This window comes from Vicia villosa, linkage group LG5 (assembly GCF_029867415.1).
Source record: "Vicia villosa cultivar HV-30 ecotype Madison, WI linkage group LG5, Vvil1.0, whole genome shotgun sequence".
In the NCBI taxonomy this organism is placed as follows: Eukaryota; Viridiplantae; Streptophyta; class Magnoliopsida; order Fabales; family Fabaceae; genus Vicia; species Vicia villosa.
Window position 1 is genome coordinate 172126659 of NC_081184.1, and position 60948 is coordinate 172187606.

Sequence of the window (60948 nt, forward strand, 5' to 3'; positions counted from 1 at the left end):
AAAAATATTTTTAATTCAAATGAGTGAGCGGCAACAAAGCATTCTGATTTAGGAGTATAGTCAGAGTCAATTGCACGACAGTGTGAGATAAAGACTTTTAAATTAATTTTTACTGAAGAATATTTTGACGCAATTATACGCCAATGTTTTATTGAACCCCTGAAGTAAGGCAAATTATATACCGGTATCCCGTTATTGAATTATTTTTATTAAAGTTTATTTCCCATTCAAATTTATTTTTCTATTCTTCAATCAACAACTAGGATCATTAGCCTTAGATTTACATAGTAGCATTAGATAACGATAGGTTGATTTTTGGTCATTTGGGCTCAATAATCTTTTAAAACTAAACGATACGACTGTGCACTTGCAGTCACGAATCATATAGACATACTAAGTCACAATCAAGTTTTCAGCGTTGTTGCCGAGGACCAATTAAGTCAATATCGTAACTCCCGTGTCGCGCCGTACAAACTAAGGCAACCAATTCCCTTCTTTAACCAAGTTGTATGCCAAATACCCGCTCACAGGGCAAGGAACTACTACAAAATATTAACAAAATCGAACGTTTTATTAATACAAGACGTTAGAGACACAATCTTCCCAAAGTTGAAACAATTCCAATTCCTGACGAGACAATTCCAATCTCGAAAATGGCTGAATCAGCTAATCGCCATCTTAAGGAATATGCTGCCCCTTCTCCGCCTCTCGGGGATTCTAACTAGTAACTCATTGTCTCCTCGACCCTGCGGGAAAACATGGCTCTCCGCAAGCGTGTCCCTAGGGAACAAGATGGATCGGAGATTCAGCTCTCTGACATGATCTACTATCCTCTGAATAATGAAGTAAGACAACTGAAGATGTCACCTCGACCTAATAACGACACTCTCGTCAAACCGCACACGAGTTCGAGCCAAAGCCTCCTCGAACAAAGCACAAAACATGACGCCGTGACGCGACCTCATAACCTCGTCGATCTTCAAGAAGAACAAATTGAGTCAAAGTCATTACTACTTCAAACAAAAGCAATGACTTGGGAGCTCCTGTTATGATCTGGGCCGAACAGGCCCATCATCGGCCAGACCCTTTTCAATACCAAGGCCCTGTTGGGCACGCGTCTCTTTGTAGCCGTTGAGGCTCCAAACCAATGTGCCTCACGAAGAGCACGTGGTCAACTACCTTACGAAAGATTCATTCTTCCACTCCCAAACCTTACGGCCGGTTCACCCAGGATGGAAGTCACTTGCTGACTCTGCCCTACCACATAGGATCCTGGCAGTCTCCTGTTTTATGCCTTTAACAATTTGATCCAAAACAACAGATCTTGGCCCAACGTCGGAAGCTATAAACACCCTCTTTCACTAGAGGGTCAAATATTCATCATTCTTACTCTTTATTCTTGTACTTGCACTCCGTTAGCCCCATCACTTACTTTGGCGTCAGAGTACCTTGCAAGTACACCCCCCATTCTCAACAGTTTACAAGTTGCAGGCCATGACGATCCATTCTGATCAGGCACAATCAATATGCATCAATAAAAATGTTATTTTATTGGGTGTAATGTTTCAATTTGACAAAGATGTAAATATTGATGAATAAGTATAATGATTTTTCAAATTTTTGCGATATTATTATATGACTTTTTTCATTTTCATTTTATAGATCACATCATATTGACTCCTTTTGATAAAGTAATTTCATTCAAATTTCAAAGACGTCAATTTTCTTTGATTATTTCATTTGCAATGACTATCAATAAAAGTCAAGGATAATCACTAAACATGTTGTAGTATATTTACCACAACCAATTTTCTCTCATAGACAATTATATGTTGCCATATCAAGGATTACTTCCAAAAAATGTTTGAAGATATTGGTGACTAATGATGATGTGAAGATATAGATACAATATCAAATATTAAATGTAGTTTAAAAAAAAGTTTAATAATATTTTTTAGTTAACTAATAATATTTTCTTTTAAAATTTATAGATTTTAAATTGTTATAGTATTTTTTTTCTAATTTATTATATTTTATATTAAAAAATTAATAATAAATTACAAACAAAATTTAAAAGAAACTCTAACCCCACCCCTTTCGATCTCTCATGCACCACGCACGTTTAAAAATGCTCTTCTGTTTTTGTAGATGTAAATTCGGAAGCATTTTTTTATTTAAAATTTGATTTTTTTCATAGGTACATCAACATAAGCGTAAAAAACATAGTGAACGTTGCGAGAATTCAAATTATTTTAGTTCAGTAAATCTTTCAGAGATGTATCTATAAAACGTGTTAAAAATAGAGTGTTTACCTACAGAACATTCTGTTATATTTTTATATTTTGTTGTTCCATTTTTTAAACCCTAAATCCTAAGACAATGAAAAATAATACACCAAAAAAATACATTGTATACATCGCATAAATCTTAATCTTAATCTTAATCTTAATATATATAAATCCAAGGTTGTCATGATGGCAACCCTAGCCACATGTCACCTTGGTAGTATCTTTAAACAAAATTAGCCACATGTCACTTTGACGGTAAATCTAAATAAAATTCTTAATTTTAACTTTTACTAATTTAACCCTACATTAAAAATATAATAATCATCATAATAATATAATATAATATTCAGTCACAAATATTAATAATTATATAAGTATGTAATATATAATATTTAACTTAAATTTTTATATTAATATAGTTTAAGAATTCATTTTTTTATACTTATAAAATTATGTGTTAAAATTATTTATATAAATTACTTTATTTATATAAGTAATATAATTTATACAATCCCCTAATTCTAAATTTTATTATTTGATATTATATTAAATATAACTAATAATAATTATTATATAAATAATGTATAATAACATAATGTTTAACTAATAATAGTAAGAGATAATAATAATAATAATAATAATAATAATAATAATAATAATAATAATAATAATAATAATAATAATAATAATAATAATAATAATAATAATAATAATAATAATAATAATCTCCTTAATATAAATCTAAGAATGTCATCATGACAACCCTAGACACAAACCTAATCGTAATGCTTATTATTTAATATATTTTAGATTTAAAAATAAAAATAAATTTTATAATTTTATATTTAATTAATTTTGTTAAAAAAATTCCAACTATTGTTATAAATGATTAATAATATTTCAATTAAATTAAAAAATAAAATGATTGTATGTAATTTGTATGTAATTTGTAACAAAAAATGTTAAAATTATTTATATAAAATTACTTTATTTATATAAGTAATATAATTTATACAATCCCCTAATTCTAACTTTTATTATTTGATATTATATTAAATATAACTAATAATAATAATAATTATATAAATAATGTATAATAACATAATGTTTAACTAATAATAGTAAGAGATAATAATAATAATAATAATAATAATAATAATAATAATAATAATAATAATAATAATAATAATAATAATCTCCTTAATATAAATCTAAGAATGTCATTTTGACAACCCTAGACACAAACTTAATCCTAATGCTTATTATTTAATATATTTTGTATTTAAAAATAATATTTTATAAAATTCAAACTATTGTTATAAATGATTAATAATATTTTAATTAAATTAAAAAATAAAATGATTGTATGTAATTTGTATGTAATTTGTAACAAAAATTAAAAGTCCTTATTATTTAATTTATTTTTGATTTAAAATAAAAATAAATTTAATATAAGTTCATATTTTATTAATTTAAAAAAATTCAAACTATTGTTATAAATGATTAATAATATTTTATGTAAATTATATAATAAAATGGTTGTAAGTAATTTAATTAATCATTGGTATACAAATGAAATAAAAAAAATTTGAGTATTAAAAATCAATTTTTTTATATCTAAACCTTACTTATTTCATTCATTTTTTCAATCATTAATTAATTACTTTTATAAAAAGATCTAATTCTAATATAGTAAATTTTTTATATTGTATCCAAATATTAAAAATCTTACTTATTTCATTTATTTTTTCATTCATTGATTAATTAATATTATAATTTTTGAATTAATTATAATAAATGTAATGGATATCAATGTAATTATATTATAAATTTAATTATAATATTTTAGTGAATATAATGTTGTTTTAATAGACCGTTTTGAATATCAATGCATAATTGAAATATAATCACCATTTAATTAATTCACCTCTCTATTAGAATTCTACGTTAACAATACTGATACATTTATTTCAATAAAAAAACTGATACATAGTACTCATATTTACGTTAGCATTCATATAATATAATTCATATTTATATTACTTAATATTTTGTAACTTTCATATAGATATTAATTCATATTAATATTAATATTTTTATTATTCATTATAAATACCTCTTTTATTATCTCTCTTTGATCATCTCATCACACACGGGCCTCTCATCACACACGAAATTTTTTAAAATCAGTGATTAGTGTTGTTTTGTTGTTTGTTTATATTTCTTCTATAATAACTCTAACATTTGAGATTTTGAGTGGCAAGATGTCAAAATTACTATCAATGGTTAGTATTGTAAACATATCATCAGTATATCATATTTTGTATTTTATTTTACATGATTAACTTTATGCTTTGTTGTTGTTTTGTTGTTATATGGATTACACCTAATCGCACAAATTCATGATCAATTGGGATAAAGTATTTCTTTGGTAAGAGACAAATTCATGATCAATTGGGATAAAGTATTTCTTTGGTAAGAGTGAGGGTCTAAACCCGACAAAAAAAACATTACACAACAATATGCCTCGGGGTAGCATGTCCCCTAAGATCAACCTCACACGACTCTCTAACGTGCGGAAGACAATTCTCAAAAACTGTTAAAGAAGCATTAAAAGTACGTCTCGACTGAGCTAACACATTAGCACACCGATTTACCTCCCGATAACAATACAGAATATTAACCTTCCAATTCCTCTTCATCATATCTCAAATATACCCAATTAAAGGTAATTCTTTTTATCTATATTATGTTTTTTTTGGTTTATTACTTTTATATTATGTATTTAAAATTAATAAAAATATATGAATACTTTTATTAGTGTTTATCTCTAATAATTACCTTTTAAAATGTAATTTAGGAAGTTATTGAAGGTGGTGATTCAAATTTCAAAGATGGAGTGGTTGTTGCTAATACTTGCCAGATTCCAACTAGCAACTCACTTGGAGAGCGAAAGCTATGAGTTTGGAATCTTTAGAAACAATTGATCTCGAAGGTGACAATGCATCCATCACTAAAGAGTCAAAATTGCTATGTTTGAAAATAAAAGAAACAGAATGATTCACTCTCTTTTCGATTTGATGATTGATACTCTTTTTCAATTTGATTTGTTTTACGACTTTTTTATTTATGTAATAACAGTCAAATATTTTATTAATAAATAAAAGATATTAGCCATGATTTTTTATTAATAAACAATAAATATTAGCATGAATTTTACTTTATTTTCAATTATACACTTATAAATTTTTCTTCATTTCCATTTATTTGCAATTATGTATTGATATTTATAACAACTCATTAAAGAAAAATCATATTCACTAAATATATTTGGCTTTAACACTCATAAAGTTTTTCTTTCTTTCAATTTATTACCAATTATTGTCTAAACTTTATTACAATTACTTGACTTTTGAAATTACTTCCATGATTAAAAAATAACTTTTATATATATAATTTAAAATAGAGGATAAATAAAAATAAAAATATAATTTTAATATGTATTTATCATTTCTAAAATATAAGCTAAAGAATCTCTCTCTTCTATATTTTATATTTAAATTTAAATAATAAGTAAAAAAAATTAATTTATATTATGAGTTAAATGTTAAACTCAATATAGTTCAAGTAGTCATATTTTTTGTAAGAAATAACTTACTTATTTTAATATATAAATGAAACCATAATAAATCTTCTAATAACCTAAAAAATAATATTATAAATACTTTTTGTATTATTGTTTCACATTAAAAATTTAATAATATAATTGCAAAATACTTTAAATATCCTACAAGACAATTTTATATATAAATAAAAATTAAATATCAATTATTATAAAAAATGTAATTATAAAAAATATAGTTTTGTTTCTGATATATCCGTGTTCCCGTGCGGAGCACGGGTCGACAATCTAGTTACTCTATAATTTGATGTTCCAGTTTTTAAAACCCTAAACCCTATAACAATGGAAAATTATTTTTAACGCTGGCATAGACGTACCTACAAAATAAACCAAAATTTTTTAAAAAGTATATTTTATTTCTAATCATAGGAGGAGAAACCCTTTCTATCCCACACACTGCGAAAGAAGAATCAAAGCAAGTAACAATGGGAGATCGAAGCAACGGTGACGTTCTGATGCTGGAGGCTCCACCTTCTTACGGTAGTAGGTCAACCAATTCCGACGCCGAAATCATCGACGCATTACCTTACATCGACGACGACTACAGTGACCCTAGGGTCAAAATCGAAGTCGACCGTCTCGTCGAAGAAGAGATGCGCCGTAGCTCCAAGAAACCCGCTGATTTCCTCAAAGATTTTCCACCTCTTCCTACTTTCAATTTTCAGGTAAATCAATCACACTCTTTCTCTCTCACCGTTAGGGTTTTGTGTTTTTTCTTTTGATTTCTGATGAAATTGATACAGGAGTATCCAATGATTGGGAGAGAGTATGAGCGTGTGAGAGCTGGTAGGCCTCCTATTTCTCTTGATAGGTCGAGATATGAATTAGAACTGCCACCAATCAATAAAAGGAACGATGAAACTGCTTGGAAATTAGCTCTTCAAAGAGCTCAACGACTACTTCAATATCAAACTATGAGGTATTCTTTCTGTTCTATGCTACCTTACACTATTAAATTCTCTATATGCTTTTATCATTTCTATTATCTTGTAAAGTCTTAATTCTTTTTATTATAAATAAATTTAGATCAGGGATAACCAACGTTGTTAAATAGCTGCTATATGGAGTGGAATTTAGACAAACCACTATTGTTCCATGATACACTATTTAATAGAAAATATTGTAAATACCAGTGATATAACACTATTGTGTAGTGGATTTTAACAAACCACTATTTTCTGCTATATACAATTGACAACATTTGGGGAGAACCACCAACCTCATTAGGATTAAGGATTTAGAATGCAGTTTCGGCATAACCTACCAATTGCGGAACTCTAGACTAGAACCCAAGTCAGAGTGGGTGTGATCGGAATGTCTAACCATATGTATCAACCACAACTAGTGATAAAGTCTTTGATATAAGCTTCTTGAATAAGGGAAGGATATTATACCGGACTATTCCTTAAGAAATCATGCTTATTTTGAGATTATTCTGAAGTTTCTATTCTGATCATCGTTTGTGGAGAAGTTTATCCAAACTGATTCATTCTTTGGCAAAGTAGGGAATATGATATTTAATGTTGTAGCCAAAAGTTGATTGTGGAGTTGATGTAGAAACACCATAAACATGTCAATGTATGGATACCTTTAATCCACTGGCTTAGAAAAAGTTGCGCTGTTATTGCTATATTTATTCTATTTATGTTATAGTGGGTGTATTATGTTATCTCCAAGTTTGGTCTATCTCTATGATGTTGCACGGAATGTTTTGAACGTTTTAAGATTCAGATTATTAGCATGTTGTTTCCAGTAATTTAACCTGTTCATAATAATCTGCAGGATGGAAAATTTGGATTTGTTGTTGAAATATGGTCCTGATGCCTGGAAACAGCACAACTTGCGATTGGAAGTATACTTGTCAAGGTTTGTTGATTGAATTATTGTGCGTCAAATTTATATGTTAGTTTGTATAAATGCTTGTGCTTGTGCATCATTTACTTTCTTCATACTTTAGCAAATGTAGATTCTGACAGACTTGTCTTTGTTCTGTATGACTGACTTTTATGTAGAATACCGTTTTTCCCTTTCTGTTTTAAATCTTCCCTAGAGAAAACAGCTTAAGCTTTTGCACTGAAATGGTTCTTGAGAGTGATTAATAGTATGTATGATACATGAGGTCGACAGCCTAAGACGTGCTCATGGAATTTTCCCTAAAGTTCCTTATTAACAAGTATTCAGGCCTGATTATTTTTTTCTCATAGGGGTTTGGTTAATCAAGGTTTTTTGGAGAGCTTCACTAAAGAAACTGTTCAACAGATTCTGTAAATCTCTTGTTTAGAGCATTTATTTGTTCAGCGCTTCACAGAACTCGCGACCTTGTACATATAATGCACATGGTGTATATTCTCTGATTTTAGTTAATAATTGTGTTAATAATTATTCTGAGGTAGTTTATTTAATGAATGACTGAAGATTGTTTGACTGTCAATAGGCCATTATCAGGATTACACCGGTTCAAAATGAACCTATTATATGTATCCCCTCGTTTTTTTTTTCAAAGTATATTTAATATAATCCCAATGCAAGAAGAAATAAAGAACTGTTGATCCTTAGCAACGAGTTCTCAACTCTAGAACATTATCCTATATAATTTTAAGAACAGAGACTGCAGCAGTAAACCAAGATCTAGGGGAAAAACATTACAGTCCAAGTAGCTCCTTTTTCTTCATAAAAAGGTGAGTCCTTTGCATCATTAGGCATAGCCCAAAGCTCTAAAATTTTTCTAGTTAAGGACTGTTTTTCATAGCATTGTGTCATTATAGAGGTGGGTCCAAGAGAGTTCGTAAGGGGCTGATTTTTATTTGGCATGACCTTTTAATAGTTTGATAATGATTATCCCTTTTGGCGCAACACTGGACCATATTCAACAAATGGAAATGGGACCTGATGGCTTTAATGGCTTCATAATGCTTCGTTGACGTTGATTGCTGGAGTAGGTTTGTGCTCAGTTCTGTTCTGGTATGTCCTGGTTTGCATCTGGCTGTTGGTTGGAGTTTCAGGGGCTTTGGCAAGGGTTTTGCAGGCAAATCTTTGTTCAGTCTGTGTTTTTTAGGTTGACACAGTGGGCTCAACTAAGAGGTTTTTGAAAGTTACTGGTTCAAGTTTGCTTCTGCTATAGGCTATATATGCGGGGAAGTTTTTTTCATGTTCCTTTGAGTATTTCAGTTGGTTAATTCAGGGGGTGGGCTTTTGCTGCATGATTTAGTTTTTTTTTTGCTCTAAGGGTGCCGTTTGCTTTTGCTGTTTTGTAGTGTTCGATGGTGTTTTGTTTTTGTCTCTTTCATTGCCTGTTTGCTTATACGAGTAGGTGTTTTTTGGGGATGTCCAATTAACATCTCCTTCTACAGCTACTTCCTATCTCAGTTTCTTCTTGTACCTTGCCTTTTATCCTAATACATCTCGTGTTATTCAGGCCATTTTAATAAGTTTGATATTCAAAAATAAAATAAGATTTCTTTCATCTATTTTAATTTTTAGGATCTAATATTCTGTTTTGTATCCTTTCTGTATAGCATTGTTATAGTTGTTTATTTATTTTCAGAATGCAGAAATTAGCTCAGGAACAAAATGAAAAGATTGAAAAAGTTAATCGTGAAAGGAAATATCATCAGGTGAATATGACTTTCCTGTCCACCCTTGTCACTGTTATTTGTTAAAATCCTTATGAAGTTTACTTCAACTCACTATTTTTTAAACTATTGTCAGCAAAACACTGCGTATGAGCTTAATGCTTTGTCCATCCAATGGAATGAGCTCTGTCTGAAAAATATAAACATCAGAGCTGCGTGTGCTTCAGCTGAAACTCACCTTAATGACCTGAGAAGAGAAGCAGCAGAAAGGTGACTTGGCAGTTGGCTATGTAAATTTTGTTTTTCTTGGCCAATTTCATCTTTTGTTTTCTAATAAGTTTTAACTCTTTTTTCTTTTTTTTCAGAGGATGGAACTTGGATGCTCTCACTGAAAATGGGCAATATGCCAATACGGCATCATGAGATTTGTATCTGCTCATCTAGTTTTGTATCTGTTATTCCAACTTTAATTGCTACTATACCTATTAATTAATATTTAGTTTATTATATCATGAAATTATTGCATTTGCATACCCAAAAATATAAACATTCAAATTATTATTAGAGTAAACAGATGGGGTCAAATATAGTTTGTTTATTAAAATCAAGTAAAATTAGTTAAAATTGCTTAAATATTCAGTTATTTTTAGATATAATGTGACTCTTATATTTTGGAGAAGTATTTCAGACACCACATTAAAAAAAATACCGTGTCAAAACCTATAAATTATAAATTATTAAGTGTGGTTTTTTGTTTTGTTTATCATTATTAATTTTATGTATTCTCTAGTTAAATTTTTTTTTTTGGAATCGCCTTTCTCTATCATTGTACTCTTTTGATGTTTAATCATATTAATCCGCTTGTCTGCATCATGTTTTTGTAATTTCATGCGTACAATGTTTTTTGTTTATCATCTTGATAAGTTGATGCTAAGGTGGTTAAAATTTGTTATAACAAGTCACTTCTCAGCCATATATAAAGCTCATTGTTGTGACAGTTTGCCATCAATAAAACAGTCTAGGATTTGCTTATCATCTTGATAAGTTGATGCTAAGGTGGTTAAAATTTGTTATAACATGTCACTTCTCAGCCATATATAAAGCTCATTGTTGTGACAATTTGCCATCCTAGACTTTGCTTATCATCTTGATAAGTTGATGCTAAGGTGGTTAAAATTTGTTATAACATGTCACTTCTCAGCCATATATAAAGCTCATTGTTGTGACAATTTGCCATCCATAAAACAGTCTAGGATTGGGCGATATCGCTTGGGCATTCCCGCCATCATTTGTCAGACTCTTACTTTTATCGGCTTAAGGCAGGAACTGCATCACATTTGAATATGTCTTAAAGAGCATTTAAAGATATGATGTCACAAAATTCAAATATGATTCCAAATTATACGACACGTAGACAATTGATGGAAATTTAAAATTTTCGATAACCATCCATCAGGAGTTTAGGCTATATAAACTGACAACGACTAAGAGAAAGACAACCAATAATCATAGAACTCATACAAGTCACCCGTTGTGACTATTTTGTGGCCATGTCTGACCAGTTTTAGAGCGGTTATTAAATTGGTGTTCCCCGCGGGAACATTCGACGCCCATCGTGTGGCACGGGTAAAACCTTCTCAGGTCGCACAAAATTGCGAACCAACGTACTCATCATCCCTACGGTACCAGGGCTAGCGGCAACAATCAAGAGTTACAGGCTGTCATGGAAGAACTGATCATTGCAGTAGAGAATATGCGTAGCAAAATGAACTACTGCAACACACCATTCAGGCTCTAGCAAATCCAACAGCAGGTCCATTCGGAGGACGACGATTTGGATGACCCAATCGAAACTCAGCCACTATCAGAGGAAATTTGGAATGATCAGGTCCCAGAGAAATTCAAACCATCGCCGCTTGCCACGTTCGACGGAAACGTGTTCCTTAGGAGCATATTTTGAAGGTTAATATGTCGATGGCGATCATCAGGGCTACTGACTCACTTAAGTGTAAACTGGTGGCGGGTACCTTGAAAGAGGTCTCCCTGCAGTGGTGCATGATTCTTCCCCGTTTTTCAATGACTAATTATCAGAAGCAAGCAAGAAAGATGATACACCAGCAAGAAAGAATCAGGGAGAATTCCTTCAAGAATACCTGGATTGTTCCAATGAAGAAACCATAGGTGTCCCACCCTAACCAGGAGATGTTCGTGAAAACTTTCCAAAACGACCTTAAGGTGGGACATTTTAACGAATCTCTAGCTTAAAAGCCCGCGACCACGATGAAAGTTATGACACAAGTTGAATGTTACATCAAGGGAGAAGAAAGCAACACTGAGAAAAGAACTTAGGACGCGAAGGAAAAAAGACCAATAATATCAGAACTTGGCGGGCAAAAAAGGTCCAATGAACAATGTTATCATCGGGAAAAAGCACAACACGTCAAATAGACAGAATGAAGGTCATTTTAACATCTTACCCATTGAACACTCAGCGGGAGAGGATTCTGCAAGAGACATACAATGCATGACTAATCCTAGAATACCATCCCCCGAAGGGAGAAGTAATGGGCATGGGCACTGACAAATGGTGCAAATATCATAAGGTGCGAGCGCACAACATTGAAGACTGTCATCACTTGAAACAAGATGAAGGCAGGGATCAGAGCGAGGATGATCTCCACCCCATAACACCCGAGGAAGGGCATCCCCAGCGAAAAAAGCTTGTGGTATTCAGGAGGAACAAGAGCAAAGCGTTCCACGCCACACCTTAAACACAATCTTCAGTGGCTTCGCAGGCGGTGGAGCGCCTAATCCATCAAGTAAAGAATACTCTAGGCAAGTAATGCATGTGGCGAATGCCCCTCTTACCAAATCAAAATCCCATGATTTGGAAATGAATTCTTATAGGAGAGATTCATAAGACATAATCCCTCATGAAGACAATCCGATGGTGATCAATCTCCATATCAAAATTTGGAATATCAAGAGGGTACTGGTTGATTAGAGTAGCTTAACTGACATCCTATACTGAGATGCTTTTCAGGGTTTGAAGCTAGACCAGGAGCTTTTGCAGCCTTTCAAAGGAACTCTAGTCGGTTTCTCAGGAGACCAAGTGTAGGTGTTAGGCTACGTCACTATAAGAACCACTTCTGGGAGCGTTGGAAATCCTAAGGTAGTTAAAGCCAAATACATGGTGATCAACGCACCATTTCCTTACAACATAATTATGGGAAGACTAGCCTTCAATGCTTTTGGAAGCGGTATTGTCAAACATTGTATCTAAGGATGAAATTAGGGGTGCTCAAAACCAAACCAACCCAATAGAAAACCGCAAACCAAACCAAACCAAATCGAAACCGCAAAAAACCGCATTTAGTTCGGATTAGTTTGGGTCATCTTTTAATAAAACCGCACGGTTCGGTTCGGTTTGCGGTTTGTATTTTGTAAACCGAATCAAACCGAATCAAACTGCATTATGTTACAACCTAACTTTTACTTAACTCACATCCAACCCAAACTTAAATGTATTATACCTTAGCCTTATGATTAAGAATAATTTTCTCGTCCTTACACATATGATTTTAGTCCCGATCTTTTCAAATCTCTAATAGTATTATCGCGCCTTCTTTGCCACATACATCTTCCCTCTTTTTCTATAATCTCTACTCTCTTATATTCTTTCTTTTTTACCTTCTTATTTTTATGCAAATGTTCCCTATTTTAGTTTCATTTTTATCGCACATCTTCTTCTCTAATCTCTCAAATCTTTTGTTTTTTCTTTTTCACCTTCACTAATCTCTCCTATCTTCTATTTTTTTGTTTCATTTCTAGTAATTTTTATATTGTTTTATACTATTATTTTATGTTTATTATTTGACTTTTGTCTAATTTAATTTTTACATATTAAATAGAAAGTTGTTGTCAAAACATGACGAGTTTTGTTGTTATTTGATAGTGTATGAATGTCTAAATACAAAGTTATGTTGTCATCTATATGTATGTATTGTTCAATAAAATATTTGTAAAAAACCGAACCAACCGAACCGAACCAAACCGCATTAGTTTGGTTTGGTTTGGTTCGGATTTTTTTTAAAAGCCAACCGAACCAAACCAAACCGCACGATTTTTTCTCTTGCGGTTCGGATGATTTTTTTCGTCAAAACCGCCCAAACCGCACCGCGATCACCCCTAGATGAAATACCCCCTAAACAACGGGTTAGAGTGACGAAATGAAACCACGAATTGGCTACGCAGTGTTATCAGAGCAGTCATAGGGCCCGTTTGTTTCGGCTTTTTTTAAAAATGATTTTTATAGTGTTACCAAATTTTGTGAAAAATTTTTTTACAAAAAAAGTTTTTATAGAAGCTTCAAATGAAAAATCTGTTTGAATTTTTATTCTTAAAATGTGATTTTAGGTATTTCATCTATTTATGGGGAAAAAATTTGGATATCAAAATTTCAAAAAATCACTTAATTTTGAAGCTATTTCAAATAGATTTTCATAAAAATCATTTTTGAAATACAACTTTTTGAAAACATTATGATTTTGACTAAATTTTGGTCTTCAATTATGTTTGTTTATGTTATAGGATGTCAAATTAAGTGTTTCATTATAGAAAAAACGAATATAAAAAAATTTGTAATATTTTGAAAAACGGTTTTAAAAAATCTATTTTCAAAAATACAAAGAAAAAATCCATTTTTTTAAAGCTGAAACAAACTAGCCCATAAATTGAGGAGAAAAAGGAGTCCAGACCGGTATCTGATGCCCATAAAGTACACTATATAGAACTTAACCTGTAAAGTAATCCTCCTGAAGACAACCTAACGCCCCTTGAAGAATTGAAAATCATTCAGATCTGGCCTAATAACTACCAGATAACGCAAATCGAAACTGCCTTGCCGCTCGAAGAAGAGTATGAGATAATACAGTTGTTGCGAGAAAATGTTGATCTTTTCGCTTGGCTGCAGGCTGAAATGTCAAAAATAGATCCGGATGTAGTTTGTCACCAACTATCCATTGTACCAGAGGTAAAACCACCCGCTGCTCATTTTTCGTATTTTGTTCTTCAATTTGTAGTTAAAGCTGGTACCTTTTTTTTTCCAAGTGAATGATTTCTTCTTGGTTTTTGTTTTTTTAGAGCAAGAATATGGTACATGAAATATGTTTTCAACTTTTTATATTTTTCGGTTATTTGTTGATGGTTTTTGAAGTGAAGTTTTTCAATTGTTTGTTCTTGGTTGTTTTGTTATTTTGCTTCATGTTTACTCAACGTTTTCCCTTTACTGCATATATCGCATTTGATTGGAGAATCTTTAGACTATGTTTGGGAGTTTGGAGGGGAGGGGAGGGGAGGGGAAGACTTCCAAAAATGAAATTTTAAAAAAATATAGGAAAATATTTGACATTTTTTGGAAAAATAATTTTGTTTAGAATGTTAAAAGAGTCATTATCATTAATAAATTTTTAATTTTCAGAATACTAAAAGATATTTGGAAAATTTTTGTAAGTCTTCAAAACCCTTCAAAACCCTCCTTCAATACAATTTTTGAGTTCCCCCATTTTATGGGGTTTTTGGTTTTATGAATAAACTCAAACCCTCCAAAACCCTCCTACCCAAAATCTTTTTATCCTTTTCATCCAATTCTTCATATTTTTCAAAACCCTCCCCTCCCTTCCCCTCCAAACTCCCAAACAAAGCCTTAAACTTTGTTTTCTATTTAACCTTCAAAAATCTTCAAACTTTATTTTCTTTTTATCCTTTCATCACAGAGTTTCTTCTTTCTCTCCTCTGCAATGGACTTTTATTTCTACATAGCAAAGAAATGAGGATGGAAACGAGAAAAAACACAGTAAAGATAAGAGCAACAACCACATCAGGATTGTGATTAGTTGATTCGATATATTTACGGCTTTGATTCAAAGTTTGAAATTTTATGGTTTTGAATAGCTGACTTTGAAATTTGATGTTAGCTTAAAGTTGAATAGTTGATTATTCTTCAGATTAGATTTAGGTTTTTTATGTGTTAGATTTCTAAATGCTTTAATTTCACTGAGTATTGTATTTATGCTTTATTTTTTAATCTCTATTTTTATTTTCCTTCCGATTCTTTGTTTTTTTAATGGGTTTTTATGAGTATTTGTTTTGTAGATTTTTCATGATCTTAGAATGTACATGGTTTGAAATGTATAATGTCCTGTTACCAGAAAAATGAGGTGTTAAAGACAGTGACTTAAAATGAAAATGAAGGAAATGAAGAGGTTGGGTATCTAACTTATCCCATTCAAATTTCCCCCCAAGACATTTAGGCATTTTTTCTTCATTAATCAAGCATTCATACATTTACATTTATGTTCTAAATTTACTCTAATTTTCCCCCTAAGACATTTAGGCATTTTTCTTCATTAATCAAGCATTCATACATTTACATTTATGTTCTAAATTCAACTGACACCTCATTCATCACATGTCATCACATAAGCTAGTTATTTTTGAATCTTTAAGGAAAAGTTAGCCAAAAAGAGAAAGTCATGTTTTCGTCCATGCCTTTATTTGATCCATACCATCTCATTTGCCATTTAAATTTTTAGGCTATTTCATTAAAATATGGTGGTTTGCATTACAAGTTTCTTTTGAAAAAGTCAAAATAAGAGTCTACTTGATTTTACATTAAGTTCAAAAGTTTTATCATATTCATGCTATGCAAATGCTAGTTTATTTCACAATGCATTGTCCTCACATCCATGCCTTTATCATCATCCAAGCTCAAAAACAAAGCAATTAAGCAATTGAAACATATGGTATCATGCTCACAAGCAGTCATGCATTGCATTATCATTTTCACAGTCTAGCATTTAAATACAAATGGAATTGAAAAGTAGACAAACAAAGTTAAAACTCATGGTTTCATAATCATGTCCATGTCATCATCTTCACAAATGAGACTAAATCAAAACCAACTTTGAATCAAACTTGAGCGATCATTATACTACCATTGTTTTCATATCTCTTCTACACTATCAATTCAAAAGAAACCAAAATATAAAACACAAAAATAAGCAATTTGAATAAAAAATGAATTTTGAACTTGAATTAATGATACTTGAGTTAAGTGAATTTGTTTTCTTCCTCCTCTTAACAAACTCATGCCATGGTTCCATCATCCTTTCAAATTGAGATTAGCAATAAACCAATTGTAAATTAATTTTGAAACTTGAATTCATTTTCCTCATACTAGCAGCCCACCTGGGCTGGTCCCGACATTTTAGAGACCCAAGACCAATAATAAAAATGAAACTCTAATAAAATATATAATCTTTTTAGAAAAGAACATCATCTATTTAAATTATAAATAATAACAACAACATCAAAATTAGTCATTTATCCGTGTAACTAATATAAAAAATATCTTATTTTTATTAATATTCGATCACAAGCCCGTCTCAAATATATGCTTAAAGTTATGAGACTTTCAATAATTTGAGACAATGCGATAAATAATTCAAAATTTTGTTAGAGTTGATATAATAGCATGAAAAAAATCGAACTAATTACAATAATTATAAGACCTTAAAAATTTGTCGGTAGACTAAATTAGCTCTAATTCAAAAATATTTTAAATCTATTAATTTAATTTATATATACTTATTTATAATGATTTAATTAAAAATAATATTAATATTATTAAAAAATTTATGTGACTATAAAACAACACAAAACAGTATATTTCAATGTTGAAAATAAAAACACATAACCCGCTGCGCCAGATGAATTACTTTTTAATACTTCAACTCGTCATGTTATATAAATATTTTATTTTAAAATTTTTAAAACTCAAGAAATTATGAGGTCTCTAATTTTTGGAGGCCTGGCCTATCGTCGACCCTGCAGCCCACAGTTTACATACATTACACCAAAGCAATTCAAAGGCAAAATCAACAAAAATAAAATGAAATGCACATTTGAATACAAATTGAATTGTAATTTTCATTTTTCATTGAATTTCAAAATGATTTACATTATAATAGTTTGTTACAAGAGTAGTTACAAATTACAATTCCACATGGAAAATTATACCCCGTACCCCTACATTTATCCCAATACCCCTACAATTTTAAAAAAATCTCAATTTTGTCCTTATTAAATTTTTAACTTTTCTTTTTTATTTTTTTTTTTCAATTTTACTGAACCGGATATTCCAGGGGGATATCCCAGGGGTGGGTGTTCCGGTTCTTTTTTTTTTTTCAATTTTGCGCAGTCGATGATGGTCGGATGTTGCATCGGGAAGGCTTCCTCGTAGCTGCTGCGTGCGGAATCAAACGAGATCGAGATCTGGAAGTTTAAACTGCAAGGTTCTTCTTCTGCAAAAGAAACAAATGTGAATTGAAAATGCTTCAAATAGATCTTTGTTTTTCTTTGGTGATTTGGTATATTGTTTATAGTTTTAACAGGTTTTAATTCTGTTAGGTTTGTGATTGTTTCATATTTCATGGAGAATGTTAATAAAATATGATGAAACATGATTTTTGAAAATTATTGATGGATGGATGTTGTTGTAAAGTGTTTATGGTTTGTATTTGTGCATCTGAGAAAACAAAGGAACCGGAACACCCACCCCTGGGATATCCGGTTCAATAAAATTGAAAAAAAAAAGGAACCGGAACACCCACCCCTGGAATATCCGGTTCAGTAAAATTGAAAAAAAAAATAAAAAAGAAAAGTTAAAAATTTAATAAGGACAAAATTGGGATTTTTTTAAAATTGTAGGGGTATTGGGATAAATGTAGGGGTATGGGGTATAATTTTCTTCCACATGGCTAAGCCAAGACCTTCACATATCCACTCCACAATTTTATTCAATTCCCTCCTCATATGATCACTCCTAACAGATTTACAACTCACACATTACCCCTCACCTCACGTGAATTATTCATAATACACACACTTGAATGAGAATTCACATACTTTTACAAATGATTCACATGCTTACACTCTACCCTAATTTCAACTATATATAAACCTAGAATTCATAACAATTGAGGCAGCCACGAATTCACCTTGAGAAAGATTCCATCCACTACCCTTCAACCTTTAAAAACCTTATATTGAAAGCTTTTTGCTAGAGCAATTATAGCCTCACCTTGAAGCTCTAATTGGCCGAGCTTAGCCTCCATAATCCTCAAGCATCACCTCCGTAGAAGCCATCAACAATGCACATAGAGAATTGACAAAAGAAGAAGAAGGATTCAGAGTAGAAGAAGGAAGGGTTACAAGGAAAAACAAGAAGAGAAAAGAGTAACGTAACCTAGACCATCAACTCAGAGGATTTGATCCGATTTTGGTACCTATAGGCTCCATTTTATGTTTTTTGTTGCTTGATAATCATTTATGAACGCTTGAAACCCCCTTGTTAATTATGTTATATGATGTTGATTTGCCTAGATCGGACCTATTGGTGAACCTGTTGTTGTTTCTGTTGGTAGATTAATGTTTTGGGGATAGTTTCGGGTAGGATTAGGCCATGTGTTTGGATATCATAAAATCAATATAGTGGAATGGAACAGAGTGAAGCAGAACAAAGATACCATTCTATTTGTTTGAAAATTTCATGACGGAATAAGGTAAGTTGTTCATTTCGCCAACAATGCACATAGAGAATTGACAAAAGAAGAAGAAGGATTCAGAGTAGAAGAAGGAAGGGTTACAAGTAAAAACAAGAAGAGAAAAGAGTAAAGTAACCTAGACCATCAACTCAGAGGATTTGATCCGATTTTGGTACCTATAGGTTCCATTTTATGTTTTTTGTTGCTTGATAATCATTTATGAACGCTTGAAACCCCCTTGTTAATTATGTTATATGATGTTGATTTGCCTAGATCGAACCTATTGATGAACCTAGGATTCATCGCGGTTGGGTCTTTATCTTGTTGGATTTGTGATGTAGTTGTTGTTTCTGTTGGTAGATTAATGTTTTGGGGATAATTTCGGGTAGGATTAGGCCATGTGTTTGGATATCATAAAATCAATAGAGTGGAATGGAACAGAGTGAAGCGGAACAAAGATACCATTCTATTTGTTTGAAAATTTCTCGACGGAATAAGGTAAGTTGTTCATTCCGCCCAAATAGGAGGGAAAAAAATGGTGGTAAGTGATGGAATAGAATCCATACCGCTCCATTCCGCTCCGTTTCATCCATTTTTAAATGATCTCAATAATGGAATATCATTTTATTCCATCTCATTCCGTTCCACTCTATCCGGTTCTATCAATTTAAACAAAACCTCAATGTTTAGGGTTTTCGTATTTTAGGTGTTTTAGGTGATTGATGGGTTTTTGGGGAAGAACATTCACGAGTTCTTCATCATGTTCATGTAATGTTGGTGTTTTTTATTTGTAAAATAATGGAAAAGTGTGTGTTTGTGTGTTTTGGTAGAGAGAGCGTGGAGAGAGTATGAGAATAGGAGAGAGAAAAAGTTTAGAAATGAGAAAGACCTCAATCATCTATCTCTTTTGATCAACTCAATCTTGGCCCCTATTTGGACAAATGACGCACTGTAGGCCACTGATTTGTTTGACTCCAAGCTTGACCCAGGGACTCTTGTACAAAAGTCCACACCTTATCTTTCATGCATTTTTACTCGTAGCCCTCTAATCTTGTTGACTTGGCTGGGTAACTTGATCAGACGTTCTAACATGAGTCTAAAGTTTGACTCTAGCATTCGGGCCTCTATTTGGGCTTTAGGTGCTTTTGGTAACCCACATCCCTATTTCTTTTAGGGGATTTTCTCATTGCACCCATATAGGGTAGAAAATACCAATGAAAATTTCAAAATACTCTTCGAGTATGCATTTTCAAAGGAATTCTTTTCTCATTTTCAAATATTTCAGATATGCATATCTGAAAACACCCATGTTTGAACTACTTTTAAATATTTCGGATATGCATGTCTGAAAAATACCATGAAGCAGTTTGTGATATGCATATCAGAAATATGATCTGATTCTTCAATTTTAAAAACAACAACATTACATTGTTATAATTGGAGCATTGTAGAAACTAAAATTTATACCTTCTATTATCCGTCGAATATTTAATGAAAATAAAAAAGACATAAATTATAGAAAAAAAACGATATCATAATATATAAATAATTGTTCGGATAAGTCCAAAACGTCAAAATATTACAACACCGTAAAAAAGTCATAAACAATACATAAATAGGCAAATACTACTGAGTATGCCTAATGCGAACTCCCTGCGACCTCCTCTGCCTCATATACATCGCCTCACTGACCATCATTTGTACTATGGCAACCACCTCTAAACCCCCATGCTCAATGATCCCTCTCTCCAATGCCTCCTGCTCAATCGAGTGTATCCGCTGGCATATCGACAGGAGATCAATGGCATGGTCATCCTCAGCCTGCTGGTTCTGCAAGAGCTCCTCGTGCGTTGGCCTAGGTGGACATCCCGGAGCATCGGGTGTCATGATAGGATGTGACACCTAATAAAACCATGTCTCGTACCCATCAACACAGTGCCAACTTTGGGTGGCCCGCATACGCCAATACTCCTCCAAGACTTGATGATGCGCCCAATCCTTAAATATAGTAGTGAGATCTCGGCGGGTAACAGAGTCGGAAGCAACCTCAAATGGAGATCTCGGTATCATCTTCACACGCCCAAACTGTCTCATGCACCGCTCTGGCAGATATCTGACCATGGTGTTGGACCCACATGCCAACCATCCTCGTAATCACTAAAAAGCATCCACTAGATGTCATCGTGAGCAGTACGATCGAGGTATATACGATATGTACCCACTTTTTGATTCCCCCTTTGGAGGACATATCGTGCAACCTGGGGATGACGTCAATGTAAAAGGGATCAGGATCGTAGTCGTGGATGCGGTGGAAGTAAGAGATGATCCAACTCTGAAACACAAATACGATAAAATGTTAAAAAGAAATGTGATATAATCAAATATGATATAATTAAAAAGAAATTTACCGTGAGGAGTGTGCAAGAGCCAGTCAACTGTCTGGTCCTCCAGTTGGAGGCTTCATTCAACTTCTGGTATAGGTATACCAGAATGGCGGCCCCCCAGTTCCACTCGTGATTTGTAGTCAGATCAATAAAGTATCGGAGATAAGTCATGTCCACGTAGGTTGCACTTTTGTCCACAAAGAGGGCACTGCCTACCAAGAACATGAACCAACACCGCAGAGCACAACCACGATGATACTCAACAAAAAGCCTATCATCCCCATCCTCGGACTCCGTTGCAGCTACCAAGTGGTTCTCATAAAGCTCTTTCAGACTGGAGAACTGGATATGCGCCCCATTAGTTGCTCTGCACTCATAATCCCCCATATTTGGGTTCATACCCAGGTAATCCACCATCCATTAAATAATTCGTTAACTTTTTAAAATTATTTAGTTAATCAAACTAAACAGTGATCGATTAGTTTAATAGTATTTCAATTAAATATTAATTTATTTATTTTTATTTGATAAATCAAGTTTAGGTTTTATAATTTATTAATTTTATTTTTAAATTTTTGTATTAGTAAAAATTAGAAAATATTTATTTGTTGTTATTTGAAATAAGTAAATGTTTGTTTTAAATTATTTACTTAAATATTTATTATTAAGAATATTAACAATAGAAATTGATATGTCTAGTAGTTGTAAAGGTTTAATTTGAACAGACTTGGGTTTGAGACTTCATTCGTACAAATTTTAACCTTTTTGTTTTAAATTTAAAATTATTTAATATTATTAAAAATTATAGGAATTATTTGTCATGAATGTACATTGAACTAGTGGTAAAGACTTAAGATATTGGTCAGTCCAATCACACTTTAAAAGTATAAAAAACCGGTTTGAAAAAAATATTAACTGAAGGGAATAATATGGTCTGGTTAAATTTTGTAGGGATTAAATTGGATTTTTTTATTGTTAGAGACTAATTTGGATTGTGTAATTTTTGTGAGGAATCAAAATAGATCATTACTCTTTATTTTAATTTCACATTTTTAACTGCTTTCTTTAATTATTTCTAACTTTGCTTTCTTTAATTATTTCTCAATTGACAATGTAAAATATAATACAATAAATAGTCTATTTAACTTATTTATTAATTTTATGATAATTCCATTTTAAAATAATAAAATAATATTATTAAACGTCAAAATAATTATTTTATATTTTAAGTTACGAGACCAATATTAAAAATATTGATATTAATATTCTCTAGTCATTTCTCTTAATAATAATAATAATAATATTTATATTATTCCACTAACTAAATTAATTATTTAAAAATCTATTGATAATAATTATTAATGATAATAAATATACCTTATAATTTTTTATATTTTACTTTTTAGGTTTTATAATATCTATTTTTTAAAGATATCTAGGTTGTCTATAAACATCATTAAAATTAAAAATATTTATAAGTAAATTTATCGATAAAATTATTATACTTTTGTTTTTTTTTTTTATTTTCTTAACTCATTAGGATATAGGTCGGGTGTTAAGGTAAGATTTTCAGGTTTATAGTGGTCAGCATTATGCAATTTTCCACTGTGTTTTAGTTCTTCAATCTCCATACAACAAATTTCCTATTCCTACAGGAAGAAAACAAAACTTTTTCCATCAAAATATCAAAGCAAATTCTGTGAATATTTGAATCCACAATGGTCAAATCTTCCGGTAGGGTCTTTTGTTAAAAATTTCTCTTGACAAATTAAGTGATTCAATCCATTACTTGTTTTTCTCTTCATCATCGTAGCAATTCAATTTAAGGATCTTCTTAAAAGAGTATACATTCTTTTTCATAAATTTACCATAAGGGTCATCAACCATAACAACCAGAAAGCTCTTCAATTTATCAAAAAAACCATGTTTACTAAGAACAAGCTATAAATAAATATAAAAAACAATTTAAATAAAATCATTTCACTTTATTAATAAACTATATTTACCAACAAGTCAAAAATAAATATAAAAAACAATTGAAATATAACTTCAATTTATAACAAATCATATTTACTAACAATAAATCAAAAATAAAAATAAAAAACAATCAAAAAATCACTTCAATTTATTAAGAAACCATATTTACTAACAATCAGTAGCAAACAAATATAAAAAAGGATTAAATATACAAAACCCATTTAATATAGGCGAAATTCACTTTTTCATTGAAATATAAAAATACTATGTCTTTTGCCCCTAAGCGTAAAGTTTACCTTGTAATATTTTTTTGTTTGATTTACCCCATAGATTTGATGTTTAAATTGTACGCTTAGGGGGTAATCCAAACAAAAAATATTACAGGGAGAAACTAAAAAAATATTAGTAGGAGTAAAACAAATTTCGCCTATATTGAGTGAAAGTGGTATTAACCATATAGAAAATAATAAAAAAATTACTTCAAATTATGAACAATTCATATTCACTAACAACAAGTCACAAACAAATATAAAAAACAATCAACAGACCACTTCACTTTATGAACAAATCATATTTACTAACAACAAGTCACAAACAAATATAAAAAATATCAAAAGATCACTTCTGAACAAACCATAATCACTAACAACATGTCACAAATAAATATAAAAAACAATCAAAAGATCACTTCAAATTATGAACAAATCATATTTACTAATAAGTCACAAATAAATATAAAAAACAACCAAAAGATCACTTTAATTTATGAACAAGTCATATTTACTAACAACAAGTCACAAATAAATATCAAAACCAATCTAAAGACCAACTTAATTTATGAACAAACCAAATTTACTAACAACAAGTCACATATAAATATAAAAAACAATCAAAAGATCACTTTTTATGAACAAACCATATTCTCGGGTATATTTAACTAATATCATAACAAAACATAAACAAACTAATAAAATTTTCATGATAGAATATAAACAACTTACTAAAAGTTTTCAACAATAAATTTCACTTCAGCGGCAATTCTAGGTTTTGTACTGTATTATTTAATACAACACCCAAAGACAACCGGTTGTCGCATCCTAATTTTACCCGGACATTATCATATAATTAAGATTCTTGTCACATCGTCATCATGTAATGGCTCCCTCGTTTTAGGTGGTTGGTTTAAGGTAACGTTGCCTTTTGAAGACAAAGTTCACTTGAGGTTGGGTTACACTCTATTCAATTTGAATTTGACATAGGAGAAGTGTTACTTTAATTTGAGTTCATTATAAGTTCACTTGGTAGTCATCAATCGTTTGTTGTGTTGTTTCATTTCCTGCATTTAGCTTTAAATCTCACTTAGTTGATATGATTAGTGAATTCATTCATTTTTTCATAATTTCAATTTGGAGTGTTTCTTTGATAAGAAATCGAATTGCTATTTCTTTTAAGGTGGTTTAAATTAGGTCTTTTGGGAGTACATGTCGTAAAATTCACCTTAATTGAAGTATGTCTTTTACATGTCAGTATGTCACAAAATTCACAATAATTAAAGTATGTATTTTGTTTGATCTATACAAATTTGTTACCTTGGGTTAAATCACTTTCTCATTCTTACTGCAAAAATCAAGAGGTCCACCTATTTCTAGAACCCAAAGGAAAGGCAAAGTAGAATGGATTGCTGAATTAAGTACACATTTAATAACACGCACCTGTATGTTTGGTCATTTTTCGAGTTATCGCAACTAAATTCTAGGTCGGGCTTTTGGGAAATTTACATACGGTAGCCAATAATTTTGAATATACTTTTATGTCGTTCACATCAACTTTTGGACTTATGAATTGCAAATATCATTACAAATTCTATTCAAACATCTCAAGTAGAATTTTGGGTCATGCTATAATTTATCCAAGAATGTTACAATTTGTTTGAGTTCTAAGTAAAAATCTAAGCCTATTTGAATTATGAACCAAAGAACCATTCCTTGCACCAAGTATTTATCCATCATCAATTGCTTTATGCTAGTATGCTTTGTTTTCCCTCATTCCTTCACCATAGTTGCCCAGGTTGCAGCCAAACAATCAAACATACCTGCTACCATTTCACGCATTAGTTTGTAACTAAAATACCAACGAAATTCAAATAGTTTGAACATATTTGAATCATATAAACAATGATAAACTCAATCCAAACACAATTTAAGAGGTGTATAACGCAAATTTCAAAAGAACACGTGATGTCAAGATTACTAAATCACAAACATTAATACACAACTTGACAAAGAATTTGAAAGGATCTACTTGGGACATTTAACGGATATACAAGAGTTTTAAACAAAGTCATGGCTACAGTTCCTGATTTACCTTGTACACATGATGTTCACACTAAGTGCATTGGCGGGTGGCTAAGGTTGAATGTGAAATATCCTCGATACCACTCAGTCTTCCTGAATCTTGACCTTAGAACCCTGTCCAATCTCCATCTAAATTATGAACAATCTTCTGCCGATGTTGTGAAAGTAACTAGCTATGTAAGAGGCTAACCTGCCAGCCAAAGCCAAAGTTACCTATTAAAGTTACAGGGACGTCTCGGCCCAATGTGTATTGAAGTTGCAGGACCAGTTGGTGACATAGATAACGCTTCACAAAATGTTGAGAATGGTGTTGTTCCTGTTGTGACACAAAACACATTAGATAGAGTAGAGAATCAAAACATCAAAGCGGTCAAATATTTCAAAGTAAAACTCACAAGTACTGCAGTAACTTTCGAGTTACATGATAAGGATTGATGGTTGTGCAGTGTCAATCTGTTGGACTTCAATGTCTAGTCAGGTTGGCGCGTAACCCATCACTTAGAGGACACACTTTTGAAAATATTGCCAACTCGTACGATATTGATGATGACATTTTCAAAAGGGGCTCCGTGACTCCGAGAACCAGTTATCCAAAAATCCCTAGAGCTATCCTGTGAGGAGAATTGTTGAGTAGATGTCAACCCAAATTCAACCACACTGTAAAATCTATCATGTTGGCGTACCTATTACCTAGGCAAAATATTTCATTGCATACATTTTGCATAAAAATGGCTTAGCATATGATTTTTTATTTTCATGGAATTTTTAAGAATTAATTGTTCAGTGAGCATTTAAAAATGGATCCATCCAGAAAGAACATTTCTCATCTCAAGTTCTAGCAACTTTAATAGTTTGTTAGTTGTGAGTAAGATGATTAGGCCAATCAGCAGAACTAATTTTATTGGAAGATATGAACAAATGCTGAAGTTATTAACTACAGATGTTGACATGGGTGCTCTAGTTGCCTTAAGTAAACATTACGATTCTCCTCTCCGTTGTTTCACCTTCCAAGACTTTTAACTCGTTCCCACTAAAGAAGAGTTTGAGAGACTTTTGGGCTGACCTCTGAAGGATGACTATCCATTCACCAGTTTGGGAAAGAAATTGGTTTTGGAAAATGTAGCGGCTGCATTGTATCTATCTGTTAGATGTGGCACCAATTCTTACAGACAAAGAAATTTCTAGGAGGCTCTTGGAAGAAATAGCTGAAAAAGTTAGAAGGAAAAGAGAATTGGCCAGCTTTCAGTGCTATCTTGGCCCTACTAATATTTGGAGTTGTCATGTTTCCCAATAATGATGATGATTATGTGAACCAACCTGCTATCAGTATATTCCTGTCCAATAATCGAGTTCCTGCTTTGTTGGCAGACGTATACCTCAATCTTCATGCTTGGTATGCAAAAAGGAAAGGAATGGTTATGTGTTGTGCTCCATTGTTGTACTCCTGGTTGCAATCTCAACTTTCCTCAAAAGGGCCCTTGGGTAGAAATTCTAAAAGTTCTGAAATGGTCTTAAAAACGAGCTTCTCTCACTATTGTTGCTATAGTTTGGTATTTAACAAATTGGAATGTAAGGAAAGTTATCACTCATTGCAGAGGTTTTCCAAATGTTCCTTTGATATGGTCTAAAGGTTACATTAACTACAATCCCATGCTGGATTTAAGGAAACTTAGATATCCTTTAGAGACTGAACCCAAGATGGAACTTTTAAAGGATTTCATCTTACTTGATTTTAGAAAAGAAGGCCCTAGCATTCTGAAGAGAATCAAAAGAACCTGGATTCAAATTCACATAAAAGATAGTGAGTTAGGTAAAAGAGATAAGGCTATTTTAAAATTTCTACCCAAGGGCCCATTTGAGGAAGATGAGATTGCAACCAGGAGTACATAAATGGAGCACAACACATAACCACTTCTTTCCTTTTTGCATGTCTGGCATGAAGATTGAGGTACACGTCTTTCAACAAAGAAGGAACTGGATTCTTGGATAGGAATATACTGATAGCAGGTTGGTTCACATAATCATCAGAATTGTTGTGAAACATCAGAACTCCAAAGATCAGTAGGACCAAGATAGCACTGAAAGCTGGCCAATTCTCTTTTCCTTCTAAATTTTCAGCTTTTCCTCAAAGGAGCCTCCTAAAAATTCCCCTGTCTGTAAGAATTGGGGCCACGTCTCTAACAGGTAGATACAATGCAACTGCTACATCTTCCAAAACCAATTTCTCTCTCAAACTGGTAAATGAAATGTCATCCTTCAGAGGTCAGCCCAAAAGTCTCTCAAACTCTTCTATAGTGGGAACAAGTTGAAAGTCTTGGAAGGGGAAACAACGGAGAGGAGAATCATAATACTAACTTAAGGAAACTAGAGCACCCATGTCAATATCTATAGTTAATAACTTCAATATTTATTTGTATCTGTCAATAAAATTAGTCCTACTGATTGGCCCGATCTTCTACTCAAAGCTTACAAACTACCAATCTTGGCATGCTTGAACTTGAGGTGAGGAATGTTCTTTCTGGCTGGATCCATTTTTAAATGCTTATTGTACAATCAAATATTTAAAATTTCTTGAAAATAAAAAAGAAAATGTTAAGCCATTTTTATGCAAAATATATGCAATGCAATATTATGCACAAGTAATAGGTAACACCAACATGATGGAGTTTACAGGTGGTTGAATTTGGGTTGACATCTACCCAATAAATCCCCTCACATGATAACTCTATGGGTTTTTAGATAACTAGTTCTCAAAGTCATGTACCCCCTTTTGAAAATATAATCCTCAATCGTGAATAACGTACGAGTTGACAATATTTTCAAAACGTATCCTCTAAGTGGTTTACGCGCCAACCTGATGAGACAATAAAGTCTAACAGGTTGACACTGCACAACCATCAATTCTATGGTTTTAAACAAACAAAGTTCTCGGAATCATCCCAACTTGGCAATATTATCATCAACTTAAATAAATTTGTGATCCACAATCATTCCAGTAAAGTCTCATATGAGTGGTCTTAATAGCCACAAGTTTAGGATATTCTAAAAGTCTCTTAGAATTTATCACATCCAGAAATTCCCAACACAATGAGATATCAATAGGATAATATATATAGCATAAGGAGGTAATAGGAAATAAAATCTAAAATAAGCAAAAATATAAACACCAACAAGAAAACAAAATAAAACAAAAAAACACTCAAACACACAAAGAACTAAACTAGGATGGACCCACTTTAGGAGGAAATGTGAGCTCCTTAGCAGAGTCGCCAGCAATCGCGGCGCGAAAAATTACATGAGCGCATCGCACGCTCATTATACAACAGAGTTGCCATTGATCTCTATTTGTTCTAAAAGGAACGAGAAAATGTCGGATAAAACCCTTAGGGAAAAGAATAGTCGTCCCAACCATGTTAGATCCGGGAGTCGGTTACGCGAGAAGGTATTAACACCCCTCACGTTCGTTGTACTCAACATGACCTATTTAATTAGTATTTGTGAAAGAGTGTTATCGTTAATCGTTTGCTATCTTCTACTTATTAAAGAAAGGAAGTTTTTTTGTTTTTTGTTTTTTTAGTTTATTAGGGCTGGAAAGACTTTGGATCTTACTTCTACGTATCTCCAGGTGCAATGGAGAACTCAAGACTACATAGTTCTGGTAGAAAAATGATGCGTTAGACATTTCAAATGTTTGAACTTTGACTTGTTTGCTCGTCAGAGAGACTAAGTCTTTTATTTGTTTCATATCGATACGGCTAAGGCACATTTGATTTGAAAGAGTTTTTCGGAAAGTTGCACAAGGCGAAAAAGAAGTTTGATGAGTTGAAATTGTTTTTTATGTGGGTGACAAGTATTGAATCACAAGTCTGAAACAACAAACAAACGATCCACTTACTAGAAATCAGAGGAACAAAGTGTGTTCAACTAATCATCTTCTTCCTAAAAGTTTTTTCATATGAAAAAGGTAATGTAAAACAATGTTCACTTATTAGGGTTTCTTATGTCAAGTTTCAAATGATTGATTTTAATTTTTAATTTTTATGTTATCTTGAATTGCAATCATAAAGCAATAAACAAAACGCGGTATTATTTGTTATTTGCTTTTAATGGTTAAAAACTGAAATAAAAGGCAATTATGAAATCAGCATTTGAAAACAAAAGCATGAACTAAAAAACAAGAACCTCGTTCTCTCTTGCTCAAACATACCCTCTCTCACTTGGTTTCTTCTTCCTTTCTAGACCGATACCCCAAATCGACGACGAAATCCTTCAAAAGAAACAGATTAAGCACATTAAGCACGGATAGACGAAATTGGTAAGGGAAACTACATACATAAAGGATCAGAAACTCACAATAAAAAATGAGTCGCAATAAGAATGGAGATGTCGAGTTCTTTGGTTTCTTCGTCACGAAAACACAGGTATCGATTCTTCCCTTTCCTTGTTCTTTTGGTTTCGTGAGAATTTTCGTTTTCGGAGTGAAAATTAGAGGTTAGGGTGTGTATTTTCCCATTCGGTTTCTGCGGTCGTTATATAGTGATTGAAACTATAACTTGTACGTGTGAAACTTGAGAGAAGTTAGGAGTTAAAGTGGACTTAGAGAATTTAGGAAGTTAGGGTTGAATGAGAAAATTCAGGGGTCTTGAATGTAACCGTGGGGCCGAGTGTGCAGGCGAATCTTTGTTCAATCTATTTTTTAGTTAAAGTTTTCCTCTTTTTTCTTCTTTTTCAGAGGCTATTAACTTGATTAATGTTATCACTGAAAACGTGCAATATGCCAATTCGGCATCATGAGATTTGTATCTGCTCATCTAGTTTTGTTATATGTTATTCTAACTACTATACCTATTAATTAATATTTAGTTTCTTATATCATGAAATTATTGCATTTCCATTCCCAAAAATATAATATAAACATGTCAAATTATTATTAGATGAAACAGGTTGAAGGAAAAACATCACTTGGCTATTTTGGTTTATTGAAATAACATTAATAAGTCAAGAGAATTTAGAGAATTTAGAGATGCTCTATTTACCCAAGTTTGTGTAGGATCAAACGCTTATCACTGTGCTAAAAGTAATTGTTGTTAGTGAGGGCGCAACTTTATTTCCTTAGAGTATGAACCCTTAGCGGACTGCACCTAAAACGAAGTTTGTAAGCTCTCTCTAGACGCTATAGGTTGGGATGTTAATCCCATTCGAGTCTCTAAGGATGACGCTGGATTTATTTATCCAACAGTTTGCATGCATGAAAAATAAGTGGATTTACCATCAAAATTTATTAAATATTATTGATTTGTGAGTCAAATAGCATACACTATTATAAGCAAATTTCATTTTTTTTAAGAACAAAACTTAAATATAATTATTTAGGCGTGGTTCTTATTATTTTTCAAAGTATATATATATATATATATATATATATATATATATATATATATATATATATATATATATATATATATATATATATATATATATATATATATATATATGTCATATTTTTATTGAAAAATAATAAAAATCACAAAAAAAATTGTACTTAAATTTTGTCTTTTTTGTATACATCCTCTAGTCACTATTATAAACAAATTTTATTTTTGCTTGCGCATTCACAGATCTCTGCCTACCTATTCTTCTCCCACCAAATTCGTACTTGGCTATGTATACATACGTATTTACCAGAGAAGATCTCTGCCTACCTTTAGCCATACGTATGGGAAGATGCCTAACTTACCAGAGAAGTCAAGGATGGTAAAGGTGCCTATTCCATCCAAGGATCCGTGGTGTGGTCCGCAAGCAAAAATAAGATAAAAAAGAAGCATCAGCAGGGTCACAGTCTCCAAAAGTCCTAAATATATTAAGATTCAAATGTATCCTAAAAGTAAAATTTACTCACAGGAGGGTGTACCTATTTGTGAGTCAAGGGAATTTAATATTGCGGCGGCGCTTCATGCAATTGGCTTTCCTCTTTCAAGTGTTTTTGGATTCTACTTTTTACCATATCTTTCAAATGTTTTTGGATCCTATTTTTTTAATCAATGATACTTATCGGAATCAAGCAAGAAACCTCCTTTTGTTAAGGAGGTTTAGCAAAGGTGGAAGATGAAAGTCGGTTACAGAAATAGTAAAGAGAGTTTTCTGATGTAATAATAAAATGGAAAAAGTTGTGAGGTTGAGTCTCAAAAAGACTATGCTTGTGTTTCCAAAAAAATGAAAAAGTGTTGGGATTGGTGAAATGAAAGAAAAGAAAAGGTTGAAGAAAAGGAAACGTGAAGTGAATGAAGTGAGAAAAGGAAGTATGAAGTGAGCAGAACAAAGAAACTCAACCAATGCATCCACGTGGCTGAGGCAGAACGCAAAGGGGCAGTTTGGTCTTTTCCAAAATATTTAACTTTCTTATACTAGTGGGATACCCGTGTGTCCGCACGGGTATTGGTATGGACCGCAATTGTCATTCGTTTGTCATAGAAATTCAAACAAATTTAAAAAAATCAAAATATTATTGGATAAAAGAAAAAATATTCTGAAAGATAATTGTATAAATTTTTTAAAACAACTATTGTTAAGAAAAACTATTAAAAGCATACTTCGTTAAATAAACAATTGTGAAAAATAGAAAACAAATTTTGTTATGGTTGATAGAGTTGTAATAATAAAGTTTATCCAAGTAGTTTTTTTTTAAAAATAAATAAATATTTTTAAAATAAAGACGTCAATAATATATATTTTAATTATTCATATATTATCTTTGAAATATGTATTTAAAATAAAAAATAATTCTAAAATTAAAATATTAAATACATATATAATTAAAAAACAACATATTTTTCTCGTGTTTGAATTCATAATTATTTTTTATATATTTACTTATATTTTCTTTAATTGTACACATTTTGGGCTGATTAATCGTGAGTTCACACGTACATTTGCATATATTTTTTCAGCTACCATGCGTTCACACGGAACTGAATTCATACATTAATTTTTTTCCCATATTTGAATTCATACATTTTTTTTTCACTTATAGTTCATTAACTTAATTTTATTCAATTTAATGTTATTAAATTATAAGTCTAAATAATTAACTTACCTAAATAATTAATATAAAAATAAGTGTAATAGTAATAGCACTTCAAAAAGTTATAGCCAAAGAGATTAATATTTGAATGGAGCAAATTGTTTATATATTGAATGAAGTATATTTTGTTCATTGGTGTTATTTGATACTACATTACATTACATTACATTACATTACATTACATGTGATAATACTATATGAAGCATCAAGTTATTGGTGTGGAAGTGGACTTTTATAGGAGATTTTACTCATCCTATTTGTAGTTTCTACGAATTCAATAAAGATCCTTTGTTCTTTATTTCGTAGTTCCAAATCGGTTTGTAATTTTTAGGAGTTTTTTTTGTGCGGGGTTGTCTCCTCCTTCTTTGATATAAAGAGGTGTTGAGAACCTTAGTTCTCTTTCTAATATAACTTGCTTACTAAAAAAACTATTAATTAAAACATTTTAGTACACAAAAAATTTAACAATATTTAATTACTTCAATAACAATAAAAATTGATTCTAAGAACCTAGTTCAGCTAACAATATCTATACATGGATAGATGTTTGTCACTTTGTCCTATAAACCAAAATAATAATAATAATTAATCTTTTAACTTTCTACATTTTTGTAGTGCTTTGGAAAATCTTATGAATGTGTGGGTTTGAAACGGTATAATGGCTCCCACAGGTGAACATAGAACATGCATCATAACAATCGTTTTAGAATCAATTATTTGACCAGCACCATTTAATTAAAAAGTGTAAAACAACCGGTGCATTATGAAACTGTAGTTACAATTTAATTATAAAACCAAGAATGTAAAAACTAAAAATGGTTTGTTGGACCAAATAGATGATAAGAAAAGAGGCCATTTGATTATCTGCAAACTGCCTCTGTATAAAAAAACAGTATTGTACAAACAGTCTATTTGTCAACACATAAACCATATCACAATTTTATCATAGTTATAGTTATTAAATAAATAGTTACACATATATATTACTACTATTAAATCGGTGTAAAATAAATTGGAAAACTAACATTTAAATTAACAACAGTATTTAAAATAAGTTGAAAAACTAACATTTAAATTAACCGTATTTAAAATAAATTGAAAAATGTAAAAAGTATATTATATTAGATTAGTTGATAAATATTATTAATAATATTCCTTATTGATAAATTATTTTTATAAATAATTTAAAATAAGTTGAAAAATGTAAAAAAATAAATTATATTAGATTAATTGATTAATATTATTATCAATATTGATTGTTGATAAATTATTTTTATAAATAATAAATAAAATTGACAATGTGTATACTCAAAAGTAGTTTCACTATAATTATTATTTTGTCAAAATTAACTAAAAATAATAAATTGAAAATGTGTATACCCAATAATAATTTCACTATAATTATTATTTTGTCAAAATTAATTAAAATAAATAAATATGTGTATTACATCTATCGAGAAATCATATATTTATTAAAATTAAATTTCATAATTTGATAATAAATAATTGAAAATTCAAATTCAAAATTCAAAATTAAATATAATTAATAACAATCTATTTATAGTAATTTAACTAATAATAGAAACTATTAGAATAGTAAGCATGTTAGGTTTGTGACAAATGACAAACCTATGATTATTATCTATGATTGTAGATAGCACACTAACTCATACCTCCATCCAAACTCTCTCTCTGTGCAAATTAATTTCTCTGAGAAAAAAAAAACGGAAACAAGTTGTAAATTACTGGAAATTTTTTATCAAAACTCAAAATTATACTTCAAATGGCAATGATTCATGCCTTGCACTTCTCATCATTCACTACCCATTTCCCAAATTCACCTTCATTATTACCATCTTTTAAACCATCAAACCCTCTCAATTCACTCCTATCATCACAACAACAACTTATAAATGTCATCACAGACAAACAACAGAAACCAGAGCAACCCTTGATGATATTCAAACAGATCAACTTTCTTCAACTCCACTTGTTGTTAACCACGTCAAACCCAAAAGGTTATGCTCATTTTACTTTACTATTAATGTTTTTAAAGTATCTTAGAAAATTGAACATGTTTAGATGATAAAGTTTGAATCTTTAACCAACCCTTTTGACCTTTTAATATGAAAACTTGCTCAATTTTGTAAGGCGGATTTCTTCTCTTGTTTTGATTTGAGTTCAAAGTTTGAGTTTTTCTGAATGGGGTTTCTGTTTTGTTTTTCAATTCAATTTAGTCTGGCTTATTTGAATTTATCAATTATCATAAACACTTGTAAGACTGTTAAGGGGAGCTTATGAAAACAACTTCTATCATGTCTATAAGCTGTTTTTAGCTTATTTTCATAAGTTTTTCAAGATAGCTTATATGAAAATGCTCTAAATTTATATTTATATTTTGTTATAAAAGTAACACATACATGCCTTTTATAGAAAAGATATACACATGCGCTTATATGATAAATGCTTAAGCTAGAAGTGCTTAATTAAGTTGTTTATCCAACCAACTTCAATTAAATATTTAATTTCTATCTTTACTTAGGAATTAGAGGAAATGGGAAAGTACTAAAAAATGAAGCTAAGTCAAGAAAGGTACCAACAGAGGAGATTCTTTCTACACTGTCTTTCATTGAGAAAGCTAAACTTGTTCCTTCTGGTTTTCTTGACACCCTCGGAGGAAAGGAATCCCCTGGGAGAACATGGATGCTGATTTTTACTGCAAAGGTTACATATTTCTATAATTTTGTATGATTCTGGTTTAAACTATCTTTAGCAGTGTATACTTATTATAGTTTTGTGCTGAATTTTAGACAAAATTAGACGGTGGTTAGTATTTTCCTCTCACTGATGTTCAGAGATTTGATGCTTCTGTAAGTATCTTATGATACTATCTAAATTTCATTCTTGGTAGTCCATTTAGAGTGAATTGTCTAAGTTAGAATGTTATATTGATGAAATTATTAGACAAATAGGATCGAAAACGGTGTATTTCTTGGACCTATTGGACAATTAACATTTGAAGGCAAATTTTCATGGAAAAACAGAATACTGTCTTTCATTTTTGAGAACCTTCGAATAAAAGTTGGACCTTTAAAACCCCTACAAATAAGCCTTGGACAAAAGGATGACAGGGAACCAAGTACCAAGGATCCCTTTTTCATCTGGTTTTATGTTGATGAGAAAATAGCAGTTGCTCGAGGCCGAAGTGGAGGCACTGCATTTTGTTCCGGTGTCGTCAGGTTGATAATTGATTCCTTTTAGTGTCCTTTTAAGCGTCTTTTTCTGAGTTTATGACTTATTGGAAAGAAAGATTGATGTAGATAATTTGAAGCAGTTGAAGTTCCTTCAGGTGAGTTACTTTTTTGTACCTGTGTACTGTTAGTTTTATAGTACATACAATTCAGAAACTGAAATGTATATAGATACTTCAACAATGTCATAATATCTTATTATGAACCATGTGTCAAGACAAACAATTTGAATCCAAATATTGCTGAATGATTTGATAAGTATTTTTTTGTCTTCTTGATCTTCTCTCTTACTAGTCAGTACTAATGACAATTTTATCCACACACGTCTACATTTCTTAAGCTGTGATTTTTGACGAATCTAGCAACTGTGATTTATTTTATAGCAGCGATGAATCACGGTTTCCAGATTGTTGCATCTTTGGTGAAAATTTTGCCGGCATTTTTTGTTTTGTTGATCGAAGCTAATGAAGTAGTATCAGTGGTGTATATATACATAATGCTAAATTACACACTTTTATATATATATATATATATATATATATATATATATATATATATATATATATATATATATATATATATATATATATATATATATATATATTTAATAAAACCAAATATGAACCGACAGGCCGAAAAAGAACACAGAAAGGGGTAAAAAGAAAAAGAAAGAAATATGAAAATGAAAATAATCAATAGGGTCACTCAGTCTCAGACCCTATTTTATAGAACTTTCTATGATACATGAATGAAGCTTTTTATGATACATGAATGCATAACTAATCACTTTACAAGCTTAATATCTGGGTTCCTAATGGTTTTGAGCCACATATCAGCCACGACCCGTGATGAAATACTATATAGCACGTCTTGTCCCTTTGCCACTGCCTGCTTCCCTTTCTTCCCTGCCTTACCCAACCCATATGCAACTAACCATTGCATTGCGGTTAGTCTCTGCTTCTCGTTGTCCCATCCATTCTTCTTTGTAGAACTCCTAACCTTAAAACCTCCCACATGCATGCTTATTACTTTGAACCTCTTCTCCTCCTCAGCCCCGTCTGTGCCAACGTGAGTTGCATGAATAAGCACCATCATAGGGCCTCCAACTGTTTCATAGCGTCTCATTGGATCCCGTAGTTGGACAACCAATATCAGTGTGACTTTCTCAGGTTCGCCATCAGAACTTGCAGTTGCAGAGCCCTTATTGTTGCCTAAGCTTTGGTCTCTAATCCAATCCTCAACTGGAATAGCAGAAGCCAAAAGATCTTTCCCACTAACCCCTTTCTTTGAGCTGAGTGCAGAAAAATCAAATGGAGCTTCTTCCTCGGCCACGTCCGCTTGAATTTTCAGTGCCTCGACTGTCATAGACTCTATCTTCTGCATTGAAAAAGGAAGAAGCTTCTCGGAAGTAACTGGATCTTCATCAACATTCCAAAGTCCTGTTGATATCCGTTCTTTCCTTCCTGAACTGATAATGTTTGACATACTTTTCAAAGCAGAAACTATGCGAGCAGCGCTGGAACTTGCTCCTTCCTTGTTCCTACCTTGTACGACGGTTGAAGCAATGCCTTCAAAAGCAATCTGCTCAGCAGTTTTACCTATCAGTTCATCTATAGGCATCAAGGAGGATAAGACTTCAGAGCTGAGTTCATCAAGACCAATGCCAGCTAATTTCTGAAACAAATCAAACCCACTCATCGATTCATGCGATGCCAGCACATAAGGCTTTGACATCTGCATTGCCAGCTTTGGAGTATCTTTTCTAGCCACTGCAACATCTAAAGGGTTCATGGAAGCCAAGTAGCCCCCGTCCCGTGTTTTAACCACGCAACCCAAGCCCTTACCAAGTTCAGAAAGATATACTTTGGATTCTCCTCCATCTGCAGGAGAATTGTCTCGTCCTTCTTCAAGTTGTAAAGATGGAATTTCAGATTGGTTGAATAAGTATCCTTTGTTGTCTTGATCCTCCTCAAGCATCTGAAGAAACTCCCTAGTCACAGTTTCTTCATCTGCTTCCAGTGCGTCTGTCTCTTCATCTATTTTCATCATGTTATTCATATCATCATCTCCCATCATAGACTCGAGAGCTTTTATTTGTTGAGCAATTGAATCAAGCTCAGACAATCTAGCATGGTGCACATGATCGTGCACTACTTCCTTCACAACCTCGTCTGCAATCGGTTTCTCTTCTACAGATTTATCAGATTCCTCTCCTTCATCTTCTTCCTTCTCTTGAACCTCAATCCCTTTATCAACAACCTCAAAATCTGGAAGATCAAAATCCTCCACCTGTTCTATGCGGTCATGATCGACTTTCTGGGCAGAAGAAGAGGAATCATGAACTGGATTCGGGTCATCGAGATTCAAGTCGTCCATTCCTTGAATGCTGGCACCTTGCTGTGCTTGTGAAGGGCTCCACGCGTCGCTCCTGCTTGTCATTCTGGGACTAGGCACGCTGAAGGATGACTTGGATTGTTTGCGTGCGAAAGAAGACGAGAAACTACTCAACTTGCTGGACTTTGAATTCCCCATTGGACTATTGGTATTGCTATTATTATTATATATATCAACTCCTCCATCTTTCTCCACTATCTGAAAACCAAGTTTCACAACAAGTTCTCCTCCTTTTGCCTTTCCTGATAACTCGAAGCTCGTATCCCATTGCCTAACTCGCGAACCTTGTTGGCTCTTCTCCACAGACTCTCGAATCAACTCGCTCAAATCCACATAGCTTCTTCCAAAATCAAGCTCTTGAGCATCAACAGCAAAAAGGTATATCAAAAAGGGACGTGGCTCAAACTTACGCCTCTTCTCATGATTGTTGTTGGAGTAATAAGCATGGCACTTGATAAAAAGGGTCTCCTCGAAATCAGCAGCTCCTTGTGAAACGCGTGATGGCATTGTCTTAACAGCACCATCCTTCGTTTCGTGCTTCCTAACGCAAACAGCTAACCTTAGTCCATTCATGGAAGAAGGAAGGTCTTGAGCAGCAACCACTTCAACAGAAAACAAACAGCTTAGTTTCTGCATTCCAATATGTGAAAGTGCCCGCATAGGCTTCCACTTCCAAATCCCTTTCTTCTCATTTTCTCCCAAATTAGCCGTTGACGTCTTAGCCACCACCTCTTTGGTTTCTGTCTTTGAAATTCCATCCTCAAGCTTTGATCTTGATCGCCACGGGGACAAGGACATGCGGCGGGATCGCGGTTTGTTACTACTTTCACCATAAGATTCAGCCGTGTGATTGTCATTGTCATCATCTTCAATAGATGGAACAGGAGTATTTCGCGGCAAGACAAGCGAAGCTGTTCTTCGAGCCGTGGCGGACGTGTGTGATTTGTAAAGGGTATCACTCAGAGCCTCGAGCTCTTCAAGAATCTGAGCATTGGGATTGCTCTTGGTATCTGCCATAGGTAATAGTCAATGAATGAAGAGGATGTTGCTGCAATGAATGGATAATGAGAAGATAAGATGCTCATATCACATGTTTAAGCGTGGCGATTTTTAAAGACGGTTTCTGAACCAAGAAAAAAAAACAATGATGAATTGGATTTGTGGAGGATAGAAGATGAATGGTGACATTGCATTGTTCCTTGGTGAGTAAGACAAATTTGGAAATGGATAGGTTGATTTCTGAATAGGCAAACTGGTCCCAGAGAGTTTAATGTGAATTGTTTGTTAGTGGTAGCGGGACACTTGCACTGATTGCTATGTTTCACAGACACAAGATGCTAATTTTGTGAAACTTCTCTTCCTCATCTCAAATTGTTTAGAATATTTGGGAAAACAGAAGAAGCCAAAGTACATAGCAGTGAAAAAGGTTATTTCAACAGTGATGGTTATTCCTAACTCTGTTTTCTTAATATGTAAGCATAATCTTTTTGAATTTTCAGAATTTATTTTCCTAACTTTGTATTAAGTCCAAAAACATTACTACTTCTTTGGGAAAAGGTTTTATTATGATTCAAATTTCAACCTGATACAAGCAAAACCACAATAAATTGATTATGGAATTGTTAGCTGAAGATTTCGTTGAACAAATATATGTGCTTCGAAGGAGTGCATAATCGAAGGCAAGGTGGTTACTGATGACCATCTCTGAGAAGTATAAAATGGCTACTGATGGCCATGTTTCGATAGCAGGAAATGTCTAAGTTTTTTATGAAGGTGATGGCTACTGAAAGCTATTGGAAGGATATATCCTCGAAGACTTAGACAAAATTTATAAATTTACTTAAGTATTATTATTTAGCGTGTTTGTTAGTAAGTGTTTATTAGCATACTGCCACGCGTCGAAGATGGACTCAGGCGGGAAGATTTGAAATTCGAAGATAGTCACGTAACTGCTTATTCACAGATGTCATCGCTGGAAGTTCTTATGAGAAACGTGGCAGCAGATTAGCGTAGGGCCGTTATGGTCGAAACTAGTATAAATAGGAGTTTTCATGATAGAATTCCGTGTGTTCATTTTGTACAAATCACTCACATATTTACTCAAGTATCAAGCGTTAACGAGAACGAGTTCGCTGAGAAAATGTACGTATGACACCACCATCTTAATACATGAGTATTATCTTTTATTGCTTTTCGTCTTCGAATATCTTTAAATTCTTGCATTCTATTTACTTCTTATCATTTACATTACTGTATCTTTAACTTTCATGTTATTTACTTTCATGTTATTTACTTTCATGTTATTTATCTTCATGTTACTTACTTTCAAGATCTTTAACAGTTTTATGTTTTAAGATTCTTTTTAACAGAATTGCATGTTATGTTATATGCGTTGTCTACATTTTAAAGTCATAATCACATATAATCAAGTCATCACTAAAAAGTGTATGTTTTTAATCGAATAACATTTGTCGAAGACAACGAATCATGAACATGGTTCTAAAGAATATTGATAACAATCTAATCGACTATGTGTCCTAGGATCAATCTAGTCGATCCTGCGAGTAACCAAATCATATTTATTATAGTTTGGAGGACTAGCGGTTGTTTACCGGAAATCACCGTAAACAAATTGGCACGCCCAGTGGGACCGTGTCGAACAGATTGTTTTAATCAATTGCTTTGTTTTGTCTAGACAATATCAAGACCTTGTATGAACCTTAGGAACGGTAAATTAACAAACAGTGCACAACCGGTTCCCAAACGAAGGTACAACAAGAAAATGGCTGTTACAGCCAGTGCAGGGGGTAATCAAGATCCCTCACAAGGCACAGGATCAGGAGCGGCAAATTCGAATTCCACTCAAGGAACAAGGGATACAACGGGTCCAAATGGATCGAGACCTGCAGATAATTCCCAGTCGGTGCCTGAGAATAATACAGGACTTTCAGGGACTTTGCCAGTTTCAGTGTCAACAGCTGCACCTTCGACCACGAGTGCAGATGAAGTATTACCGTTTCCCTCAACAAATGCTGCGAATAACTTGTCTAGTCAAGGCACGAATTCAACTTTCGAATGGAGGCCAAATTCTTCATTCGGGATGCCATTTCCTTTTGGATCAGGCGTACGAGGGGACGGACCTACTTATGCCCCAACTAATAATGCGACATTTTCACCAAATGTGGGATCTGCAAGTCGAAGTACATACAACGGTGGTTTTTCTACCCAGGTGCCTCTTTATACCACAAACAGCCAAGCAGCATTTCGACAAGAAATGGATGCAAGCAATCATGATATGCTAGGGGCCTTAGCCAAAGAATTGACTTCAATCTTTACCCCATTGTTGACAAACATTACTTGCACAAATAGGGAAAATGTAGAAACTTTCCGAAAGATGTCATCTCAAATGAATCGGATGTCGGAGTTCATGGGTGTGACACAACCAAAAAGGAAAGATAAACAGCCCGCATACCAAGAGGAAATGCCCGTTTTAGAACGCATACAAGATGAGGGCCCATCCTCGAGACCACCCATCCGAGATATAAGCTCCTTGCGGAGGACGAATTGGACGGAAGAAACTCCAGTAATTAATTTAGAGACTTCAAGTCAAAAAACCGTCCCCGTTCGACAAGAAACGGAGGAAGAACAACCCAGAGTAAGAATTGTAGGTAGAAATGAACATCCAGATGGGGTTGTTCAAAGAGTCAGAAGGGAAAATCTGGCCACGGAGAATAACTTGACTGCTATGATAGAAAGGGTGATGGCCAATAATGGCCTAAGTACTGGACTCAGACGTCCAAATTATACATCCCCTATATCAGACTATATTATGCAGACAGAATTACCTAGGGGCACTAAGGTACCCAAATTTACAAAATTTTCAGGCGAAACTAACGAATCGACAGTGGAACACATTGCTAGGTATCTAACAGAAGCAGGAGACTTGGCATGAAACGAGGACTTAAGGATCAAGTATTTCCCTAGTTCGCTGACAAAGAATGCCTTTATCTGGTTTACTACTTTGCCACCCAATTCGATAGATGCGTGGGCATACCTAGAAAGATTGTTCCATGAGCAATTTTACATGGGTCAAACTAAGATAAGTTTGAAGGAATTGGCCAGTGTTAAGAGGAAATTCACGGAGACTATTGATGATTATTTGAATAGGTTCCGTCTGTTGAAATCTAGGTGTTTTACGACAGTTCCTGAGCACGAACTTGTCGAAATGGCAGCAGGTGGTTTAGACTACTCAATAAGAAAGAAATTAGATACCCAATACCTTAGGGACATGGCCCAGTTAGCGGATAGAGTTCGACAGGTCGAACGCTTGAAAGCAGAAAAGGCTAGGGCTAACAAAAGTCATAAGAAGGAAAGGATAGCGTACGTCGAAGCCGAAGACGCTGATGATGAGTCTTGCAATGACTCATATAGCCTGGAGGAAGTCGAAATAGACTTAGCAGAATTAAAAGAGGCACCGCCTTATGCCTGCAAACTATTAAATCCTGCAAATGGAAAGAACCCTGTAGAAAATGATAAGAATGATAGGTTTCCTAAGAAAACTTATACGTTTGATATTACTAAGTGTGATGAAATATTTGATCTATTAGTAAAAGATGGCCAAATGATACTACCTCCTAATTCCAAAATTCCTCCGTTGGAACAACGGAAGAAAAGAGGTTTCTGTAAATATCATGGGTTTTTAGGCCATAAAACTTCACAATGTTTTCTTTTCAGGGATCTAATTCAAAATGCTATCAATGATGGAAGGTTGAAATTTGCTGACAAGACCAAGAGTCACATGAGGGTCGATACCAATCCCCTAAACATTGCTGATGCTAGCCTCTGTGAGGTAGAAGATATCAACATGGTGGAAGTATCGGAGATCGAAGTGGCGGAAACTAAGGCAATGCTCAACGGAAAGCAGGCTACTGAAAGCCTGAATGATGAAATAATCTTCAATACTGAGATTGAAGAAGCTTCCCAAATAGAGATGACTGAAGCACCAAAAGAAGAGAGCAATGAGGCCACTGAAGACCTCAGGATGAAACTCCAGAAAATCCAAATCTCTGAAGTTGCTCCAGCGGTGGTCAACATGGTTAGCGCCAGACACCCAACATCTGAGTTTGGCGAACTAGAGACACGGCTGACAAGGCAGAATGGGGGTATTAAAATTCCTCTAAGAGCTGAAAACCTCAAAGACTACCTATGGAATTGCCATGAGAGAAATGGCGGAAAACAATGGATGTGCCCAAGGTGTTCGATCATGCTGAATCGAAGAATCGAAACCAATTTCGAAAGGGCTCGACGTGAAAGATGGGAACACCCAGGGAGAGAACCAAATCCTTTACTACAAGTGTACCCAAGGATGGATGAAAGCTTATTAGGATTTTTGATCAGATGCCACAAGGGGAACTCTGAAGTTGCACTCTGCCCCAGATGTGGGGCAGCCTATGATGAGATGCTAGCGCGATCATTTGAACGTGTGCACTGCTCCATGAATCAAGAAACTCAGGGGCTACGTCCTGACCTGTATGGTTTCGATGTATGGACCCCAACGAAGAGACCAGATAGTCCACACCCTAGAGTTCGAAGGGTAACGTTCAAAATCCCTGCAGATCCACCTAGGGATAGATGGGTACAAGCTGATGCAAGAACCAAAAAATGGCGTAGTTGGGACCAAGGAGGAAGAACCGCAATGGCATATAGGAGACAATTTCAAAGGCCAAATCGAGAGACATATCGATTGGAGAACTATAAGGGAAAAAACCCTATGTCTCGGTCCCAATGGAGGAGGCACCAGAGGATGAAAAAGGCCCAGAAGGAATATAGACCAAGAGAAACTGGAGAAACTAGCAGCAACCAAGTCCCATACCAGGGAGCAAAGTCAAACAAACCTCCGGTGGAACGTGCATTGTTCGAAGCTGAAAAGCTCTTGGATGAAGAAGATAAGATGCGGTCAAATTCCTGGAACGAAGAGGACAGAATGACAAATGATTTTGATTCTGATGGAGTCTCATCTATAAATTTAAATTGCAATGTTGTGTCCGTACTCCCTCACGAGTTTAACCAAGAAACTGAAGTAGAAGACTGTGAGGAGGCTGATATCGAAGAAATGGCAAAACACAGACCTGTGTGTTACTATGTGCTAAATAATGGTGCAGTCGAAGAGCAGAATGCTTTCTTCGAGAGGCCTGATGAGGGTATGAGAAATCATTTGAAACCACTCTACATTAGGGCTAAGATTGAGAATGTTGGCATCAATAAAGTCCTAGTTGATGGGGGAGCAGCAGTAAATTTGATGCCCCAGTATATGATAAAGAGAATTGGCATGTTCGATACGGACATAAGACCACATAACATGGTCCTGTCTAACTATGAAGGTAAGATAGGACAAACACTGGGAGTTGTTCAAGTTAATTTGACAGTAGGCTCAGTTACCAGACCCACTATGTTCATGGTTATACCAGCAAAAGCAAACTATAACCTGTTGCTCGGAAGGGAATGGATTCATGGGGTAGCAGCTGTACCCTCCACAATGCATCAAAGGGTGACAATCTGGAGAGAAGATGGCATAGTAGAGAACATCGAAGGTGATCAGAGTTACTATATGGCTGAAGTTAACCAGGTAAATAAATCCAACTTCGATAGGAATCTGGCAAATATAGGACCTTGTCATACTGCAGAAGAGATGTACACCCCAAATAAGAATGCATTGTATCATCTTACTTTGCACCCAAACGGATTCCAATGGGATAGAGAGATCATGGATGGTCCAACGGATACAGCACCTTTAGAAGATCATGCAGCAATACGGCCAACAGGCTGGGACGATGACATTAATCATGTCTGAGTCTTCATTCTTCGAAAGGATTTCGGCCTATGTGGCCGAGAACAAACAAAAGGCGGCTCTCGAGGCCGAATTATCAGATGTAAAGGTAGATACCATCCAAATCAAAGAAGAGATAGCAGAATTGGAGGTGCATACAGATTTCAAACACTCCAAAGATACGATCCTAGACGAAGAGATTATGGACGAAGGATCAAACCAAAGATTAGATGCAATATACGACGAAGAACCTTTAGGGTTCGAAAAAGACCCAATGGCTTCTAATATAAAGATGTTAGCCCAAGATCCACTCGAAGAAGTAAACCTCGGAGACAGGGATCAAAAGAGGATAACGTATATCAGCGCGAAATTAGAGCCAGAATTAAAAGCAACGGTCATCAAAATGCTGAAAGAAAATAGAGATTGCTTTGCTTGGGATTATGATGAGATGCCTGGTCTAGGAAGGGATCTAGTCGAATTGAAGCTTCCGATAAAAGAAGGGAAGAAACCTGTGAAGCAAACTCCTAGAAGATTCGCGCCAGAGATCCATTCGAAGATTAAAGCAGAGGTCGAAAGGCTTTTACGTTGCAAGTTTATCCAAACTACAAGGTATGTCGAATGGATTGCCAATATAGTGCCTGTAATTAAAAAGAATGGCTCTTTACGAGTATGCATAGACTTTCGTGATCTTAATGCAGCCACTCCTAAAGACGAATATCCCATGCCTGTAGCAGAAATGCTGGTAGACTCAGCCGCAGGTTTTGAGTATCTAAGTATGTTGGATGGATACTCAGGATATAATCAGATCTTTATTGCAGAAGATGATGTATCCAAGACAGCGTTTCGTTGCCCAGGGGCAATAGGCACTTACGAATGGGTTGTAATGCCTTTTGGTTTAAAAAATGCTGGGGCAACTTACCAAAGAGCAATGAACTCTATATTCCATGACTTCATAGAAACATTCATGCAAGTATATATAGACGACATTGTGGTGAAATCTACTTCGGGAATGAGTCATCTCGATCATTTAAACCAATCATTCGAAAGAATGAGGAAACACGGATTGAAGATGAACCCCCTTAAATGTGCTTTCTTTGTACAAGCAGGAGATTTCTTGGGTTTCGTAGTCCATAAAAAGGGAATAGAGATCAACCAGAACAAGACAAAAGCCATCATGGAAACCAAATCTCCATCCACGAAGAAAGAGTTACAATCATTATTGGGAAAGATAAATTTTTTAAGAAGATTTATCTCTAATTTGAGTGGACGCACGCAAGCCTTCTCGCCTTTACTACGGCTTAAGCGAGGAAAGTTCGAATGGCGTGCTGAACATCAAGAAGCTTTCGATCAGATAAAGCAATACTTGACTTGTCCACCAATCTTATCTCCCCCAAATGGGAAGAAACACATGCGCCTGTACATTTCAGCATCAGACAAAACAATAGGCAGCATGCTGGCACAAGAAGATGAAAATGGCATCGAAAGAGCCATTTACTACTTAAGTAGAGTACTCAATGATGCAGAGACTAGATATACTGCTATAGAAAAACTCTGCCTTTGTTTGTATTTCTCTTGTATTAAACTTAAGTATTATATAAAGCCAGTTGATGTTTACGTTTCGTCTCATTGTGATGTTATTAAGCATATGTTATCCAAGCCAATATTACATAGTCGAATTGGCAAGTGGGCTTTAGCCCTAACGGAATATTCGCTAATATTCCAACCTCTCAAGGCAATGAAAGGCCAAATTGTGTCAGACTTCATTGTCGATCACGCAGTGGTCGAGAATCATCAGTATCACGTGGACCTAAAACCTTGGAAGTTGTACTTCGATGGGTCGACACATAGAGAAGGTTCTGGAGTTGGAGTGTTGATAATTTCTCCTGATGGAATTCCAACAAAGCTCAAGTACAAACTCGAAGGACCATTATGCTCCAACAATGAAGCTGAGTACGAAGCGTTAATCGCCGGACTTGAGGCTTTGTTAGAATTGGGGGCAACCAGAGTCGAAATTAAAGGAGACTCCGAATTGGTCATCAAACAATTAACAAAAGAATACAAGTGCATCAAAGAGAATCTAATCATGTACTTTGTCATTGCAAATAGGCTACTCAAGAAATTCGAATACGTAGAATTGAAACATGTATCAAGGGTGAATAACCAAGAAGCGAACGACTTGGCACAGTTGGCTTCAGGATACAAAGTATCGAAAGAAAAATTGGAAGAATTGATCGAAGTAAGAGGAAGAGCAATGTCTACTAAACTTTCTCCGAGCGATCTAGAGAATTCACAATTGGGTTATGCCAACAAAGAAGAGTTCGAAGTCCTAAATATTGACTCTTTGGCAGACACGGATTGGAGGAGCCCAATAATCAACTATTTGAAGAATCCTTCGACGGAGACAGATAGAAAAATCAAATATAGAGCCCTGTCATATTTTCTAATGGGGAACGAATTGTTCAAGAAAACTCCTGAAGGGGTATTGCTGAAATGCTTGGGCGAAGCAGAAGCATACTTGGCTCTATCCAACGTACACAGTGGGGCATGTGGTGCACATCAAGCAGGACATAAGATGAAATGGCTTTTGTTTCGTTATGGGATGTATTGGCCTTCAATGTTGAAAGATTGCATAGAATTTGCCAAGGGGTGCCAAGAATGCCAAGAACACGCAGGTATACAACATGCTCCAGCAAATGAACTCAGTACAATAGTGAAACCTTGGCCTTTCAGAGGATGGGCTTTAGATTTAATTGGAGAAATTCACCCTAAATCATCCAGAGGTCAAAGGTACATTTTGGTAGGAATAGATTATTTCACAAAATGGGTCGAAGCAATACCGTTGGCAAATGTGGACCAAGAAGCGGTGATTGAGTTTATTCAAAAATATATTATATATAGGTTCGGAATCCCAGAAAGCATAACAACTGATCAGGGATCAGTCTTCACTGGACGAAAAATGCAGGACTTTGCCAAGGAAATAGGATTCAAGTTGCTAACATCCACACCTTATTATGCTCAAGCAAATGGACAAGTCGAAGCAGCAAATAAAATTATAATTGGTCTTATTAAGAAGCATGTGGGGAAGAAACCCAAGAATTGGCATAAGACTTTAGATCAAGCACTTTGGGCTTGTCGAACCTCTCCAAAAGAAGCTACAAATACAACTCCTTTCCAGTTGACGTTTGGACATGATGCGGTACTACCAATCGAAATATTTTTGCAGTCAGTAAGAATACAAAGACAAGCAGACATTTCTCCCAACGTTTACTGGGAGTTAATGATGAATGAGTTGGTAGATCTAGACGAAGACAGGCTTCGAGCATTGGAAATGATTAAAAGACAGAAAGAAAGAGTATCCAGAGCATGCAATAAAAAGGTGAAAGGTAAAACTTTTGTTAATAATGATTTAGTCTGGAAAGTTATTTTACCTATAGACCGAAAAAATCAGGCATTTGGTAAATGGTCCCCACATTGGGAAGGACCTTTTCGAATCTTAAACACATTTTCGAACAATGCTTATGAAATTGAAGAATTAGCAGAAGATCGTAGGATCTTAAGAGTAAATGGGAAGTATTTGAAGAAATATAAGCCAAGCATGTTCGAAGTTAAGATTGCAAAAACGTAGACACTTGAGGTGTCACGAAAAGCCAAAATGGTTAGCCATGTGTCAAAACATATGAGCCATATTGATCAAAATGGCTTTACATGCAGAATAACAGACTTAAAAAAGGAAAAGTCTAAAGAAATTTCAAAATATTTGGCATTCATAACTTGGGTTTTGCATGCATTACAAAAGATCCAAACAGGATCTGAAAGTACAACAAAAAGGAAAGAAAGCATAAAAACCCTAAGACAAAGGAAAAAGGAAAGTTGTTAGTTAATCCTTTGGTTTAAACCCTCCGCCCTCACGCATGCGTCTCACTACACCCTTTCTTTGAAAGATGAAAGAAAGAAGTCTTCCGTAAGGGAGGCAAGTCACGTTCCTCTGCCGTTCAGTACCAATAGAGACAGCTTTCACAAGACCTTTGAATATCATCAAAGGAATGTTGATCTTCTTCCCTCGAAGACCACAGAAGATGAACTCCAAATCTTCAACCAAGATGTTGTTTTCGTTGACCCTCCGAGGCTGGAAGTTGCCTACGAGCATCTGATGCCAGATCCTAACAACTCTGGCGCTGAAAGGATCATTTTCCATGACGGACCTCAGCATGAGATGCGTGGTCATGTTAAAGACATCATCATCAAAGCGTTCCCCAGAGTTACTACACTTGATTAAGTGAGCAATGGTGGCAGGAGTAATACTGAAACGTGCATGCCGAATCTCAGAATCTATGGTGGTTCTACCTTCAGGATCTATGCGTACAGTAGCATTCATCCAAAATTCAGCCAACATGTTTGGATAAACAGCACCTTCCAAGACTTCCTCAAAGTAGAAGTCCAACTCCTGATTGGCAAACAAAGTTTCAAAAGTGACAAAGTGGCGAAGGAGTTCATCCTCAGAAAGTCTGAACTCGCTCCGGATAAGGGTTTTGATTTCATTGAGTGAGAGGATTTCGGCCATTATGAAAAAGAGAAGAAGGTTTTGGAGGAAGAAAAATGGTTTCTCTTTTCTGAGTTTAGGAAAGAAGAGAATGAGTGAATGAAGAAAATAAGGGTGATATTGGACCTTTATATAGAAGGGGAATACTAAAGGTTGGTTTAGTTTCTTAATAATTGATTAGACTGCAGTTGGTTTTTTCAAAGAGAGGAGTTATTACATCCGCCGTTTCCCGCCCTTGGAAGTTGAACAGCAATCATGAAACTGATTCACGCACGTCTTAAAATGACGTTTTGAAAAAGTAACGTTACTGTTAGTCATGATTAGGGCTAAAGAAGTAGAAACGTCAAGTCCAAAGGCTAAGAGGTCGCGAAGAGTATTCGGAGTTTACATGTTGCATTAATGAAGAATACTGTGGAGGATCTGAAAATATATTTTGACAAGAGATTGAAAAGATTTGCTAAGAAATAGTGCTGATAAATATTATATTAAGGGAGAAGTTAAGCATATAAATAAGTGCTTTTACAAAACATATGAGGTTTCGATTACAAATGAGAACGCAACAGATAATAAGGTTCGAAGCAGCTAGTTGAAACCCTCAGGGAGGTTATTCTTGATCTTTGAATATTGTGACTCCCAAGAAGTCATACGGAGTTCGATCACCGATCGTTGCTTCTTCAACCTTTCGATCTCAGGAATTAATTTTTGAGCAGCCTCGAAATGTGTGATCCCTGATTGTACTATTTCGACCAACTCCTTTTGATTGGATTGTTGGATGGTTGCCTGGCTGCGTTCAGCTTCCTCGATTTTCTCCTCAAGTGCCTTTATCTCTTGTTTCCAGATCTTGATATTTTTTGCATGATCATCAAAGGCCTTCTGGTCTTCTGATTGCTTAAGTTTGAGGACCTCGCCTCGTTGGGTTGCATCTACTGCAGAATTCCATGAAGAATCACGGGAGGCTATTGCTTCAGATAACTCTCTTTCGATATTTCGTTTTCGAAGGATATCAGCTTGAAGTTGCTCAACCAAGGAGCCTAACAGAACAAGTACATCTGAGACTGTTGTGGAGACTTGAAGTAAATCTACTTTTCTCAAAAGTTGATGTAAACCATGACTCTTAAGAGGATCCCGAATGAGGAGATCCACAAGATTGACATCGAAGAACCGCTCTTTGATTTGTCGAAGCACGCTAGAAGTGTCTTCTTGATTGCCAGACTCCACAGTCGCAACTGGAATAGCGTCAGGACTTGGAGACGAAGAAGCATCCACATTCATGATAATCTTCAAGAAACTAAGAGGATCAGCATGCTTTAATTGTTCTAGCTCTGAAGGCGTAGGGGCAGGCATTGAAGTGGTCCCAGGATCAGCTTTTGTGTCAAGAGTCGAAGCTTCTTGAAAGTTTTGCTTTTCTAGTTTGGAAGTTTCCTCCGTAGCATCTGATTCAGACACGGTGTCGTCACTGTGATGAGGATGCAGATTCACATTGTCACTACCTGAGAGGGCGTGATCTTCGCCTTCCAAACTTTTGTCTTGATGGGTAGCTGGAGACTCATCAGTAGAATGACTTTCTTCAACGGGTTCATCAGGCAGCATAGTGTTGATGGGCTGAGCATCTTCGACCACGGGTGAAAGAGCGGGAGCTTTGTCTCGAGAAGTATCTGTGTCAGATAAAGCAGAGTTAGTCATAAGAATAAACCTGTAACAAGTTTATCAACAAAGCTAAAGATTATTATTACCATAGAGTTTGGGAACATCAACGGTAAGACCAGGATCTTTGAAACCTGAAGTAGCAGTACCAGCATCATCCTGCAATAACAAGGTAGAAAAGTTAATCCCATTATCTAGATAAAGTCACAAGTTAATATGCGAAAAACCTGGAAGACCTTGGTTTGAATATTATCTGGACTTGAATTGTGACTTTCGACAACAAGTATGTTGCTAGTTGTTTTCAAAGGAGAATCTTCAGAGGACGCTTTATCAGTAGGAGAAGCAGTTTTGGAGGGACTCGCTCCCTTTCCTTTTTTCGAAGGAGTAGCAGATTTTTGTCTTTTCCTAAGTCCTTGTCTAGTGTTAGGAGGAGATTTATCCCCATCATCTGAAGCAGCGGGCGAAGAAACTTTCCGTTTCGGACCAGTTGGGGGCTTCGAACTCTGAAAAGACAGATGATAAGCAAAGGGACTATTGATTACGGATTATATAAGATTAAGAACGCAAAAGGTGCGTACCGTAGGCTTTTTATCAGGATTGAGAGAGCCACTTTCACTGGGTTTGTCGCTTTGGGATGTCCCAGGATTCTTTTGGGCAGGAGTCTCTTTGATCTTCCTCCTGTGAGCAACAGCTGTAGTCGAAACTAAAATTAGTATACCAGTCAAAAAGGAAAAGTCAGTCGAAAAGATTGTCTGAATCCAAACCTTCAGGTATTGGAGTCAAGACACGAACGTGTTTGAGATCTATATGGAGATGTCCTTTGAAAGTATCCAAGGTATGCTTAGTCGGAACCACCCGTTCAGCGCGTTTTTTACTACTATTTTGAAGATCTTTTAAAACGTTGCCACACACAAACCAATCTGGAAAAGGAGGGCTCAAAGCCACACCAAAATCCGCGCTTGGCAGCGGAGGAAATTTTGGAGGATTAAGTTTGAAAGCCACTTCATAACGTAGTTCTGGTCGAACATACGAGGGCAATTTCAACTTATCCAGTTTGGCGGAAAACTTTTCGCGCAAAGTAATTGCAGCCTCACGGACGGTCCGACTAAGATCATCAGGCCTATAGATAGTTTCAAAAAATTTTTGGAAAGCTTGTATTTCTTTAATATGAGTTGTAGTACCTTTACGAAAATGCTCCTGCACATCAGCAAAAGCTGCAGTTAGTTCCTGCGTCAAACTATCAGCATCAAGGATTTGAGAAGTATAATAATCCGCCCACCATTGATGGAAGTCTGGTGTACAGTAAAAGGAAGATTCGAAAGGAATAGGGGAAAGGTTGGTGACGCCAGCATATCTGTTAACTTTCTTTTCACATTCTTCTTCTGACAAGTATAAGGTGTGGAAGCATATATGACTCCTTTTCTCATATAAGCATTTTGGTTTTATTTGGACCAATCCAAACTGTCGTGAAACCAAATTTGGTTGATAGCACACAAGAGTGCATTGCCCTTTCGATGGTCGGAGGCGATAGAGGAACAATCTTGGAGTCAGAAAAGATTCCCAAATTTCCATAAGCTCAGTTTGTTGGTCCTGAGATGTTGGTGGGAATTTCTGAGTAAACCATTCAGGACCCTTGGTTCTATGTACAAACGGAGCCATAGACGGATCAAATTGACGACGTTGGGCAAACATCATCATGTACGCTAAGAAGCATTCTTGAAGTTTCCTAGGCTCTTCTTGTGGAGTCAGGTAAGCCAACCTAGTTCCTTCAATGGTTCGATTCCTGATTTTATCATCTTCCTCCTTGATTTTCCCTCGAAACGGAAGATGAGCTTCGAACGTAGCATTTAGCCACAGTTGCAAAAGCCAGAAAGGTCCAGCATAAAGTAAGGTACCAGATTGGAAATTCTTGGTAAGGTTTGCAGCTTCGCTGAGGTTTTCATAAAGAAATCCCAGAAGTAGTTGGCCAAGATTGAGCTTTTTTCCATTATGCAATTGGTTAGCCATGCAAAGATATCTCTTTGCAACTTGTATGGATCTTGAGCAGAAAGCACACCGTGAAAGCCATAGCGCCAAGAAAGCAATATGTTCGTTATCAGAGACTTCTTCGTTCGCGGTAACATGATGTCGTTGGATAAAAGCAGTATAAGTAACTGTCGAATTATTAAAGCCAATCGTGTCATCATCCATCTCAGTGGGATCGAAGTCTTCCCCAGTTGGTCGAAGTCCTGTAATCGCAGCTACATCAAAGAGAGTAGGGGTGACCATTCCACATGGGAGGTGGAAAGTGTTGTGGGAAGCATCCCAGAAATGGACCGCTGCTACTAACATGGGTTGGTTATATGTTAAGCCTGTTTTTGATAGTTGGATCAAATCGTAGATTCCTAATGATTTCCAGTCAGATTCTTTCTTTTTCTCTACTTTTTCTAACCAGGCAAAGTATAAGTCAGGATCTTTGGCTAAAGGGAGTGACCTAAACACTTTTACAAAGTTGGTCATATAATTTAACCTAATTTTTGGCAAAGCCAAAGGGGCTACGGTTGAAGTTTCTTCAACATTAGCAGATTCTCCTGAAGGAGAGCAACCCTCTTCATTTGTGTTAGCTTTGCTCACTAATGGCCTAGTCTTATAATAAGCAGGGAAGAACTTACTTAGGGTTTGATTATCTTCACCCGGCAATGGACCCATAAAAGCAAAAGTTTTTCCAGAAAGTTCAAAGGGTATGATTACCTGGGAAGCGTAAATAGCACGAACTTCTTCAACGTTAGGGTTTGGAATATGTTCGTTTTCACCAGATCGTGTGGTGGATTGGAGCTTTAGAGCAGGTTGAAGAACGTTGGAAGATGAAGCCATCGGATGAGTTTTGAGAAATTCAGATTTGAAAAGTTTGAAGATGTTGGTTCCTTTGTTTGATGAAGAAGACGGAGAAATAGGAATGAGAAGTTGTAAAAAGAGTGCAAGTCCAAAGTATTTAAAGGTTTAACGGAAACCCTTTTTTAAAATCTTTTGGGTAAAACCCAAAGGACACGTGGCGAATGATGATTTAATCCAATGGCGGTCGAGAGATTCAGCTTTACTCCTAGTATATAGGAGTAATAATCAGGAAGTAAGGTCAAGGACGTGGGAATGTAAGTTATGAGAAGACATTTTGAGAATGACAAGACGTTTCGGAAACAGAGATTATCAATGATTATGACGTTTAGTCAGTAGTCTTGGAACTATCAAAACTTAATAAGAGACGAAATCTTATGATGGCAAAAAACGCCTATTTCTGTTGATCTTCGAAACAGGCATTTATTGGGGGCAATTTGTTAGCTGAAGATTTCGTTGAACAAATATATGTGCTTCGAAGGAGTGCATAATCGAAGGCAAGGTGGTTACTGATGACCATCTCTGAGAAGTATAAAATGGCTACTGATGGCCATGTTTCGATAGCAGGAAATGTCTAAGTTTTTTATGAAGGTGATGGCTACTGAAAGCTATTGGAAGGATATATCCTCGAAGACTTAGACAAAATTTATAAATTTACTTAAGTATTATTATTTAGCGTGTTTGTTAGTAAGTGTTTATTAGCATACTGCCACGCGTCGAAGATGGACTCAGGCGGGAAGATTTGAAATTCGAAGATAGTCACGTAACTGCTTATTCACAGATGTCATCGCTGGAAGTTCTTATGAGAAACGTGGCAGCAGATTAGCGTAGGGCCGTTATGGTCGAAACTAGTATAAATAGGAGTTTTCATGATAGAATTCCGTGTGTTCATTTTGTACAAATCACTCACATATTTACTCAAGTATCAAGCGTTAACGAGAACGAGTTCGCTGAGAAAATGTACGTATGACACCACCATCTTAATACATGAGTATTATCTTTTATTGCTTTTCGTCTTCGAATATCTTTAAATTCTTGCATTCTATTTACTTCTTATCATTTACATTACTGTATCTTTAACTTTCATGTTATTTACTTTCATGTTATTTACTTTCATGTTATTTATCTTCATGTTACTTACTTTCAAGATCTTTAACAGTTTTATGTTTTAAGATTCTTTTTAACAGAATTGCATGTTATGTTATATGCGTTGTCTACATTTTAAAGTCATAATCACATATAATCAAGTCATCACTAAAAAGTGTATGTTTTTAATCGAATAACATTTGTCGAAGACAACGAATCATGAACATGGTTCTAAAGAATATTGATAACAATCTAATCGACTATGTGTCCTAGGATCAATCTAGTCGATCCTGCGAGTAACCAAATCATATTTATTATAGTTTGGAGGACTAGCGGTTGTTTACCGGAAATCACCGTAAACAGGAATTTGTTCATTTTTTTGAGATGGTGAGATGCTGTCTTTGAGGGTAGTATTTGGCAACATGATCGAGTGATCGACTCTGCTTTGAGCTTTCCTTGCCTAATCAATAAATTAACAAGAGTTGTGTTAATAAAAAGGATGCAATAACAAACAACAATTAGCGTCGAGTTATTCTAAATTTTCTTACTTCTTCTTCCCAGTTAGAACGAATCGTAAAAAGACTGTAAAGCAAGGTTTGGACAGTAAATGCTGAGATGATCCCCAACCATAGTCCCTATTTTGACAGGAAAAAGTGCTAGATAAGATATGACATACGTAACTCCGAAGACAGACACTAGATCAGAAGTTTCGGGTTCGAGCTTCACTATAAATGTAGTAAGAATTAGAGTAGAATATTTACCGTCGCGTGCATGTGTAAAAAAAAGGCTAATGTAACTGCACTAGGTACACCTATTGCATAGAAAGATCCAAGATTCACATAGGCACCGATCTTCTGCCATCCGCATCCTGCAAGAACACCTGCATCATTGAGAAACTGTAAGATAAATAATGTCGTTTTTCATCAACTGTTTTCGAGATGCATGGATATATACCTGAAAGTGTGCTTTGGATAGCATCAAGAAAACTGGAAATGGCCAAAATTGGCATCATGGCTGACACATATCTGATGACTTGTTTGTCATTACTATAAACATGTCCCCACACATTTCTTGCTAGAATCATGCTCAATACCATAAACAACCCTTCAATGAAGGCAGTGGATAGCCCCACACGAACCGCTAGACTCGCAGCTTGCGGATTTCCGCCCCCCAGTTCATTCGATACTCGTATGCTTTCGAACAATTCCATCAAAACTAATATCAAATTTTACAACATAAAGGAAAATATAATTCTGAAAGTTAGTTACCATAAAATACCTTACAGCAGCACTGCATCCAAAAGGGATCATCCAAGCTAGACCAAATGTATTAAGACTGCAAATATGTAGTTTTTATATATTAGGACTCAAAAATTTAATGTGCATTGATGAATGTTGTCAATCAATGTTACTAACCATATTGAAAGCACTGAAGTTTCTAATACTGGATTAGGAAGAAGACCAGACATGAGAACCATCAATTCAAATGTCCACACTTTCAAACTGTCATAAAAATATACAGCATCAGAAGAGTCTAGTTTTTGTGTAAATTATAGGAAAAATTGCATCTGTCATCATTTAGGATATTCGCTCGTACCAAATTGATTCTTTAAGTGATGTGTCTAACGTCCTTAAAGAATCAATTTTGTTCAAACGCATAACTTAAAAGATGATAGATTCAATTTTGCCTATAGTTATACTATCGGTTTGTGAGTTTAAAAAAATTACCAGAGCATGAAAGCTGAAGGAACAGCGAGTTTAAGGAACTCAGAGAGATCCTGAAGGGCTTTCTTTGAAAAGCCTGTCCATGTTTGTTTACAAGAAGAAGAGAATTTGACATAGAGTGAAATCAACAAAACATTGACCCAATAACATATAGAAAGGGATATAGCAGCTCCTTTACTTCCAAGCTTTAATTCAAAGACAAAAACCCAACACAGAAGAATATGAAGCAAAGCTGCAACTCCAGAAGTTAGGACCATTGGAAGGACAATGTTTTGTGTTTGCAAGAACTTGAGAATGCACTGAAGAAGACCATATGCAAACAAACTCGGGATCATGAAAAATGCATATGAACCAGCTTCTTTGGAAATGGCTTTGTCTTGATGTATAGCTACTAGAATTGATTCTGTATTAGCCCATATGATTGCAAGGAATACACTGACAATCGAAACAATCAGCATTGATCTTTGCATGTGTATTCCAAGCATATGGTACTGTCCTGCTCCATTTGATTGACCGCAAAATGTATCAAGTGCACTCGCAATTCCCATCTGATGATCAGATACATATATAGATCAGATACATCGGTTATTCAATAAAACTAAAAAGAATGAATGAACAACGAACGAACCAGTAAGGTGAAGCCGGTGACAGCTGCAAAGGAAGTAGCCATGGATGCACCTGAAAGAGGAAGAGTACCAAGATGTCCAACAAACATAATAGAAATGGTCTGTAGAACATATTGTAGGATACCAACTGAGGTGAGAGGAAGTGCTAACCATAGTTGCCTCTTCACTTCTGCTACCACTAACTGTTTTCTCTCACTTTTCATCTTTGATCTTTTCTATTATTCAACTTCCTTATAAAGTAAACATAGAAAGAAGAAGAAGAGTAGTAAAATTTTGAGGAGAGCACAATATTTGAAGACATGACATGACACTGTTAATAGCGCAGTAATTACCGTGAAGTTGGAGACACAACAATACTTTGTTGTGAACTGCATGTGGAAGATTTTCTTGTCACTCACCTTTCATTATTTTTGTTGTTTTATTATTTCTCTGCGGAGCATATACTTAATCTTGCACATATTTTAAGATAAATTAGTTTTGTTTTATTTCTTTTTTTGTACTAGAAAAGATTCGGCGGCAGAATGACTAATAAATACAAAATGATACTATAAACATTTCTTTTTGAAATGTTTTCTATTCATTATCGGATAACTAAGTAAAGTTTATACATAAATAGATAAATGAGCAACAAATTGAAACAATATGCTTTTGGAGAACAAAATCAATTCCATTATTTTTTGTGCTAAGAAACAAAAGCCATAAAAAAGCAAATGATAGAAAAACACAGAGATTTGTCAAAACACTTTTGTGTTTGATTATTTTATTTGAATCGACTTTAAGAACGGTCTATTTCAAAATAAAATCTTCAATTCTTATGTCTTTAAATTCAGACATGTATTTTTTTCCTATCTACTCGTACACTACATATACGCCAAAATATATGTTCATCTAAATATTTATATTTTTTATGTGGGTCAGAAAAAAATTCAAAAATGTAATTGATATTTTAAATATCGTATTTGTAATGTTAATCTTTGAATTGAATTATTCCTCGCAAATCATTAATAATCTATTTATAATTAATATTTTAAGACGTTTGTTTTAGTTTTAAAAAAATATTTTATTTTATTTATAAAAATAAATTTTATAAATATGTTTTTTTTAAATATTAGTAATTTTTTAAATTTAATTTTTATAAATTACAAAATTAATTTTAACATTGTATAACATAAAAATACATTATAAATTTAAAAAAATTAATATTAATAACAAGAAATTAAGTGCACAATGCTAACCATTTTTTAATTTATAAATTCATCAAATTTTTATTTATATGTTTTGTTGAGTTTTAATAAGTGGGTTATTTGTTAGATAATAAAATATATAAATATTTGAATCAATGCATTGCCTCTATAATTAAATATTTATGGACAACTATCAACTGACTAAATTTTACAGAATCTAGTGTTTTTTAATGGCAAACTATTTTTGTAATTATTTTAGTAAATTCCTTGACGGTGAAATGAATGGGCGGCCATAAAAAGAGTTGGTGGAAATTTCAAGCACACCCCTATCACCACCCCAACACTTGAAGGTATTATAAAACTAGTAATTATGAAGAGGTGCGTGTCTTCTCATATTTACTTGAAGACATCTAATTTACTTGGCTCTAAAATTGAAGTATGAATACGGATTCTTTTATAATATGATATGAAGGTAAGTCATCTAGAACTTATTCATATGATATGGGCAAAAGAGCTATTAACCGTTAATTAATATTTAACAATGAGTTATAATAGTTTTTGGGGTTACAACTAGAGTTAACAACAAAGAAATTTAATAGTTGTCATTTTTCTTCTTCTTCTGTATCTCTTGGAAAGGAGTGATTTAGGATTGATTTTGATTCAAAATCACACCTCCAAATCGTTCTTGTTTCTCTGTTAGTTAAATAAATGATTTTCATATATATATTTAGTGTTTTTTTTTGTGATTTCGTCATTTTAGTGTGTCGTTGTTTGTTTTGATTTTCCGTCTTTATGCGGTATATTTTGTTTTTCTGTCTTTGTGCGCAGTGTTCATTTGTTTCTGGTTGAAAGATGAGTTTTGATCTAGTGCAGATCCTATTTATGACTTTGGTGCCATTAACGCTACAGATCTGGAGACATGAATATTTCAAACATTTCAATATAGTTATAGTTATATTCGTAGGCATATGCAATTTTCCGTTTTATGCTATTAACATGGATGCTGTGAGTTTGTTTGCAGATTCATCCTTTTTGTTTTTGGCGATTCTTAATTTGTATTGCAGCAATGTACTCTATCGATTGAAATGAATGAATATTTTATGTAGTAAAAAAGAAATAGAGTTTGATATCAAATTAGAGTTATCTTGATTGAATGATCTATTAAAAAAAATAGAATTGGGGTAGCTTAATGTGCTAATGTATTATTAGTTTGAATATTGAATATTTTAGTAGTTTAGTTTATTTTATGGTCACATGTATTGTTTCATAAAATTAATATTTGTTATTTTTTAGATGTATAATGAATAAATACTTGATGAGACTATGATATTTTAGTCTTTATGAATTTGAGTTAAAGGCTAAAGAAAACTTTAGGATTTTTATTTTATAAGCAAAGTTGTATTAAAAATGCAACACTAGGGGTGTTGAATCCAAATACAACCAATAAAATCGAATCAAACTATACACCAATAAGCTGAATAAGAACCTATAGAAAAACAAATAACGGACTAACCAACCACAATTTCTTATCAATGGTCAAAGGACCTAATTGCCTAGCTACAAACCAATTCTAAGACAAGTTTTTTGAAAGCAAGATAATGTCTTCCGCACCTTGACATCCTCTTTCAAACAATATGTCGTTCCTCATGAGTCATATAGACCACATTGTTGACATCTAAAAAATGAGATTGAATCTCCTAAATATCTTCCTTTTCATTCGAGACTTAAAAGCTAGTAAGTGATCATCGATAGAAACCGCATTATGAATCGAGCCAAACCTAACCACATAAAGATAGATCTCCACACTATCTGAGATGGGGCAACAGAGAAAGAGGTGAAAATGGAATTCCTCAAAATCC

General features: G+C 34.2%; 4 protein-coding genes, 1 long non-coding RNA gene and 1 pseudogene across 7 annotated transcripts; 2 read left to right on the top strand and 4 right to left on the bottom strand.

Annotated features, from left to right (window-relative positions):
• Positions 1-6317: 6317 nt before the first annotated feature.
• LOC131603982 (pre-mRNA-splicing factor SPF27 homolog) lies at positions 6318-10059 on the top strand. The gene is made up of 6 exons (XM_058876466.1): positions 6318-6635; positions 6714-6889; positions 7753-7836; positions 9515-9584; positions 9679-9812; positions 9908-10059. Exons 1-6 carry the CDS (start codon positions 6396-6398, stop codon positions 9963-9965), a joined length of 762 nt encoding a protein of 253 aa, XP_058732449.1. The 5' UTR covers positions 6318-6395; the 3' UTR covers positions 9966-10059.
• A 15276-nt stretch (positions 10060-25335) lies between these two features.
• LOC131603984 (uncharacterized) lies at positions 25336-30556 on the bottom strand. Its single transcript, XR_009284564.1, has 3 exons — positions 30216-30556; positions 25873-26178; positions 25336-25600 (listed from the first exon to the last, which is right to left on the bottom strand). It is a non-coding gene; the product is annotated as an uncharacterized LOC131603984 (long non-coding RNA).
• Positions 30557-34586: 4030 nt separating this feature from the next.
• On the bottom strand, positions 34587-58468 carry LOC131603987 (protein DETOXIFICATION 16-like). Of its 3 annotated transcripts, none has more exons than XM_058876471.1 (11): positions 58056-58468; positions 57908-57957; positions 57283-57827; positions 56971-57057; positions 56834-56890; positions 56510-56748; positions 56317-56435; positions 56104-56190; positions 55900-56015; positions 51688-51757; positions 40068-51609 (listed from the first exon to the last, which is right to left on the bottom strand). In XM_058876471.1, the coding sequence occupies exons 2-11, from the start codon at positions 57947-57949 to the stop codon at positions 51430-51432; spliced, it is 1542 nt and encodes a 513-aa protein (XP_058732454.1). In that variant the 5' UTR covers positions 57950-57957; positions 58056-58468; the 3' UTR covers positions 40068-51429. The 3 variants fall into 3 exon arrangements, with proteins under 3 accessions (XP_058732455.1, XP_058732454.1, XP_058732452.1); XM_058876469.1 differs by having other exon boundaries at positions 57908-58135; positions 58238-58466; XM_058876472.1 differs by lacking the exons at positions 40068-51609; positions 51688-51757 and adding an exon at positions 34587-34653 and having other exon boundaries at positions 57908-58454.
• LOC131603988 (uncharacterized) lies at positions 34590-36465 on the top strand (annotated as a pseudogene).
• LOC131603985 (protein PLASTID MOVEMENT IMPAIRED 1-like) lies at positions 36850-39705 on the bottom strand. Its single transcript, XM_058876467.1, has one exon. It carries the CDS (start codon positions 39603-39605, stop codon positions 36978-36980), a length of 2628 nt encoding a protein of 875 aa, XP_058732450.1. The 5' UTR covers positions 39606-39705; the 3' UTR covers positions 36850-36977.
• LOC131603986 (uncharacterized) lies at positions 51985-55899 on the bottom strand. Its single transcript, XM_058876468.1, has 2 exons — positions 52177-55899; positions 51985-52101 (listed from the first exon to the last, which is right to left on the bottom strand). The coding sequence occupies exon 1, from the start codon at positions 54449-54451 to the stop codon at positions 52334-52336; it is 2118 nt and encodes a 705-aa protein (XP_058732451.1). The 5' UTR covers positions 54452-55899; the 3' UTR covers positions 51985-52101; positions 52177-52333.
• Positions 58469-60948: the final 2480 nt, after the last annotated feature.

What these genes read in the sequence shown, in the direction of transcription:
- LOC131603982 (XM_058876466.1), top strand. Translation starts at nt 6,396, where the DNA reads ATGGGAGATCGAAGCAACGGTGACGTTCTGATGCTGGAGGCTCCACCT. An exon ending in TTCCTACTTTCAATTTTCAG is followed by an intron (nt 6,636 to 6,713) that starts GTAAATCAATCA and finishes AAATTGATACAG; the next exon opens with GAGTATCCAATGATTGGGAG. An exon ending in AGAAGAGAAGCAGCAGAAAG is followed by an intron (nt 9,813 to 9,907) that starts GTGACTTGGCAG and finishes CTTTTTTTTCAG; the next exon opens with AGGATGGAACTTGGATGCTC.
- LOC131603985 (XM_058876467.1), bottom strand. Translation starts at nt 39,605, where the DNA reads ATGGCAGATACCAAGAGCAATCCCAATGCTCAGATTCTTGAAGAGCTC.
- LOC131603986 (XM_058876468.1), bottom strand. Translation starts at nt 54,451, where the DNA reads ATGGCTTCATCTTCCAACGTTCTTCAACCTGCTCTAAAGCTCCAATCC.
- LOC131603987 (XM_058876469.1), bottom strand. Translation starts at nt 58,108, where the DNA reads ATGAAAAGTGAGAGAAAACAGTTAGTGGTAGCAGAAGTGAAGAGGCAA. An exon ending in GGATGCAGTGCTGCTGTAAG is followed by an intron (nt 56,749 to 56,833) that starts GTATTTTATGGT and finishes ATTGTTCGAAAG; the next exon opens with CATACGAGTATCGAATGAAC. An exon ending in TTTTACACATGCACGCGACG is followed by an intron (nt 56,191 to 56,316) that starts GTAAATATTCTA and finishes CTGTCAAAATAG; the next exon opens with GGACTATGGTTGGGGATCAT.